Below are 56849 nucleotides of genomic sequence, written 5' to 3'. Positions count from 1 at the left end.
GCGAAGAAGAAGACTCCTGTTCCTGAAATTTGGATTTTGGCTACGATACCCATTAGCAGCATTAGCAGCACCAGCGAGTTTATCATGTGACAGCGAAAACGCGAAAGGCCGAGCAGTATATGCTGTATGTCCCTTACCGGCTAACATATTTCAAGATGGCGCATGAATATTGGGGCGTCTACCCCAGTTCATGCAAACGCAAATTTCAAGCCAAAAGGAATACTTGGAATTGATGGTGGTGGTAAATATTTATGAAAAAGGACAAGTTTGTGAACGGGCAACACAGATTTTGATAATGAACAACTAAACACGTTACACACTGGACGTTTAACATTGCTGCTTCTGCAGTAAGATTTTTTTGGCAACTTAGGAGCAGGAGAAACATTTTCACATAACAATCCATCCCCTTTTAAGTTCATAAGGCAAACTTGTTACTTGTTTACACATCCAACAATTACGGAGCAACATCATCATTTATAGCGAGTTGTGTTTCTGGCTGCCTGTAATTCCAATATTTACTTTAGGTCTGTTTTGATCTCCACCAACTCCTGAGGGAAATAGCCGACTTTAGCTGCTAAATGCTCCACTATGTTCTGCTAACTGTGTCTGTCTGCTGTTTGGTTCTGAGCAGGTAGCGGAGAGTTTTTTTTTAGAGATTTTTGCTGAAAACAGCTGCCTGCTGTGGAAGAAGGCAATGTTATGAGAGCAGTGAGAGTTAATTTACAGACCAGACAGCTACCCATTAAACTGAAACTATTCAGCTGATATTTGTCTGTAGGTTCATCACAACAAATTGTTGTTGCTGTAAAACATCGGTAGCAGCTTTAAACATCTAAAACTGACAACACATTTATGTAATGTAGTGCATGTCTGAAAGAGGCCACAGACTACTGCATGAACACAGTGACCTACCTGGATCGCAAGATACATCATCCCTAAGTAGGCTGCAATGCAGACTGCCAGCAGCAAGTCAAAAATTAGAGGTAGAGAGTGAGTGAGATACAGAGAGATTATTAAAAGAGAAACAGTCAAAAATCATCCGTAACATTATGTGATGGCTGTTTTAATGTTTGGATTTGGTCCATACAGGTAAAAGATGAAAGTCTCAAATACAGTTAACTGAGGACTAACTGAAAGCAGATAATAGCCTCATGACTTTACAGACAGCTGTGAGCTTTTACAAAGCTACAGTAAATCAGCTTGAAGTGCACTAAAGCATCTCAGAAGAGGAGCTCATTACAGCGTACCTGTAAGCATTCATAGTCTGCTTCAGCTGGTCGTAGAATACAAACTCTGGATCCCTGAGGACAAGCAGAGTTCAAAGCTGTCACTTGGACATCATGACAAAACATGAACGTACAATACACATGATATCTGTTGTTTATGGAAACATACAGCAAGTACTTATCGCCGTTGGAAATTTTGAGACAATACATTTTGGGCATTGAAGCATCCACCCTTTTCTTTACCTTTTGTCAGCTTTGACGTAGTGTCTCTTGACATCCTTGAGGTAGTGTCCGAGGTGATACTCCAGAGTGGACACCACGCTGCTGTCTTTGTCCACCAGCTGAGCGGCTCTGGGCTGCGCTGTGAGCCAGTCCACCACTGCTGATAGCTGCTCGTCCTGCACCTGCTGACGCGACAAGACAAAAACTGCATTACACAGGTGTACAGTTTAAGCTACACACAAAATAACCACCAGAGTCTGTGATGGACAGGACAGGATATAGTTAAAAATAAGTATTACATAAAGCAATACCAGTTTTTTGGAGTAATATAAATGTTTTGCTTTCAGATTTAAAAAAAAAAAAAAAAGGTACTAATAGCAATTTCACAAAATACAATTCTAAATAGTGTCAACACAAATTCTGCCCTGATAAAAACACTACACAATAAGGGACAATTGTTGCTACTGCCGTTTCTTTTAGAGATCTGTTCCCTCAGTTTAGTGACTTACCATCTGTTCAGTGAAGATCTGCAGATCTCCAGGAGCCCCCTGTGCAGCACAGTACACAAACAACAAACATGTCACATCACAGGCAGAAAGCAGACACAGTATAAAACATTTTCTCCATCTGTCCGTTTACCTTTTCAGTGAGGTTGTAAATGACCCTTGCCAGTGCCTCTGCTACCAGCTTGGTGTTCCTGCTGAGTTTCTTCACATCGACATGAGGCCTGTAAACAGGAACACAAGTGTACAGACAGTTAGAAATGGTAAAAAACGCCAAAACGTAAGGAGAGAAACCAGAAACCCTCTGCAGCAAGGGAGAGAGGAGAAACCAATTACAGAGCATCCATTTTCACACAGGTGGGCTGGAATGCAGAACGTTTGAGAAATATCAAATCAACTGTGAGGTCAAGTGGGAAATTGTAACACAGAACCGATAAATGGTTTACTAACAGAGAGAGACGGGGACGTGGATGGTTACAGAGGCAGTATGAGATAAAGGAGGAGTGAAGAGTGGAAATGAGAGGACAAAAGGTGTTTCTGCCACACTCAGACAGCATCAAATCTAAGACCTCACACGCTCATTCCACATGTGGCGGGAGTGCATAAATACAGTCGTGAATGATGTAGAATATGCAGTGGTCGTGCCCTCACGACACTCTTTTCATGGAAGGTGTATAAAGGGACTTGATAGCAGAGGTGCAAAGGAATGGGTCTATAACAACACCTGTGACATGAATAAAAACGACTGGCAGCTAGAATGGAATCTCTTTGCTCTCTGTGATTCAGAGACTTGCAGTAATGAACCCACCCAGCAGGGGGCTCTCCCGCTCCATGGCGAGAGGAGGGGGACACTGACCGCACGTCCATGATGCTGGAGCGCTGAGCCAGGCGGTGGGAGGGCAGATGGGACAACGTGAAGGCCGGCAGTCGGCGGATCCCGAAGCGCTCGTGCTCCCAGGCCAGCATGTCGTCGGCCAGGTTGATTTTCTTGTGGACCATAGAGAACTTGACTTCTGGGAACTGACTCGCAGCCACCTGAGGGGAAATGAGAAATATAATCCTAAATCATAGCCTATAATCTATGTGCTGTGGGTTTAACAAGAAAAGTAGAGCAAAACTGATTAAAACTGCTTGTATCAGGAAAAACTAGGTGTAGGCTCCAGGGCATCGGTAAAAGCAGATTTTTGTTTTTTACTTTTTATCAACTAACAATTACAACTCTGTACACATCAGTTGGTATTGATTAAGAAAACACTTTAAGTTAGAGCACACAAGTTCATTTAGGGTGAAGCAGCTCATGTGCTCTGGTTTAGGCCTGCACGATTTGGGGAAAAATATGAATCACGATTTTTTATCTTATAACTGATATCATGATTCTCTGCCATGATTTTTTTCTCACGAAGTGTAATGTTTATTGCAATCATGAACCATGACAAAACAAAACAAATTGGCAGTACCAAACATAGATTTTTGTTTGCACGTTGCGCATGTAAACATAGAGGCTTCAATGAATAAAGAAAATAAAGTACATACTGGCCATTTAAGTACAGTAGGCTACCAAAAATAGTGACATAACGCATTGAACTAAATATGGCCCTGATACAGGCTCTATCTGAACTCCTTGAACATGTCTTTACGTAATTAAAACATGTCAATTTCAATGTCAAATGCTTTCAATAAATTAATTGAAGGAGAAAAAAATTTGAAAAAAAAGAAGAAAGAAATCTAAGTCATTTAAAAATTAAATGGTGAACAGGGGTGAATCAAGATTGCGATTTTATAACAATTTATCATGCAGGCCTACTCTAGTTCACCACCTAAAAATGATGTGACTCAAGAAAGAAGTAAAACTGCTGTTGTGTTACAGAAATATCTACAGTGTTAAAGGGGGATAGTGCTGAGTTTGCATGGCCATTTACATTTCTATATAGGTTAAGAGATTATTTATACAGACCTATATATCTGCTACTAAATAAGAGCACGTTTTAACATGTTTTTGTCCAATGTTGTAGTGAGAGTCATTTAAGTGACTCAATGATCAGACTGAGGTGTATCGAGCCTTGAGGTTCTTACCATCTCTAGTTCTTTAAGTAAAGAATACTGAGGAGTTCCTCCAGCCAACGTTTGGTGCCCTGGTAGTTGAACTTCCCCCCACCAGACACAAAGAACAGCAGGTTGTACCTGAACACATTTCACAAAATCACAAATTAGTCAAATCTACAACGACAATCCCCTGACGGGAACCTAATAGAGGAGGATGTGTGATGATACGATGTATAGACAGAGAGAGACTAGAGATAACATTAGGGAATATCTGTTGTAAATAAATCACAAGGCATACCTTAAAATGACAGACACATCAAGGGAGTGGTGCTGACTTTGAACCTACACAGACGACTTTGTCTTCTACAGAGCATTTTACAGTAAAGTCCATTAATCCTTTACTAACCACTCTCTGGAAGAAGTGGATCCTTCCTCTCAGCTATTGTTAAGTACATTTAGACACAAGAATGAGCCTGTACCATATTATTGACCGCTTTAAGTGTAACACAGTCCGATGTGATTCTTACTGCCAGCAGAGTGTACCACCCAACACCTTGTGAGAATGCTGTTCATTGACTTTAGTTCAGCATTCAACACCATCATCCCCTCCAAACTGATCACCAAACTCAGTAAACTGGGCATCAATACCTCCCTCTGTAACTGGATTCTGGACTTCCTAACCAACATACGTATGTTGTGGAGACCACAACCCACATCAAGGTGCAGACCGCAAGGGGTACCTTTGAGGTTGAGGCTGGCGTGGTAGAAAAGTTCCAGTGCCACTGTTGATAGGGTGGGACTGCCCTATATTTTGGCATTTGTGGGACCACAGGACCGGGGGCCCCAGAAGAAGTAGTACGAGGAAGAAACCTCTGAGAAATCGAAAAGCAAAGTTGGTACATGCCTGTGCAGCACCCTTGGGGCCCTCCTTTTCATCTGAAGAGGAAACCGCTGAAGAAGCTCGGGTCCCTGCAGAGGCCCTGGGGAAGGAGGACCCGGGGCTGGACGAGACCTCATCAGATTAAGTTTTTTCTGAGTTTCCCCTTGCTGAAGGTTTAAAAGGGGCTGGAAAAGTGCAGTTTGGGACCGCCCAGTTGGAGGACGCCAACTTGGAACATGCCAGACAAAACCTAGTGGACGTTGAGGGGAAACGTGGTTATAGGGTGGTTAAGCGGGATGAACTCGTTGTTGATCAGCTGCTAGTCCCAAAATGCTATGTTCCCAAAGTTTTGTACCTTGCCCACTCACATCTTTTGGGAGCTCATTAGGGGCTTTCAGACCGGAAGGGTTTTTGCAGTTCTTAGAACTAAACGTTCCTAGAACACTTTTTTCGTCGTGTTCCGAAATTTGGGGATTTTTAAGTTCCTCTGGCCTCAGTAGCATACTTTTTTAGCAACTACTTCAGAGCAGGGTCTTTTCCCTTTTCTCTTTTCCTAGGTGTACTTGATTGGTCGAACTTATAAGTCACGCCCACTGCCAACTCGGAACTTGCAGACAGAGCAACAACCAACAACGGGACATTTTTAACAATTTTCACCATCTTATTCATCATTAAATTCACTTCTGACAACGTTTTAGGTGAAAAGAAGAAGAGAAATTAACTATTTAGATTTTGAATATAGGCAGTCGTGGACGCTCTCAGCCCCTGCCTTGAGCTGGAGGAGGGCGTGTGTAGCAAACCAGGGGAAACAGGCCAGCCAATCCGGCACAGGGGGTGGGTCCATATGCTCAGATTGGGGGAGGTGATAGAGGGAGTCTATCTGCCTGTGCAAGTGCTGCAGCCACTTGGCACATGGCACTGGTCACACCTGCAGCCCATCAGGTAATCAGGGGAAGACATTAAGAGAGCCAGTCCAAGGCCACATGGGGGAGAGTGAGGAACACAGGACCAGAGAAGCAATAGTGCAGGAGTTTGTTGTTCAGTAAGGAGATTGCCTGGAAGAAGGACTGATCTCTTGCCCTACTTTAAACCTCCACAGGACAACACTGCCTGAAGACTGACAGACCCTGGATGGGAAGAATCCTGAGTTAAAGTTTGTCCCGCTACCCTTTTCCTGACTAAGTTATTAAAGAACACTTTATGTTAAAGCTAACTGTCTCTGAGACTCCTATTTTCATTGTGAATCTGGCTCTCAAGTCCCCTGTGTTGCTACATACTGTCTACACTGCACTATAGTTCTTGTCCTGTCTATACTTGAATATCGCATTGCACTTTTCTGCTCTTTTTGCACTTCTGGTCAGACGCAAACTGCATTTCATTGTCTTTGTACTTGTACTCTGCACAATGACAATGAAGTTGAATCTAATAAATAAAAATGAAAAGAAACTGACTATAGTGTTTCACACAGACGGGTATGTAAATATGAACATTTGGAGCATAATTGAATTCTGCGCCACCTTGTCTGCTGTACTTGTGATAAAGGAAATTAGTCATTTCAGTAAGTGACATAAAACTTGCACATGAAACAGAAGGTACTATATTTTCTTTCACTGTATTGACTCCATGTTTTTGTGTTTTGAGTCTCTCTCTCTCTCTCTCTTCCCCCCCTCTTTAGGACAGCAGTCCCCCTGAGACGTTGATCAACCTCATAGTGCTAACTCAGCACATGGGCAAAGCTCCCAAGGTGAGACTTTGGACCCAATGCCAACCCAACTCTTCAACAGCCTTCACTTTAGCAGTTTCCTTTAGACAAACTTCCTCTTCAGTCAAAGAGGACTTGAAATCTCTTTGTCCAATAACACTCTATGCTAAAAGTGAACAATGCTCTTCTCAGCAAATTTGTGTTTGCTTTGATTCAAGCCGGCAAAAGAATTCAACCAAGCAATCTTTTGATTGCGTTTGTCCTCTATCATGAAAAGTGTTATCTAAGAATTTCCATTGGTTTAGTGCTGTATGAGTAGTACACCCTGGAACTCAACATCAAGTTAATAAGATACTCTATCTATCTCAAGAATGCTGTGCATTGACGTTAAGCCATCATTAAAAGGTGTCCAACTGTGATAACCACTAATTAGCACATCTCATTCAAGGTTAACCGGAATCATGTAGACGACACATCTAATCCTCAAGTGTGGTAGTAGAGAGTAACTTTTGAATTGACTTTTTTTAGGCTATATGGCTTCCTGACTAATGATAAATGTTCACATATTGTTGTCTTGATCAATCTCTTGAGTTTTAATGTCTTTTTTTTTTTTTGGCTTTAACTTTCCAACTTTTGCGACATCTGTTTACGTCTGCCCTCAGGTAACCAATCGGTACCTCTCTCAGCTGAAAGATGCGCACAGAGCCCACCCATTTCTCAGAGACTACTTAGCCAAGGTAACTTGATTGTGTCTATATTTGTTATTCAATGCATTTTATTCTGAGGGAGGCCTCTGACCTTTGGCCAGGGCTATTTAGGTTCACAAGTTCCACTCAGTTGTTGACAAGCCTTCATAACCTTTACTCTGTTCTTATTGAATTACCTGGTTCAGTTGTTTTAAATGTTGGGCAGCAGGTGTCCTTGGAGCAAAGTCAATGCGTGCATTAAATTCTGAATCTTTAGCTTTGTCACACAGTGTATTTTTAATTACACAGGAGTGCAGATGTACATAAACATACTAAAACTGGATTCCATTACCAAAACAAACCATGTGATGCACAGCTGGTCAGATGTTTTCTTGGTGTTTAACTGGTTTCTCTGTTCTTTGTTTCCCTGCAGGAGAATGAGTTTGACAGACTAGTGATGCAGTATGCATAGCTACTGTTTCTGGTCAGACCAGGTAGGCCCTGCTATCATTTAAAAATGCGAAGAATGGGCCCATGTCTTAAATTGGAAAACAAAGAATTAAGCTACTGAAGAGGGTAAGCTGGTTAGATAAGCTTGTTTTAGCGTTTTTAGGTGAGCTAGCAAGCTGATTCACGGATTAGAAACACAGTCTGGACAGTATTGCTCCCTGCACCCCCTCTGCCCTTCAATTGGAGTATTTTTTATTTTATTTTTCTCCAGTTTCCACGTTTTTGTTCTTGCGCCACACCACAATGAGCGGTCATACTGGTGACGCCGGACCCGTGGAAGTGGAGCCCATGCCGGGATACTTGGACCTCATCACCAGAGCCTCCACCGTAATGCTGGGCGCATGGAGAGACTGTAGTCATTGCGGTTTGGAGCTCTCGAAACGGACTCTCCTGGATAATGCAAACATTACCTTGACCGAGATCACCCTGTTCTTCTTTTGTGCATTTTTGTGGACGCAGGTCAGGCGGGGACTGACAGAATGTCTGTTTCAGGTGGGTGACACACTATCACAACACATACTGATCCGATCCTCCCATCTCCCCAAGGTTAATTTACTGACACCCTTAATTAAAGGGTTTAGTAGCTTATATTCCTCTAATTAGAGCCACAGCACTGCAGAAGTGTGTCTTCCATCTCTCAGGCGTTGTGACTGAAGGCACGTGCTCTGGGCAGACTGAATGTGAGGCAGCAGTTGAGAGTGAGTAGGCTATAACACATGTTAACAAATTAGATCCAGTTGTAGGCATAAGATAAAGAAGCAAGTCAGGAGGAACAGAATGTGTGCATGTTAGACAGTTATCACCCTTATCTATACTTTTGAGCTGAACAGCTGTAACAAATACGACGTTTTAGAAAATATTGGCACATATTATATTTTATTCCTTCTGGTAATCTATAATAAACAATACAGTACTTTTCCATTTTATACATTTGTAACAGTCAGTATAATCCTCAAGCTTTTAGATTTCTTAATAGTGTTTTTATGTACTTTTTGGAACATGGCAGCAAGGTCATTAATTGCAATTATGTCACATTCCAAGTGATATAGACTTCTTACTATATCTTTCCCTTCCCCTCTGTCTTATTCTCTCTCTATTTCACACACAAACTATGCTGAAATTAGGGGTGGGGAATGTGGATAAAATGAAGTTTTTGTAATTAATAATACATTTTCTAGAAAATGTATTAAACGGTTAAGAATATAATAACCTAAAAGCAAGATGTGTATTTTGGCTAAACCAGTACCTAACTGTTCAAAGTGTTTCTTCACATTGATACAAAAATCACATACAAATTAAACTGCCATCACTCATCGTCGTGCTCATTGATTGTCAACATTGCCCACAATGGCCAAATACACCAAGAGATGTTCCATAAAGAAATGGCTAATCTCGGTTTAAATAGATGACAAGATAACATCTACATTATATTAATATGCCACTCAGAAGCCAGATGCTTAAGCTGTGCTCTGACAGACTGGCCCTATGCCTGGGTCTTCTATATTCCCTCCCCCAGTCCCGAGTACCTCCACCCTGTTGGTGCTGCCAGGGAGGGGCCCTTCTTGACAGATAGCCAGGATGTGGCTTATTATGCTATGATTGTGGGTGGGGGTGGAGAGTCTACACGTAGATGGGGTGTGTGTGTGTATACCTGTACCTTGGTTATTTAGTGCATGTGTAACACCACCTTTGCAGAGCTTACATTAGGAATGAAGAGGATGGGTTCAGTGTAAGGTCAGTCGTGCTGAGCTAATGCAATATGAATATTGCTGTTATACATCACAAAAGCTGGGGTGGGTTGTCAGAAGCATACAACTACATTATTTGAGGTTGTATGTGAGCTCAGCTAATTGCACTGATTTGAACTATACAGGATGTTTTCTCACTTATTTAGTTGGATGTTAAGTAAACACATTTATTACCATGTCAGTAATGCCAAAGAATTTCTAATATGGGAAGAGGTTCCACTCCCTCGTTACTTCCGGCTTCTGAACTGGTTGCAGTTCCACCAGAGTTCCATATAGGGGGCGCTCACAGGCCAGTGCAGAATGAATGGGACTCTATGCAGCTATACCCCTCAAAATCCAGGATTTCTCAGGATATAATTTTTTGTCTAGTAATTTGAATGTTGCATTCGAAAGGGGAGGCTATGAAAATACACACTGCTGGGTGTTAGATTTTTTTTAAAGTCGCTTTTTTGTTCTAAAAAGCCTTTTAAAATGTAAAATGTAAATGTCATACACATACGGCCAGAGATACTGCTTTATGGCAAGCTCTTTTTTCTCTCGAGGCATCGACAACACAGCTGACAAGTTAGCCTCTCTCTGTTAATACACGTGCTAGAAAGAGGTTTGCTAATGTTTTAAAGACCACGCCAAAATATTCACTCTGACATTCTGGCTCTGCTTCGGATGCCGTCAAGCAGGATCTCCTCGTAATCAGTCCTTCACTGACCAATCAGCATTCATTAGCAGAATGCTAGCATGTTATGGGCAACAATGACTCAACCTGTAACAAATCGAAAGGGCATAAGTACTCGTTCATTCAACTTTTGACCTATAATCCATGTTGAACTTGCAAAAACTACAATCAAATCTGAGATTTCTCAATGACAATCAGGCGAAAAGAGACAAATTTAGCTGTCTAGCTCCATAGAGTCCCATTCATTTAGCACTGGACCGCGATCACCCCCAGTGGAACTCTGGTGGAACTGCAACTAAAGTAGGTACAATGGGGCTGAATAGGGAGTAGAACGGCTTTCCATAGACGGGCTTTGGTAATTCTTAAATGGTGGTTTTTAAAGTGAAGTACACAATAGCAGCTATGGGCTCTAATGCGTGCACAATAAGCAGAATAGATGACAGCACAGACAATCCTGAGCACACATACTTAATTAGGTTCAGAGCTCATGAAACCTTATGGACATTTCCACATCAGTGGACAAAGCACTGTGTAATCTAATGTGAGGTCGAGGTCAGATGGATCAACTTCTGTACTACTGTGTGTACACACACACACACACACACACACTTGTGATAACCAACAGGGATCTCTCAATACAATACTATTTGATTTGTAATTCAGTATCATAATTTGTGATTTCTGATTACTTTTTACTTTCTTGTGGAATTGTTGATTGATATTGTCAGTTGTACATTTATTTTCTTTCTAATTACTTTTTTTTGTGTATTGTTTTTTTAATGAATAGGATGGACCTCACAGGCAGGTTTTCAGATTCTAATAGCTAGTTTCGTATTTATTTAGCTCCATATGGTGTCAAGCAATATGTGTCTTTTGTGTTGGTTAAATCACAAAAATGTGACTTTGTCATGACAAGGTTAAAAAAACAACTCTTGAAACTCTGAATTGAGTGAAATCATAATGCACAAAACCCCCCCCAAACAAGATAAGTCATTAAATTGATTTTCCGATCTCTAACCGTTAACATTGCTGTCTGTCTATGAATGTGTGTGTATGTTTTAAGATGGCGTCTGTGGGTGGATGATTATGATGAGCTCATGAACCATCGGCCTGTTGATGCATACAGATAAACCACTAAACTAGAGGATGTTGACTTGAGTTAATCTTTCCTGCAAAAAACTTTGAACTTTGTGCACCATAGCACGGTATTTCACGTGATGCATGTGTAGTAGTTCAACTGTTTACACTACCCTCTTAATGTCTTCATTCTAGCTTCCTTTTAGACCCATTTGTTTTCTGCAGCCAGTTTATTTGTTCAGAAAAATGAGCCTAAGGTTGTTGCAATCCCTCTAAAAACATCTGTGTGCCAACCGGTCAAAATATTTAATTTATCAGCCTTTACATCATGGAACAACAAACGGTTCTTTGCAATAAAACAAACGAAGACAAATGATTTCAGCTCAGAAGACACTCGTGCATTAAAAGACTTTAAAGCACTCATGTGGTGAATTATTTGCTTCACCACACATTGAATTAAGAGCCATTGTATTGAATTTTACAATTCTGTAAAAGAACACCATCTAAATTAATCAGTTGTGTCTAAAGGACCTCCCAGCAGCTCACCCAGCTGCATGCTTAAAGAAGCAGCTAAATTAATTCTGAGTGTGACTTCCTCACACCACCTCTCCTCTGTCTGACTGTAGTTCTTCTTTCTGCTCTGTCCCTGCAGCCGCTAGCACAGTGGTGCAGGCTGTTGCCCAAAGATGCTGCCAAGATGCCAGAGAGCGCGTGGAAGCTGGTCTTCTACACCATGTCCTGGTCATACAGCACCTACCTGCTCTTCTTCACCTCCTACTCCTTTTTCCATGACCCGCCCTCTGTCTTCTACAGTAAGATGCACAACAGTGTGAACACGTAACGTCATGTACAGGTCATTTATTTAGCAGTTTTTGCACTAGTCCTCTTAGTGATCTGTTAATTGAATGACTCTACTCCTGATCACATTAAAAGAAAAGAGTCTTTAATGGTTTAAATAATGTGTCAGTATTCAATATGTTGAATTGAAATTAGATTACTGAATTTACTGCTTTTAACTCCTTTTCAGGTTTTTAAGCCAGTACATACTAGATCAAAATTGACCTCAGAAAAACCATGTTTAATAGTACTGTAGCTGAGCCATTATCTCATTGGAAGTTGCTTTGGGTAAAAGTGTCAGCTAAATGACATGTAATGTCATTTAGACTCTGTGGGGGTTAAATGTCACTTTGAGTATTCAAATAGAGGTATTTTAGCAGTGCATAGTGGATATTCATGCATATTCTGAGCCTTGAATTGAATCACTTATTATCCAATCATCAGTGATTTGGTGTTATTCATTAAAACAAATCCAAACTTCTTTTTATAGTAACCAAAAGGACAGAAATGATATACCAACAATCCTAAATAGAGCAACGTTTTATGATAGAATACATTTCTATCAAGTTTTGCTGCAACACTTATCTCCATAATAGCACCTAATGGATGACTATCACTGCTAATGTAGGATAGATTTGTAAAGTGGATTCCACTTAAAATCCAGCAATGTCTTTTATAGTCTCTCTGCCTCCTCCATCAGACACGGAAGTGTCAGGGCTTCATCTTCAATAGCTGTATCACCTCTAATTCAATCAGGAGATACTTCGTTGCATATATGCAAATTATTTGTAAGCTACATATGCAAAATATGAAATGTACAAAATCTTTGGAGATTAGACTCCATCGTATCAAATCTATTTTAAAGGGGTATAGAAACCCAGACATATACCCTGATGGAGTCTAGACACTGGTGGTGGTGGTGAAGGAGCACGAAGACCGATTCGAAGGCGTCGATGGGAGGGGTTAGCTGGACGAAGACCCAGGGTACCGTGGGTGAAGATGACTGGAGGTGAGGGGAGGAGGAGGGTTGCACTGTTTGCCTTAAATGACAACACACAACCGTAGAGGAGAGAACAGATTTAAAGCAGGGATGTCATGCTGTGATTGGCTTGTGAAATACATGGCCGATTCTGATTTGGTTTAACTGAAAAGTGAATGCTTAGAATCAGTTTAGGAGATTTGTGATAACGTTATTGAAGTCTCCCTGAAATAATTTACGCTGAGATTCATTAGCTGCCAGCCGGAGATGTAATGACGGAAGATCCAATCAAACATTACACACGGCCCGAACATAACCCCATCCCACCAGAGACATACCTTACTCAAACATAGGAGGAGAAAGTTTCCGTTACTTTAGAAACCCTCTTTAATTCCCCCAAGGTTAAACCTGATCCCTCCAGCCTCCTCCACATCTGGTATCCTTCCCGGAAGTCACTGCATATACAGTGGGGCAAAAAAGTATTTAGTCAGCCACTAATTGTGCAAGTTCTCCCACTTAAAAAGATGAGAGGCCTGTAATTTTCATCATAGGTACACTTCAACTATGTGAGACAAAATGAGAAAAAATCCAGAAAATCACATTGTAGGATTTTTTATGAATTTATTTGCAAATTCCTTGGGAAAATAAGTATTTGGTCACCTACAAACAAGCAAGATTTCTGGCTCTCACAGACCTGTAACTTCTTTAAGAGGCTCCTCTGTCCTCCACTCGTTACCTGTATTAATGGCACCTGTTTGAACTTGTTATCAGTATAAAAGACACCTGTCCACAACCTCAAACAGTCACACTCCAAACTCCACTATGGCCAAGACCAAAGAGCTGTCTACAAAATTGTAGACCTGCACCAGGCTGGGAAGACTGAATCTGCAATAGGTAAGCAGCTTGGTGTGAAGAAATCAACTGTGGGGGAAATTATAAGAAAATGGAAGACATACAAGACCACTAATAATCTCCCTCGATCCGGGGCTCCACGCAAGATCTCACCCCGTGGGGTCAAAATGATCACAAGAACAGTGAGCAAAAATCCCAGAAGCACACAGGGGGACCTAGTGAATGACCTGCAGAGAGCTGGGACCAAAGTAACAAAGGCTACCATCAGTAACACAAATCCTGCAGTGCCAGATGTGTCCCCCTGCTTAAGCTAGTACATGTCCAGGCCCGTCTGGAGTTTGCTAGAGAGCATTTGGATGATCCAGAAGAGGATAGGAAGACTGTCAGATGAAACCAAAATAGAACTTTTTTGGTAAAAACTCAACTCGTCGTGTTTGGAGGGGAAAGAATGCCGAGTTGCATCCAAAGAACACCATACCTGCTGTGAAGCATGGGGGTGGAAACATCATGCTTTAGGGCTGTTTTTCTGCAAAGGGACCAGGACGACTGATCCGTATAAAGGAAAGAATGAATGGGGCCATGTATTGTGAGATTTTGAGTGAAAACCTTCCATCAGCAAGGGCATTGAAGATGAAATGTGGATGGGTCTTTCAGCATGATGATGATCCCAAACACACCGCCCGGGCAACGAAGGAGTGGCTTCGTAAGAAGCATTTCAAGGTCCTGGAGTAGCCTAGCCAGTCTCCAGATCTCAACCCCATAGAAAATCTTTGGAGGGAGATGAAAGTCCGTGTTGCCCAGCGACAGCCCCAAAACATCACTGCTCTAGAGGAGATCTGCATGGAGGAATGGGCCAAAATACCAGCAACAGTGTGTGAAAACCTTGTGAAGACTTACAGAAAACGTTTGACCTCTGTCATTGCCAACAAAGGGTATATAACAAAGTATTGAGATGAACTTTTGTTATTGACCAAATACTTATTTTCCACCATAATTTGCAAATAAATTCATTAAAAATCCTACAATGTGATTTTCTGGATTTTTTTTTTTCTCCTCATTTTGTCACTCATAGTTGAAGTGTACCTATGATGAAAATTACAGGCCTCTCTCCTTTTTAAGTGGGAGAACTTGCACAATTGGTGGCTGACTAAATACTTTTTGCCCCACTATAGCTCAGTATCTGGACATATTGGGAATACAAATGGGTGTACAGTGTATGTGTGTATAAAACAATGATCCTGCTGTATCTACATTTATCATCTACACAAGATTAATTTTCTTTTACTTTTCTGTGGGTTAACTCATCATTAAAACACAGAATACTGAAATAGAATAATTAGCACATTTAACATTTAATGATTTTGTTTATTGGATCAGTGTAATGCAAATTAATTCACATTAATGATTATATGATTAACCATTTAAATATTTACATTTCTTCAGCCTCCACAGTCATCTGTAATCTAAAATGTGTTAGAAATTAATTTAATCCACAATGTTTGAGTTTTGTGAGACAGTCTTGTTGTCTACACACTTGCTAAAAGACAAGTGCCTCCTCCACATTTGCTTGCAGTAGTGACTCTGCAGTAAATACTTCTGTTGGCATCAACTGTTTTCAACTGTGATAGATGTGATACAATCACTACCTTCCGTTTTACTGTGTGCCAAAAATCACTCGACTAGGAACAACAAGAAAACGGATAAAAAGGATGCAATCACAATACATACGAGAAAGCTCACAGAGTGCACACCTCTCTGCCAAAGGCTGCATAACGCGCTACATGAATTTTAATACAAAATGTTTAATTTCAAATCTGCATCTGAATTAGGTTGGTTTTAAAGTAAAAGCTGACATCCTTAATGTGCTCTGTGTGTCTCAGCCTGTGATCTTTTCCTCCAGACTGGAAGAGTGGTATGTCGGTGCCTACAGACATCGCCATAGCCTACCTGATCCAGGGTAGCTTCTACGGCCACTCCATCTATGCTACGGTCTACATGGACGCGTGGAGGAAGGACTCGGCTGTCATGGTGGTGCACCACATCCTCGCGCTGGCACTCATTAGTTTTTCCTACGCCTTTAGGTACCTTTGTTAAGTCTTAAAAGATCTATTGTTGACCCTTTTAGTTTTTCTATGAGCATAAAGTGTCCTACAGTACCATTCAGTTTGTTATATTATCACATCATCAGCATAGATTCATGTCATATGTGTGAATTAAACTTTGGTCATTGTAGTCCATTAATACGCTTTCAGCTCCCAAATGGCAGGAAAAATAGATCAAATATAGATTAAAAAAAAAAATTGACTTGGTTGGTTTATTGTAAATGTTTCTGGTTGGACCATCCAAACATTTGCATTGGCAGATGCCTGCTTGTAATGGACTTGTATTAGAAATAAGCTGAAATATATACACATACTGTACCGTGTGTTCCCTGGCCCTCAGATTCCACAACGGTGGGATTCTGGTGGTGTTCCTCCACGACATCAATGACATCCAGCTGGAGTTCACCAAGCTCAACATCTACCTGAAGTCTAGAGGAGAAGGCTATCACCTGCTCAACGATGTGCTGTCCAACATGGGCGCCGTCAGCTTTAGCATCACCTGGTGAGGTTCAACACACACACACACACACACACTCGATCTGCAGATGAATAGACATTCATTTCTATTGTTCTCTCAGGTTCTGGTTCCGTCTCTACTGGTTCCCTCTCAAAGTGCTGTACGCCACATGTGTGTCCAGCCTCCAGTCTGTCCCCAACATCCCCTTCTACTTCTTCTTCAGCACTCTTCTCCTGGCACTGCTGCTCATGAACATCTACTGGTTCTTGGTGAGGAGGACACACAGGTGTCTTAATTCAAACCCAAAAAGCATTTATGGTCAATGTTTGTTTTTGTCTTAAACTGCCACGATGACACAATCTGACCTCTGTTGTGTATCCTGTTTCTCCCCTGTTCTGGGTGTAGTTCATTGTTGTTTTCGTAGTGAAGGTGCTAAAAGTGAAGGAGGTGAATGATGTCAGGGAGTACAAGGAAGGCAACAACGCGGAAGCTGGCCAGCTCGGGGAACCTCAGGCAGAAAACCACGATGATGATGCTGGACATCACAACTTTGCCCAGGGGTGAGCTAACACCAACAGACTGCGTGTCGTTTGAGACCTCAGTGCAGGGTGGAATAATACCACCAGCCAACTGCTGGCAGGTTTTCACTGTAAATGTTGAGTTTGAAACCAAACCAGCAGTAGCTACGTGCTATTTGAAGAATGTCCACATCAATAAGTCATTAGTTGTAAGACCGGTCATTATGGAGATATGAACTACAGAAAACAGTAGGATGGTTGCAGTGTAGTTTTACACCAGTGTAGGTGGTTCTAATTAGGGTTTCCGTGGGGTAAAATTTTAGGCCTTTTAAAAAGTCCTAAATTCTATTATTCTAGTATTGTCTAGGTCTTAAATAATTCTAAACAGGGCTTCATTTCCCTACGTCCATTTCCATTGAAATGTTTTTTTTTTTATTCCATGGTGTAGTAGTTTTCTTTTGATAGTCCACATATAATTCGCTGTATATGTACAGATTATTGTTACTCTGTAACTTGTATTCAATTTGAATGATTTTGTTTACTTTGCAAGTACTTTTGTGACTCTGCATTTCGTTGTACTTTAATGTTGTGATATAGGTCTTAAATTTCATTCATAAAGGTCATAAAAAGTCTTAAATTTGACTTGTTGAAAACTGCAGAAACCCTGTCTAATGCCAATGGCTGACCTAATGCCACAAGACAGAACTTTACCGAAATAAATATTTCATGAATACATTTCAAATTTTATTTTATATGCACACATAGCCAGGTGTATTGTAATATTCTTAATAAACAAGAGACTACAGCCATGCCAGCAGCTCTGTGAGACTATACACTGGCACAATGGTGCTTTGAGCTAAATGCTAATGCCAGGTTGCAAACATGCTCACAATGACAATGCTAACATGCTGATGTTTAGCAGGAATAATATTTACCTTGTTCACCATCTTAGTTTAGTGTGTTAACATGCTAACATTTGCTTATTAGCACTGACTGAACAAAACACAGCTGATAACGGAAATAAATATTAGCTGTTATTGTGGCTGGTATAAATGTGGTCTAACAAGATAATTCAACATGCCAGCGTAGGCTCTAAAAAATAATAAACACAGGCCTTACACCAATTTACTTACGAAGAGAGATGGTTTCTACCAAAGCCCGTCTACGGAAAGCCGTTCCACTCCCTATTCTGCCCCATTGTACCGAATTTGGTTGCAGTTCCACCAGAGTTCCACTGGGGGTGATCGCGGTCCAGTGCTAAATGAATGGGACTCTATGGAGCTAGACAGCTAAATTTGTCTCTTTTCGCCTGATTGTCGTTGAGAAATCTCAGATTTGATTGTAGTTTCTGCAAGTTCAACATGGATTATAGGTCAAAAGTTGAATGAACGAGTACTTATGCCCTTTCGATTTGTTACAGGTTGAGTCGTTGTTGCCCATAACACGCTAGCATTCTGCTAATGAATTGAAACTGATTGGTCAGTGAAGGACTGATTACGAGGAGATCCCGCTTGACGGCATCCGAAGCAGAGCCAGAATGTCAGAGTGAATATTTCGGCGTGGTCTTTAAAACATTAGCAAACCTCTTTCTAGCACGTGTATTAACAGAGAGAGGCTAACTTGTCAGCTGTGTTGTCGATGCTTCGAGAGAACAAAGGAAGCGACTCAGAGCTTGCTGTAAAGCAGAATCTCTGGCCGTATATGTGTATGAGGTCATTGACATTTTAAAAGGCTTTTTAGAACAAAAACGACTTTAAAAAAAATCTAACACCCAGCAGTGTGTATTTTCTTAGCCTCCCCTTTCGAATGCAACATTCAAATTACTAGACAAAAAATTATATCCTGAGAAATCCTGGATTTTGAGGGGTATAGCTGCATAGAGTCCCATTCATTTTGCACTGGCCTGTGAGCGCCCCCTATATGGAACTCTGGTGGAACTGCAACCAGTTCAGAAGCCGGAAGTAACGAGGGAGTGGAACCTCTTCCCTTATTCTTTGTTTCTACATAATATGACAACATGACAGTTTTGTTTCTGTTGTCAACCAAATTCTGTTATATAAAAACCATGATTCCACATAAAAAGCAGCTTTTATTGGGAATTATGGCATTCATTTAAGAATTGGCTGTCAATGTCACTGCCATGAGTTTGATACCCCTTAATCATTCCATCTGTATTACCACTGCTTACAGACTATACATTTATGTTGTAAAATGGTACACACAGCACTTTTCAAAGTCAGTTTTGTAGCCAAACAAGTGTCCTTTCTATACCCATCTTAGCAGTTATTGTAATAATTACTATGCCTCTATAAAATGTTTAAGTAGATTGTCTAGAATGATATAGGGATTTTTATGAGATTTACATAGTTTAATGTATGTGTTATGTAATGGGGTTCTATTGTGGAAACAAAAGTACTCAGCACTTTGCAAAATTGAGCTTAAAACAAGAAAATGCTAACTTGACTAAAATAAAGTTTGCCTTTTTTATCTGAACTTATAGATTCATCTCTTATCTAAGGAGTTGCCTTAGTGTTGTCATGTGCACCTCTATCATCTACTGCTGATTATCATGGTAGCCTTTGACCACTGAAACTCTGAAAACTGTGAAACTGGCGACTTCGCTATCACTTTTCTATTAGTTTGGAATACTGAGAGAAAAAAAACTGACACTGTCTCTAAACTGTTGTGTTGTGGTACAATCCAAAGATTTGATAACTCAAACAGACACTTGCTCCTGAAGTTCAGGTGTAGATGCAGAGAGAGGTCTCCCACTGAGCTTGTTTAACTAGCGGCCCTCACAGGTAGATGGGATCAAAGAGCCTGAGACCGTATGGAGATGTGATTATGTGGCACTCATCTGCCTGGCCTTGACCACTGCTGATATCCTCTCTGCCTGCTAATGCCTCACATCTGCTGATCGCCTCTTCTGACAAGCTTATTCTCTCCTTCCCTGGCCTGTCCTTTGCTCTCATTACACTGACTCTCTCTGTTGTAGAAAGCACCTGCAGAATGGGATCAACAAAAAGAAGCATCTATAACAGGCTCTCCGTCGCCACCACCTGGCACTAGGCTACAACTACAAGCAAGACAAGATGCCCTCCTTGGACGGCTCACGCTCAAAAAGCATGGCTGAAGAGGGTCACAAAAGGAAAAAGAAGGAAAATAGCAAGTTTTTTACTTTTAAATTTTTTTTTTTTTAATTTGTTTTACATTTCATCGCTGTCGTTTTGTTTTTATTAGAGCACTTATTGTTATTTCAGGTGACTTATTGTCTTATTGTTGCTAACTTCACATTTGATAGATTCAGTAAAAAGAAAAAAAACAATTTGAATAAGAGTTGGGCTGTGATTGTTAGGTACAGTCGGACAGGGTGTCAAAATTATCACTGTCACACTGAACAGCGCCACAGCACCCAGACTGCAGTCTGTAGACATTTAGACCGACAGTAACCATTAGCAACCTGGTAAACAAGCAGCTAATTCTAATAGGGGTGAGCTGTGTTTGTCAGTCAGTGAAATAATGAATTAATTTCCTCCTTTAACCTCCGTCCAACTTCTCTGACGTCAGACATGAAGAGAAAAGGCTAAAACAATCATGATTCAAATGGGAAACATTGTGGTGTTCTCAGTATCATTTTTCACGGCTGCAGTGATGCAGGAGAGCCGTTTCACCACATGTATTGATTTTCATATCACTGCACAAGTCAGTGGTGGCGACCGCACAGCTTCTGGCGTCCATTAGTTTGAATTGAAAAGCCGTGTGTGTGTGCGCAGTTGTGTTCAAAATAATAGCAGTCCAACATCACTAACCTCATAAATCAAATTTTTTTTTTTGGTAGAAGTGATATTTCTACATGGCAAATAATTTACTAGTAAGTGTTGTAGAGTCATAGAAAACCAATAGACCAAACAGTCATGACATGCATGCTACTCATTCTGTGTAATTGAAAGGGGCATGTTCAAAATAATAGCAGTGTTGTGTTCAATTAGTGAGGTGATTGATTCAGTGAAGAAACAGGTGTCAGTTATGGCCCATATCATATCTGGTTATAGTGCATTTCACACTGGAATACTCAGCAAAATGGGTCGTTCCAGACATTGCTCTGAGGAACAGCGGACTTTGATTAAAAAGTTGATTGGAGAGGGGAAATCATATAAAGAAGTGCAGAAAAGTATAGGCTGCTCAGCCAAAATGATTTCAAATGTCTTGAAATGGCATCCAAAGCCTGAACGACGTGGGAAAAACCGGTCAACTACCATTCGAATGGATCGAAGAATAGCCAAAATGGCAAAGGCTCAACCAATGATCAGCAGTTACCTGTGAGTACTGTTACGATCAGAAGAAGGCTATGTGAAGCAGAGCTATCAGCGAGAAGCCCCCGCAAAGTCCCATTGCTGAAAAAAAGACATGTACTGAATAGATTAAAATTTGCCAAAGGAGAAATGGGGCAACATTCTGTGGACTGATGAGAGCAAAATTGTTCTTTTTGGGTCTAGGGGCTGCAGACGGTTTGTCCGACGACTCCCATGCACTGAAGTAAAGCATGGTGGTGCAAAAATCATGTTATGGGGATGTTTCTCATACTGTGGTGTTGGGCCTATTTATTGGGCATACCAGGGATCATGGATCAGTTTCAATACATCAAAATACTTGAAGAGGTCATGTTGCCTTATGCTGAAGAGGAAATTCCTTTGAAATGGGTCTTTCAACAAGACCCAAAACACACCAGTAAGCGAGCAAAGTCTTGGTTCCAGATGAACAAGATTGATGTTATGGAGCAGCCAGCCCAATCTCCAGACCTCAGTCCCATAGAAAACAGCCTAATATTCCTTTTTCTTCACTTTCTGTAAAGGTATAACACAAACTTGATCAATTTTGGTCATGTTTTGGAATTGAATGTGCAGTGTTCCAAATGCATTGATATTCTGGAATTAAAAGCTATTCTAAGGATTGAGCATTACTCACTTTATTTTAAACACTTATTCTGAACACAACTGTAAGTGCGTGTGTTAGACATTCCAGGATGGATGTAGCCAAATCTTTTTTTAATCTGTTTATTAGTAGATCAAAATTAGAAAAGGGAAAGGAGAATTTGGGAATTTTTACTTTACTTTCTTGGAAGAATCCATAACTAAAACTTTTAAAATTGATTTTATTTATTTTCTGGACCATTGATGCACTGTAATCGATACAAATTGACCCTTTTTTCTTTCAAACTCAACTTGATCACTTTTTAAATCTGACCACTTGAGACACATACTTGATATTTTGTAATACTCTTAATACCATTCAGCCAATGTTTTTGTTTCATTTTTTTCCCATAAAATAAAACGTCAGTAAATAAGAGACTTGCTCCTTGTGATTTCTTTTTTATTTATTTTAATCACACCTGATATCATTTTCATTGCAAAGATCAAGTGTTGTGGATGAGGTTCAGACCAGAGAAGAGTTCAGTTCAGTGCACAAATGAAAACCAACTGCTTCAATAAATTAAAAATTCATATGTACCACACAGTATTTCCCTCAGTGGTTAAAAAAAAAAATCCTGTCATTGTTACCATAGGGGTCACATGGTCATGCAGAAAAACACAAAATGGTAAAACACCGTTCACCCACAAGGCAAGACCAGGGCAGAGAGAGGGTCAAGGAAACACTGCAGTAATAGTTTTTCACACACACACACACACACCAATATTTTATGAAATGAATCTAGGTGTATTTAAGGTATTTGTCCCCATTTAATCCAACACCCTGTGTTTTATTGCCCATTGTAAGAATCCAGCGTACAAAAACTGCAGTGCTGGCTTGACCAAAATCTTAACAGCTTTAAAAATGTCTGATTAAGTCAAATCACATTGCTGCAGTCAGCCCATTTTCTGATAAAAGCAGTAAAGGGTGAGTTTTAGCTTGTCACGATGTGTTAGCATTGTACTCATACGCTTAACACACACGTGCTCCGATTAGAATTTTTGTTGTTGTTGCACGTGACCTTTTTTTTATCATGAGCCTTAAGATAAGTCAACATCACCAGCATGACTTTTTTATTCTAGATTAAAAAAAGACCTGAGCAGTAAAAATAAGACCAAGTCACACAGCAACAGGAAACAAACCTCTACTACAGGAAAAAAGTTACACAAAAAGTAAGAAGGAAAATTTCAAGGTGGAATCTGCTTTAAATTTCCGTATTGTTGTATATTCAACAGGGAGAAAGGGGGAGATTAAACCATACAATAATTATTTGGCAACGTTTGTTTTTTTTTTTCTTTCATTCAATCAAATGTTTAATAAATTCCCTACCGAGGCAATGGAATCACGATAATCTAAACACTACTTCACATTTCATTTAGGCAACTCGTCTTATCCGTAAACGATATTCGTGGAGTCATTTTCACTGACCATATAAAAGGATAAGTTCAGGTCTAGCTCAACAAAATACTCATGTACCCATATATGACATAAGTCGATAGAAAAAAGAAAATCTATAACCAAATATGTTGATAATCGCTTCATCCTTTAAGCCATCAAACACAAATAACCAAACATTTTTACTGTGATTTGTTGCATTGTTTTATATTATTGTAAATTTTATGGAAATGCAATTTGATGTCATCTTGATGTCATCTAGGACTCGGACAACCTGCAATGGGCATTTCGCATTATTTTTTGACATTTCATAATCTAAGCGATCGATCAATTTATAAAAATGGATCAGTTGACTATAAAATTATTATTGTTAGTTGCAGCCCTGAAGAGATGGAAGACAAAATCCACAGTCCTTTCTGTGCAAAAGTGCAGTTCATCTGAAGCTGAAATGGGTTTGGCCTGATGCTACAGTCTTTTAGAATGACACAAGAGGGAATGTCGTACCAAAAAGACTTTAATCAGCTGAAATTAGGTTTTTGCGCAGAACCAGGACTGTGGATTTAGGAGGGGGTCTTTAAACATTCAGTCAGTATGTAGAGAAAGAACCATTTAAGTGACTGTAAACGTCTTTATGGGAATGTGAGTATTGTATTTAAGCAGATTGGAAAATGTGAACCTGTCCTTTAACAATCAGGTTGGGTGAACACATCGACAAAAGAAATTCTGGACTAAGTTCTGTGTGGTCAGTTTCTCCCTGTAGCTGCCTGAGACAACACATGGCGTCGGTTTGGCACAACGATCACTCGTACGGTGTACCGAGAGGAGGAATGAGGAGTGGTCGCTGGAACAGCAACATCAGAAACTCACTTAATTTCATCTAGATCTCAGCGGTGTGGACAGATGCTTTGCATCCCTCACGACAGTCAAACAACGAAATATGTCCGACGCGAGGGATTCTTTTTTTAATGAATGACAAGACATCTGTGTTCATGAAGACAGGGAGATTGAAAAATTATTCCTGAATATTCTGGTCTGTGGGACCAAATGGATTAAGTTGGCAGCAGGACAGGATCTGACATCATAGTTTGTGTTATCAGGATGAAGGAAATGAAAGGAAGAGATGAGAGAGGACAGAAGCTCGGCCCAGCTTCTATGTTCTTACTGGTTAAGGTTTCTTGATTTGAGGAAAAGGGTGGGATTGGAAAAAGAAATACAGCGTTGTGCACCTTAATGGATCTTCGCCTTGGGTTGGGTGATTCTACGGACAACACTGTACAGGACTCCGAAGTTCTGTAAGGAACAAAAGAAAAAAAAGAGACCATTTCATGTATCCAGACAAGACCCACAAAACATCTGCACACTCAAGCCTTTTTCAGACATCAGCCTTTCTCACTGCATCAGTGATGGATTTTCAAACTCGTCGCTGAGGCCTTAATTAATGACCATCGTGAGCACAAAGGATGCTTGCCCTCCTTTTCTATCTACCGAAAACCCTTATAAACGTCCCTTACAATAATAATGCCTGAAAGTGCCTCAGCACACAAGAATGCCACTTAATTTAATTCCTACTTGTCCACACGCTGTATGTTTTGCAGGACCTTTATTTTATCCAAGCACACTGTATGATAAAAAGCTAATAACCTAGGAAGGCATACTAATGGTGAGATGATGTTTTTTAATCCCTTATCCACACTAAAAGACTGATCCGATATCAGAGGAATCTCCTCAACAGCTTAAAATTGGCTCCTTCACTGCATTTAATCTTTTTTTTTAAGATAATTTTTTGGGCTTTTCAGCCTTTAATTTAACACGACAGCTAGGTGAGAAATGGGAGAGAGAGGGGGGAAGACATGCAAGAAATCATCTCAGGTCGGATTCGAACCCTGGACCTCTGTGTCGAGGCATAAACCTCTCAGTATATGTGCGCCTGCTCTACCACTGCCCCAACCCGGCCACTCCTTCACTGCATTTTGTGGTTTATTTAATACATTTTCTTTTGGCATTCAAGATCAATAGTGATAAATGTATTACTCCGTTTATTTAACATAGCGCTTCTGAAGCCTTTCACATGTTGAGTGAGTTACAGAAATGTTACTAGAACTAGTAGGACTACCGTCGTGCCTTTTCTGTAAAAGAATTAAAGTGCAATAACTGATTTTTTTTGGCAACTTAGGAGAAGGAGAAACATTTTCACATAAACCATCCCCTTTTAAGTTGATATGGCAAACTTGTTGCTTGTTTACACATCCAACAATTACGGAGCAACATCATCATTTATAGCGAGTTGTGTTTCTGGCTGCCTGTAATTCCAATATTTACTTTAGGTCTGTTTTGATCTCCACCAACTCCTGAGGGAAATAGCCGACTCTTTAGCTGCTAAATGCTCCACTATGTTCTGCTAACTGTGTCTGTCTGCTGTTTGGTTCTGAGCAGGTAGCGGAGAGTTTTTTCCTTTTTTTTCCTTTTAGAGATTTTTGCTGAAAACAGCTGCCTGCTGTGGAAGAAGGCAATGTTATGAGAGCAGTGAGAGTTAATTTACAGACCAGACAGCTACCCATTAAACTGAAACTATTCAGCTGATATTTGTCTGTAGGTTCATCACAACAAATTGTTGTTGCTGTAAAACATCGGTAGCAGCTTTAAACATCTAAAACTGACAACACATTTATGTAATGTAGTGCATGTCTGAAAGAGGCCACAGACTACTGCATGAACACAGTGACCTACCTGGATCGCAAGATACATCATCCCTAAGTAGGCTGCAATGCAGACTGCCAGCAGCAAGTCAAAAATAGCAGGCTTCACTCTGAGAGGTAGAGAGTGAGTGAGATACAGAGAGATTATTAAAAGAGAAACAGTCAAAAATCATCCGTAACATTATGTGATGGCTGTTTTAATGTTTGGATTTGGTCCATACAGGTAAAAGATGAAAGTCTCAAATACAGTTAACTGAGGACTAACTGAAAGCAGATAATAGCCTCATGACTTTACAGACAGCTGTGAGCTTTTACAAAGCTACAGTAAATCAGCTTGAAGTGCACTAAAGCATCTCAGAAGAGGAGCTCATTACAGCGTACCTGTAAGCATTCATAGTCTGCTTCAGCTGGTCGTAGAATACAAACTCTGGATCCCTGAGGACAAGCAGAGTTCAAAGCTGTCACTTGGACATCATGACAAAACATGAACGTACAATACACATGATATCTGTTGTTTATGGAAACATACAGCAAGTACTTATCGCCGTTGGAAATTTTGAGACAATACATTTTGGGCATTGAAGCATCCACCCTTTTCTTTACCTTTTGTCAGCTTTGACGTAGTGTCTCTTGACATCCTTGAGGTAGTGTCCGAGGTGATACTCCAGAGTGGACACCACGCTGCTGTCTTTGTCCACAAGCTGAGCGGCTCTGGGCTGCGCTGTGAGCCAGTCCACCACTGCTGATAGCTGCTCATCCTGCACCTGCTGACGCGACAAGACAAAAACTGCATTACACAGGTGTACAGTTTAAGCTACACACAAAATAACCACCAGAGTCTGTGATGGACAGGACAGGATATAGTTAAAAAATAAGTATTACATAAAGCAATACCAGTTTTTTGGAGTAATATAAATGTTTTGCTTTCCGATTTAACAAAAGGTACTAATAGCAATTTCACAAAATACAATTCTAAATAGTGTCAACACAAATTCTGCCCTGATAAAAACACTACACAATAAGGGACAATTGTTGCTACTGCCGTTTCTTTTAGAGATCTGTTCCCTCAGTTTAGTGACTTACCATCTGTTCAGTGAAGATCTGCAGATCTCCAGGAGCCCCCTGTGCAGCACAGTACACAAACAACAAACATGTCACATCACAGGCAGAAAGCAGACACAGTATAAAACATTTTCTCCATCTGTCCGTTTACCTTTTCAGTGAGGTTGTAAATGACCCTTGCCAGTGCCTCTGCTACCAGCTTGGTGTTCCTGCTGAGTTTCTTCACATCGACATGAGGCCTGTAAAACAGGAACACAAGTGTGCAGACAGTTAGAAATGGTAAAAAAACGCCAAAACGTGAGGAGAGAAACCAGAAACCCTCTGCAGCAAGGGAGAGAGGAGAAACCAATTACAGAGCATCCATTTTCACACAGGTGGGCTGGAATGCAGAACGTTTGAGAAATATCAAATCAACTGTGAGGTCAAGTGGGAAATTGTAACACAGAACCGATAAATGGTTTACTAACAGAGAGAGACGGGGACGTGGATGGTTACAGGAGCAGTATGAGATAAAGGAGGAGTGAAGAGTGGAAATGAGAGGACAAAAGGTGTTTCTGCCACACTCAGACAGCATCAAATCTAAGACCTCACACGCTCATTCCACATGTGGCGGGAGTGCATAAATACAGTCGTGAATGATGTAGAATATGCAGTGGTCGTGCCCTCACGACACTCTTTTCATGGAAGGTGTATAAAGGGACTTGATAGCAGAGGTGCAAAGGAATGGGTCTATAACAACACCTGTGACATGAATAAAAACGACTGGCAGCTAGAATGGAATCTCTTTGCTCTCTGTGATTCAGAGACTTGCAGTAATGAACCCACCCAGCAGGGGGCTCTCCCGCTCCATGGCGAGAGGAGGGGGACACTGACCGCACGTCCATGATGCTGGAGCGCTGAGCCAGGCGGTGGGAGGGCAGATGGGACAACGTGAAGGCCGGCAGTCGGCGGATCCCGAAGCGCTCGTGCTCCCAGGCCAGCATGTCGTCGGCCAGGTTGATTTTCTTGTGGACCATAGAGAACTTGACTTCTGGGAACTGACTCGCAGCCACCTGAGGGGAAATGAGAAATATAATCCTAAATCATAGCCTATAATCTATGTGCTGTGGGTTTAACAAGAAAAGTAGAGCAAAACTGATTAAAACTGCTTGTATCAGGAAAAACTAGGTGTAGGCTCCAGGGCATCGGTAAAAGCAGATTTTTGTTTTTTACTTTTAATCAACTAACAATTACAACTCTGTACACATCAGTTGGTATTCATTAAGAAAACACTTTAAGTTAGAGCACACAAGTTCATTTAGGGCGAAGCAGCTCATGTACACCTAAAAATGATGTGACTCAAGAAAGAAGTAAAACTGCTGTTTAGAAATAGAACTACTGTAGAAATATCTACAGTGTTAAAGGGGGATAGTGCTGAGTTTGCATGGCCATTTACATTTCTATATAGGTTGAGATTATTTATACAGACCTATATATCTGCTACTAAATAAGAGCACGTTTTAACATTTTTGTCCAAGGTTGTAGTGAGAGTCAATCATTTAAAGGAACACGGCGACTTATTGGGACTTTAGCTTATTCACCGTATCCCCCAGAGTTAGTTATGTCCATACATACCCTTTTCATCTCCGTGCGTGTCGTAACTCTGTATGACGCACCCACCGCTAGCCTAGCCCAGCCCAGATCCTGGAGGTAACCGGCTCCATCTAGTCTACTGCTCCCAATAAGTGACAAAATAACACCAACATTTTCCTATTTACATGTTGTGATTTGTATTGTTAACGTGTGTACAAATAACGTCACATGAGACACAGCCATCTTCTAACCGTATACATACTGGTAACTATATTCTCAGAAAGGCGAAGCACTGCAACTTCTGCTACTTGGGCGGAGTGATTTGCTCGCAGCACCTGAGAAGCCCCGTGGTGAGGAGCAGAGAGTAACAACGGTGCTTTTCAGGTGTTGCGCTAATCACTCCGCCCAAGTAGCAGAAGTAGCAGTGCCTCGCCTTCTGAGAATATAGTTCCCAGTAGGTATACGGTTAGAAGATGGCTGCGTCTCATGTGACCTTGTTATTTGTACACGCTGTGACTATACAAATCACAACATGTAAATAGGGAAATGTTGGCGTTATTTTGTCACTTATTTGGAGCAGTAGGCTAGATGGAGCTGGTTACCTCCAGGATCTGTGCTAAGCTAGGCTAGCGGTGGGTGCCTCTGACAGAGTTACGACACGCACGGAGATGAGAAGGGTATGTATGGACTTATCCAACTCTGGGGGATACGGTGAATAAGCTAAAGTCCCAATAAGTCGGCATGTTCCTTTAAGCGACTCAATGATCAGACTGAGGTGTATCGAGCCTTGAGGTTCTTACCATCTCCAGTTCTTTAAGTAGAGAATACTGAGGAGTTCCCTCTTTAGGAGGTTTGGACACATGAAGGTGCAAAGAGTCTCCGTTCCCCAGAGTGTCTAGACACAACACAAAGGCTACGTTGTCCTGCAGCAAACTGGAGTCTATGGAGAAAGGGAGGGAAAGGTATGGACGACAAGGAGAAGTTAATAATTACGTTTAAAAATATTGAAAGACAGAGGGACTAAAAATAAATAAAAAGGGAACCTGCCAGTTTAAACACAGCGATGTAACCAAATATTGTATGTAGAGAAAAAACAAGGACTGGTTCTAACTATAATAGTGTTGTTATTTTGTTCTGATCTGCTTCAACAAGAAGCATTAAAATGTAACTGTTTGGTTACTTTATAGTGGTGAATTTTCTCAACCATAGAAAATTCCTCAATATAAAAGTAAACAATCGGTTACAGATGTAGTGTATCTTAATGTTTCTATTTGTCTTTTCAGACTGGTTTGGGAATAAATTGGTCTTGAATTGTACTTCATTTTGCATTTAAAAGTAATCAAATTCAAATAATTGAGTATTGTTTTAAAATTGAATCACAGCCCCAGAATTGTATATCTAACCAAATCCAGCTGCATGAATACTTATACTCCTTTCTGTGGGCAGAAATGTATGAACTGAACAAAAATACCTGTATGGTCCAGATTGTCCTCCAGCCAACGTTTGGTGCCCTGGTAGTTGAACTTCCCCCCACCAGACACAAAGAACAGCAGGTTGTACCTGAACACATTTCACAAAATCACAAATTAGTCAAATCTACAATGACAATCCCCTGACGGGAACCTAATAGAGGAGGATGTGTGATGATACGATGTATAGACAGAGAGAGACTAGAGATAACATTAGGGAATATCTGTTGTAAATAAATCACAAGGCATACCTTAAAATGACAGACACATCAAGGGAGTGGTGCTGACTTTGAACCTACACAGACGACTTTGTCTTCTACAGAGCATTTTACAGTAAAGTCCATTAATCCTTTACTAACCACTCTCTGGAAGAAGTGGATCCTTCCTCTCAGCTATTGTTAAGTACATTTAGACACAAGAATGAGCCTGTACCATATTATTGACCGCTTTAAGTGATTAACACAGTCCAATGTGATTCTTACTGCCAGCAGAGTGCACAGATAATGTTCAATATAGTTCTCAAAAAGCACTTGGAGCGGGACACTAAACATAACAAATGTGATAGACATAACAAAGACTTAATCGTATGTTCAGATGAACCACTGAGGTCAGCCATCAATACTACTTTTTCATTCTACTATTTCATCATATATACAATGCATAAACTGAGTGTGCAGCATAGAGCATCACTGTTTTGACATGAATGTGTAAAATAATCATAATTTGTGCTTTTTATGCAGCTAAAAAAAAAAAAATATATATATATATATACTGCTATTTGAAACTCATGAGATACAAAATGATCCATCAACAATGTAAGTGTGAGTGCTGTCATCATTACTCACCCAGCGTGTGTCCTCTTATAGGTGTAAAGTTTCGAGAAGAGACGAGCCAGCTCCAGTAACATGGACACCCCACTGCCGTTTGAGTCTGCTCCGTACGAAAGCCACTGACCCCACACACACACACACACACACACACAGTCAGATTACTTTCCTGGTATGCTCTCTTTTTACTGACAGTTATGGTGCATCACTGTGTTATTTCCTGAACTACTACTGTATCCAATTATAAAAAAAAGACATTGTGTCTGACTAATGAACTTGGAGACTAAATTTAACCAAATCCTACAGATTTCTTCAGCTGCTAAATTCCATGTATGTTTTTGAAAAAGTCAGGGCTTATATGTAAGAGAAAAGAAGCCGTGAACATACTGGAGCAACACCAAAGGAGTCATAGTGAGCAACCATGACAATAGTGGGCAAGTCCTCTCCTCCAACTCCAGCCAGACGACCCTGGGAAATAAAAACATTAGATGAGTGATATAAAACAGAAGCAGAAACAGATTATCTAAAGCGCAGCAAGTCGAAATAGCTAACGTTTAAAGTTTATGGACCAGAGATCCACAGAGATAAGCTTGTTTGTGAGCCCAATGTGTACAACTGTATATCACTGACAAGGACACAGAGAAACTTTTTAAATAAGTATTGTAATGCAATCATTTTCAAACAACAAATACAAAAATACAAAATGAGGCCCTTAAAAGTACTTCTTTTGATCGCCAGAGTTAAGACCAAGTAGGAAGAAAGAAACAGAGAAGTTCATTCCAAGATTCAGTTCAAGTCAATCCTACCACACGCTGTGGAAGGGAGGTGCTGGTTCAACTATAATCCACGATTCATGGGTCAAAGAGTGAGATTTCCAGGTGGTTCAGCAACACCTAACAGGGTAACACAAAACCTGACCGCTGACTGCAGAAGAGTTCAAACAAAAGAATATGTTGCTGCTCTGTTCAACGCCGGTTCAACACAGTGACCAGCTAGAGCGGAGTGAGAGGAAAGAGGAAGTTACCTCACCTTGCCTGTATATTTTTATTGTGGGAGTAAACTGGGATTGACTAAATTATTTTTATGTTTTTTTTAACCTGGGTTGCAAAAGCATGAGATTCAGCTGAACTAATAACACCGTGCATATTAAACTGTCAGGCTGGTAGTGTGCCAGTGCAGAGTTGCAGTGGGTTACAGTCACAGATAACCTCGTGTCCACAGACCTCAGTCTCCGAATCCCCCGCAGTTGGACTAAAACACCTTTTTCTTCTGGTTTTAAAAAGGGGCGCTATGCAGTTTTGGCAATTTCTTTCCTGTTTTCTTGCTTTTTGCTCGCAGGTTTCTCTATAGAGCTCCCCCTACAGCTTCGGAATAGATATTTGGCAACACTGTGTAAAAACTTGCTCAGTCAGTCTGCCGTTTCCTCTTTCTCTGTTCCTCCGACAATGCTTTCTGCTTCTTTTTTCCCGGCTCAGCCATGACGATAGTGTGAAAAACTCCATTGCTACCTTCTTCTTATAGCTAGCCAGTTCCTGTACGTGTGCAGTGCCGTGAAGCAATTAGTTACATCGCGAGACCTGATATCACGCGATTCTTCCTGACGCTGAGGCCGCTGGCTCGCTGGCCAAAAGTTGCAAGGGTGGTTTTCCGCTCACAGGCGCTAGGGGGGAGCAAGACGACCACTATTCAACCTGAAACAAGTCATATAACCATTCCAGTGACTCCGAAGCTGTTCAGTTAAATTAAGCTAAAAAAAACTGCATAGTTCCCCTTTAACACTAAGCTCAACCGTTTGATTAAAAACTATCTTCAAACTATTATCAAAGCCATCCAAATCCCTTCATAAAAAGAGGACAGAAATACTGTAGCAATCGATTTTTGTAAAGAGAAGAATGCCATTCACATGCTCTCACATTGACCATGAATAATCTTCTCCTTGTTAAGGGTGGAAGACTCTTTTGACCTTAAGAGAAATATAGAGAAAAAACTTCAGGCGATCAGCCTAGATAGTGTGTGTAAATACAAATAAGCGCAACAAAATAATAGTCTCAATTTAAACTGCATTTCAAATCCATCTTGATTTCAAAATTCCAGGCTTTCAGTCCACACAGTTGTCTTTTAGGATTTATGGCCACCCACATGTGCAGAAAACCCTCACTGGGCACTAGGATAGCAGGCAGAACACACAATACTACCCTGGCCTAATAACACAAGATTGACTGTCACAGCTTAGGTACCAGAAGACTCTCTTCTTCCACCTCACATGTTGGTCGTCCATAATGTATCACTTCATAAAAGATGTGTGTTTCAATCAGCTGATTCAGGTACAGTTGTCTTCAGATTAAGTCTCTCACCTCTAGACTGGTGATGGCCCAGTCACTGATAGCTTTACTCTGAGCTCCACTGGTGACCATCTGGAAGCCGTTGGCTGTGGCCGTATGCAGCAGCACTACAGAATTCAACAGAAAGCATAAAATTAGAATTGATCGACTTGCACAGTGCCCATCCTACATTACCATTTTCCCTATCTGTATAATTTTTCATAAATGTACATAAAATGCTGTGTATAATGCAGACAGGTAGATAATTTGAGTCCAGCAGCAGGTCCAGTCTAAACGTCTACCTTCGGCTGCTGATAAGGAGCCCTGTGAGGAGGAGGAGGTCAGGGTTTGGGTGTAGATGGACAGCAGCTCATCGTCCTCCATGGCAAAGTAGACGGGGACGACGGTCTCAGTGGCCAACATCTCTGGCTCCAGCTCCATGAACTGCTACATAGGATAAACAGCATGTTTAACAAGCAAAGACACACACCTCTGTTTGTTAGCATGACATGCTGATGGATTAAAACTAAAAGAGGAAATCTGATTAATTCCTTAAACCCTGCAAGTTCAGTATTGCTAACATTTTGAAAGGAATGTAAGTGATGGGGGAAAGCTACAGCGGAAAACAGGAAAGAAACTGCATTAAAGTGAACTTTTAGTTTCTACAATAATTCACCAAAAATTACATTTTTAAGTTATGTAACCAAATAAGTAACTCATCTACTACTACTGTTTTTCAGAAAGACTAATCTGATGATCCCACCACTACAATTAGTCACAGTGTGCTTTAGTCAAATCCAATCACTTGGATGTGGATCGCTCAAAATCATCCAATCTCTGTAAAGGAGCACTGCAAATCCAGGGTTTTGTCACAGTCCTTCATCCAAACCATTTTCTTTATTTTTGAGTCACACTTAGCTTTGAAAGGTTGAAGGGAAAAGCTTCAAAAATAGTAATCATTAGACAGTAAATCAATTACGCATTTGGACACTGCTTGCCTATCCATTCTTTCCACTGAAAGATACTTGAGCAAGGCACGAACCCCAATAAATACAACCCAAAACAGATAAGCTTACAGTTGACTGTGTGAATAGGGAGCAGGGCACTGCTCGGTTATCTTAAATAAAGTTTAGCATAAATAAAGGATGCTACTCGTGACTTGTTACTATAAATAAAGACTGAACAAAAATGTGTATAGCTTTAATTTTTCTTCTCCTTGTGCTGTATATCTGTAGATCACATTTACTTAAATGTTGCATCACCACCCTCCTTTGTACATTTTGTTTTTTTTTAGCTACTCACATGGGTCACTGATGCGATATTATGGATCCCACGTAACTTTGAGGAAAGTCCCGCCCTACGAAGCAGGCCGATTGGTTGGTGTTAGGCATTGACCTCGAGTGGTTAAGGTTAGGATAGCCGATTGGTCAGGGGATAGGACCTGAACAAATCGGGTTACGTTACCTAGTGTAAGCATGGACGCCTGGCCAATAGTAGCGTTTGAATGCTATTGAAGGGCTTGTCTTGCCTAGAAGTTGCGTGGGTTCCATAATAACGCGTCACTGATAGCCCTCAGTACCAATGCCATCACTTTATCTTATTCAGAGGTTTCTTTCAGATTTACTTGACACACTCAAAGTGGAAACCGTTGAGGATGAAGAGGGAGAAACAGGATACAGCACAAGACTTTGATTTGTGGCATTAAAGTGTTTTTACCTGTACTATGTCCTGGGGCATAGCAGACATGTTCTTGGGCAGGATGATGACCACAGCTCCTGCTGACTGGCGTAGGGCTTTCTGGTACTCTTCATAGGAGAAGTCTGCCAGCCGCATGATAACACAGCGACGACTTAGTACCTCTGCTTCCACAGTACGAGCCTCCGTATTCAGGATGGCATTCCTGGTACCTGAGGGCAGAGACACACTGATCATAAATTATGATACAATAACTCCTGTTTATATGTCAACAGGAAAGGTCAAGAATGACTTGTCCTGCTATTATAGCACAAGAGCTGTTAAATAGAGACTAGGTTGAATCAAATGTCACTGTATCGACAAACTGATGCTGAGGCTAATTAATCTAGTTAGGCTAGTTAATCTAATGAGGCTAGTTAATCACACTGTACTTGACACAGACATAACAAAAGGGCTGAGTTTGGTTGATCTCTTTGTCAAGTCTGGTAGCTTTCGTTAATCTTCATCTAAGACTTAACACAGAAATACTAGCCATTACGTCTTATCATACTTTTAAAAATGCAAGCTGTTGTAACGTTATCCCTATTGGAATTTCTTCCCCTTGTTTCACTTTGTGGATTATTATTATTTTGAGATACCAAGTCATTATTTTGAGAAACTAAGTCATTATTTTGAGATACTAAGTCAATATTTTGAGGAAGTTTCACATTATAATGACTTACAGGATATGTTTTCCCCATCACATTGTCGGAAATGGGCTTTCATAAAATATGATTCTGATTTGCTTCTAGGAAAATAGCTATCGTTAGCTTGGTATTTACGTTACCTATTGGCAAAGCTAAGCTACATTAGCAGCTAGCTATCCTGTATTGAATGTCATGGATGTAACGTTAACGTATAGCACTTCAGGTCACTTAACGTTAGCTGGAGGCGTCAACGAGGCTACCTTGAGTTAGCTAGCTGTTGGAGACCGATCTAGTTGCTGGTCAAGATAGTAGTAGTAATGCTTACATGTATTACACTGACAGACAGCTGACTTACCGTAAGGCTGTCCCTGCAGGTCGTACTGCTGCATGCGGTACACCGTGAACTCATGTGCCGCCTCGGCCGGGAGCGGTGACACCAGGATCAACACCGCGGGGATAAACACAATAAAGGTAAGGGGAAACGAAGATTTAAACATGTTGTCGAACACTTCACTAGCCTCCTCAAACATTGTGGCGATTGTATTGAGCGCACAGCTAGATATAAAATAATATGTTCAGCTGTCACCGCTCTCAGCAACTGACAATCGGGGACCCAGTTTAGCTAGCTAGCTCGTCAGCTAACCGCAACCGGAGCATAGACAGAAAAGAATCGGAGCAACTGACAGATAATTCTCATCAGGCAAATAGCTGCACGATCAGCTACTCTACACTGGGACCAGAACAAATGCAACATTAGTGCCAGTACCAGAAAATAGAGCGATACAGTGTTATGTATGTTGAAAAGTACATGTTTGTGTCGAATATTCATCTGATAATTAAATATTTCAAACTAAGTTGAATCAACGGGCCTTCAGGGATCTTCTAGGGCAGCTATAATAAAACGGTCGTGTATGGTTAATGACACTAGATCCACTAGATGGCAATGTACACCCATATATATGTCAATGTGTACACCACATGCTGTACACCATATAAACTAACCATGGTACAGGCCCTGTAATCATATATGCTGGATTATGATATTGCTAGGCTATATATACAGTATATAGTATATACTGATATTTACTATTTACTATAGGACTTTAGTTAAATGTTTTAGCTTTAATTCTGATCATGTAAACCTAATTTAATCAGAGGTGCATCCATCAAATAAGTCCAGTATTGTTTTCACACAACAATAAAGCACTTCTTTAAGCACAGACATGTCCGTAACCAGGATTTTAGAAGTCTATTATTCAATGTTATTTTATTAACCATATATGGCATTTTTAACCAATGTATTTCAACTGCACCAAAGAAAAGGGTTCTGCTGTCCAGTTCTCTGTCCTGCTGTTATCCACCACAGTACTTGACATTGAACCCCCCAGGCCTACACTTTTAAATATAAATTGATCATTACACCCGATTTCCATCAAATTTCAAGTCCCCCCAGATGACAAGGACATGATCCCACTGCTCCCAATGGTAGTCACAGCCATGAACACAGGTATAGTAGGTAAGATCAATAAGTCCAAGACATTCGCCTGTCTGTTGTTTTTTTTAACTGGATTTGACATTATAATTTGTTGACCAGAGTTTTGACTTTGTGATGGTGTGAAAGACACAAATTATTTTCTTTTTAAATTATTTTTTTGTCACTTTTTTATTGCCACTGTACAAAAAACACTTATTTCAAACAAGAGAAAAGATGCTTTGTACCAGATTGTACTTTAGACTCTTTTCTATCTCTGTGTCTGCATTAATTTTTCTGCTACATGTCTAGGCACGCATCAAGGATGTGTTAAAAAGAAAAACATATTTGAGTATTTATATAGGGTATACAAATCCCTTTCTTTCCCCTCTGTAATAGTGGAATATTTTTGATGACTCATCTTGCACTTGGCATATAGATAAACGCATCCATTCAAATTAAATAATTTCACTGTGACTTTAAGGGAAACGTAACAGGGTTATAAAAATAAACTGAAAATTTGGCCTGGTCATGGGACCCACGTTTTTTATTATATAAAAAAACAGTAATAAAACTTAAAGTCCAGTTAGGAGGAGCTGAAAATCATTTTCTCTTTTCTCCCTGTCTCTCCCTCCTGAGGCTGCTCTGCTAAGTGGCAGATTAATGCTGATATGATGTCCTGCCATCCCACTTAATGGACCTTGGCGTCATTATTTCCTCTTGTATGAGTAATCCATGCCCAAGCTAGTGAGAGAGGGTGAGCAGCAAACAAAGCACAAAACCAATTTGGCGTGGATGTTGAAAGTCATTGCAATGATTTCACATTATTGAGAAATTATCATTTGGAGATCCGCTCACATGACCCACCATCTGGCCGAAGACAACAGTAAGAACAATTGTTTCAAGAAGAAAATAACGTTCTTGTGTGGATGGTGGTCACATCCTCAAAAGTCATAACATCAGGATCATCCAACACAGCGGCTCAGCAAAAATGCATGAGGTCACATATTTCACATGATGTTGCATCGTCCAAAAACTATTTTTTTTTTCCCAAACATGACTGTGTGCACACTACAGTGAAGACTCAAGGACACACACACACACACACACACACACACACACACACACACACACACACACACACACACACACACACACACACACACACACAATGCATGAGCTGTTCAGTGTCCTCATTTCTTTCCAGTGCTCCTGGGAATGTCCTGAATCAGACCAGCCTTTGCTCCCAACCCCCGGCCACAGAAAAACACTTTCTCTGTGCGACCACACAAAAGGTGCAGTCAGTGTGTGTGTGTGTGGGTAAGTACCGTGGATTAACGAGAGATTAGCTACCTAGCAGTAAGTAAGAAATTTCTGTGTAGCATGCCTATGCAAGTAGCCCCCCCCCCCCCCAGTTTATTGCCCCTTCCCATTCTCAGAGGATACTGTCATTCTCTAACCACGCTGGAAGGTTGCAGACAGTGGCCACACTGAAGTGTTCAAACCGCTCAACGACGAAGTCAGAATCACAGAATACCAAAGATATACTGTAAGAGGGAGTGATTTCTGGCATGAAGTTTCCTCACAGACACCACTATTAACACAGTGTTGGTCTTTCTAAAACCAAGACCTATGAAGCCGGTCTTCTGAGTCAGTCACTCCCTAAAACACGACACGCTGTAATCCCCTTGTTAATGAGCAGAAGTTTAAAAAAACAACAAGGTCCTGCTTGATGGAAAGATCTGTGAATGAGGGAGGCATCCATGATATGAAGAGTGGTCAGAGGACACACTATCTGAATGTTCCTAAAGAGTAACTTCACACTACTTCAACCTTTTTTGAGTAAGTTAGTTATATGTACACTATCATTGGATCCTGGCCCCATTATATAGAGTGCATTGCTATTTTAAAAGAAAATCCAGTAATGCTGTTCTCCTGACACCACCAGTGTGAGAAATCTGTATGACATTGGGCCTGGTACACCATGCCCCTGAATGACAAGGTTATGTTACGTTCACCCCCAGTAAATACTACCCAATAAAAAAACAATAAAACCAGAAAGGGTGTATACTCATTGCCTTTATAATAAATCTCTTCAGTTCTTTTAGGGTGTTAACAACTTTGAGAAAAAGATCTTGATTGATTGATTGAAACAAAGGCCCTGATCGATTATTGATGAGCAGAATCGGAGTCAGTGGTGAGAAAAGTAATTAGATCCTTTATATATATATAAAGTCTTAATCTGTAAAGTAACTAGTAACTGCAGCTGCCAAATACAACAAAGTGTATAAAACAATATGTCCTTTTTAAAATAAAAAGTAACATAAAATAGAAACGCTCAAGTAAAGTACAAATACATGAAAATTGAACTTGAGTACAGTGCTTGAGTAAATGTACTCAAAAAAATCATATTAACCGCTTGGGTGGATATGATCATTAATATTGGACACCTGGTCAATACACTGGGGAAAGCCAAACATGAAACGCACAGTTGCTATTAATTTAACAAAAGCAAAATGCAAGATACAAAAATGTGAATTTGTGAGTTCTTAAATCACACTGAAACTGTAATATTCAGTATGTGGGTTTGAGCTGTGGTTGTTCTCTCAACATGACCTGGTAATAATGGATCTGAGTTGATGGCTGCCTCTCAACACAATATATGACCACCCTTTTCTTTTCCTCTCCTGCTGATTTACAGTTGATTTGTGACCACAGGCCTGGTGGAGGCAATATTGCCCTGGCTTCTTTACGTACCAGGGAATTGATTTACCAATCATTTTCATTAAGGCCAGTGGACATAAAACAAAGAAAAAGGGAGATCATAGTGTATGACAGCTGAGTTGCAGCCACTGAGACCATGAGCCTATTTGGTTGCACAGGGCAACAGTAAGATAATGGATGACGAGGCCTCTTGGAGCCAGCCGTTCCATTAGGTTTTGTTAATGCGGTCAGAGGAGGTTGGCATGGCTCATCCGCCTTCGTATCCACTTTCAGAGATGCTCACTCATGCTGGCCAGTGGATTCAACCCATCTCTCTCTGTTTTGCTCTTTCCATTGTCTTACTGTTGACTTCCTTTTGTGTCTTCCAGTATATCCTTGTGTTTGGTACTTTCTTTCTTTCTTTCTCTCTCTCTCTCTCTCGCTCCCACTCATTCTGTCTTTACTCCTCTTCTCCATGACTCTTGGGAGGGTTTGAGTGGATCCATTCTGTGTTGCTGCTTTAGATTAGCTGGTGGTTTTCTGACAGTATCATCACAGTCCTTGCACAAGAGTAAAAGGGTACATATTGTCTCTGAATTACTGCACCTTGGGATTGCGGTGAATGCACACTTTTGCAATACAAAATTCTTGGAAGATTATTTTTGAATCTGTGTGCTTCTCTAATGCTGTAAAAGCATTCACTGCAGCATGTGTGGCAAATTGGGAACTCTAGGCTTGTGAAACAGGAACATGTGTGACCCCACAGTCTGTACAGTGTGAACTGTACATTTCGTGATTTTTAGTGGGCAAATTCATGAATGGAGTGTGCGTGTGTGTGTGTGCGCGTGCGTGTGTGTGTGTGTGTGTGTGTGTGTGTGTGTGTGTGTGTGTGTGTGTGTGTGAATAACTTCCTACATAATGCTGGGAAGGTAAGCAGTATGATGGTAGAGGATCTTGTCCAATGCATTGTGTCTCTTCCTGTCTTCCCGTACAGCTGAATTGCCAACCTTGCAAAGTGGTTGCACCCATACTACTAGAGACCCAGTACCAGATTCACTGCATGTCAATTGGTCTTTGGTAGTTTGATTAAATGGCATTTTATTTGCACCACCAGTGCAATATGTATTGAAGAAGGTCCTGCAATATTAGCTGAATTACCTGTTTTGTAGTGGGGACCTGGGTCAAAATGTAGTTTTTGGAGCTTTATTATTTCAGTTTATATTGTCTTCATATTGTGCATCTATCTATCTATCTATCTATCTATCTATCTATCTATCTATCTATCTATCTATCTATCTATCTATCTATCTATCTATCTATCTATCTATCATGTTTAGTTAGCATGTATTTGTAATTTGTGTCTTTCGGATACAAGGATAGTGTGCTGTCTTTTGTTGTTGGTTATATAGCAGGTAGACAAAACACATTTTTACCTTTTATATCCAGTAAATTAAGTAGCAGTGTTTTTTTTTTATTGGCCATTTGGGGGCAGCAGCACAAGTTGTAAACACAACACTGACATTATCACCTTCTAAAGTTGTAAAGTAGCAAACCAATGCATTCTTATGAACAGGTTCGTATGATATCGTATGAAAACTTATGCACAACAATTCGGGTGATATCCTACGAAATTACAACTGCCGGCTGGTCACATGACGACTGCTCACATGACAGTCAAGTTTAGCGGTCTTTACAGTGAAATTTAACGAGATGCTGGTGGTTTCAGAGGCCGTTTCAGTTGAGTTTAACCAACTAAACATGACTGTGAACCTCGTACAGGTCAGTGGCTGTTGAGTTTAGCCGACAAAAGGTGACCGTCATGCGGCAACCACAGTTAAGTTTAGGCCCCACAACGATTAAGATTAGAAAAAAGACCATGGTTGGGATTAAAACACCGGTCCCCTAAACTAGTACTCATGCAACGTTTTCTGGTTGAACGAATTAAGGCGTCCGATGAATGTTTATGATAAAAGTTTTCTCCACGTGTTTACCTCTTTACATTGGTCACAATTTATTCAAACAGTGATGTGCACTTTGAGTCAACACTGCCTCTGACCTGCCCCTTATTGTTCCTTCACTGCCTCACGTCTTTGCATCCCCACCAGAGCGACCCTGATTTCTCCTAGACCGAGTAGGCCTTGCGTTCCTCGCCTGTACCTCCCTGTCATGTTTTCATCCGCCCGGCTGGTGCATCACAATGGATGCCTGTGCCTGCCGAGCTCCTTCTGACCTTCTCCCTCACCCAGCCGCTCCCCCACCCACACACACACACACACACACACACACACACACACACACACACACACACACACACACACACCCCAGCTGAGCGGGAAGCTGTCTCTTTGCCAGCCTAATAAATACAAAAACAAATTGCAGCAGGTTAGAAGTATGCAGCGTGGGCCAGAGCTGTTAATGTAATGAACTTGGCTTCATGGAAATACGAGGCAATTAAACTCCCACGGTGCCTCCCTCCGGCCCAGACAGACAGACTGAAGGGGAGGTGTTAGAGACCCTGGAGTGGGAGAGTGAAACAGAGAGAGAGCAGGGAGCTAAAAGAGAGAGAGGGAGAGAGAAATGGGGGGTTGACAGAGAGAATAGAGCCATTTAGCTGGACCACAGGAGTAGGAAGTGTGCTGACTGTGATTGAGCTTAAACACCAATCAGTCATGAGGCCGCCTCGTTCCGGAGGTCACGTCGAGCCTACGGGAGCATTGTCCGACCATCGCTCACCCTCCTGCTGTTTGTTTAAGTTGTTTTGATTGGCCTGATTGCTGACTGATTGCCAGCCAGGTTTAAGTTGTTCAGGTGGCGAGAGAGAAACAGGAATCAAGGCGAGGATCAGCATTGCGTGTGTTCACGTATTTAGAGCTTAATGACAATTGTCCGATGACACATTAGTATTACAGTAGGTTGTTGCTAATTGTCACGTCTTCTTTCTTCTGTTGAAAGAAGCCGGTTTATAGAAATGTACAAAAAAGTAAATAACACTTATCTATCATTAACTTCTGCAGTCACAGTTTGAAAATATAAAAAGGTTAAAATGAGATGGGGACAAAAAAAACTTTTAGCATTTTACAGTTTAAAAACTATTAAAAATTGGCCAGTTCTTTTCATATTGTTACCACTTGAAGGATTAGTTTGACGTTTTGGAAAAGACACTCATTTGCTTTCTAGCATCTTATTGATCAATGCTGGAGCCAGCAGTTGGTTATCTTAGCTTAGCATAAAGACTGGAAACAGGGGGAAACAGCTAGCCTGGTTCTGTCCAAAGGCAACAAAATCTGCTCACCAGCACCTCTAAAGCTCCCTAAAAACATGTTATCATGTTTTTTTAATCCAAACAAAAACCCAAGTGTAGAAACGGTAATTTGTGATTTCACGGGGGGTGATGTGGACTATCCCAGGAAGTCTCTGTGCAAGACCAAGAAATAGTCTGGCACACAAAAACCACACGTTTATCCCATTTAACCTTCTATATACAGACTAATGATTGTAACCTTACTTTCACCTTTCTACAAAAATGAATATTGACTTGACTAAGTTACTGTCTGTACAATAATCTTGGCTCAATAAAAAACATTCTGAAACTTAGAAATAGTCTAGCACATAATTCCCAATAGCTAAAGCCACAAATTGTCATTTTCACGCTTACATTTTTGTACATTTTTTTTTCTTCATTATTATCGGAAAGAGCCAGGTCAGCTGTTTCACCTGTTTCCAGGCTTTGTGTTAAGCTAAGCTAACCATTTGCTAGCTCCAGCTTTATATTAATCAATACCATCGATATGAAGCAAGAAAGCAAATGTCAAACTATTATAGCATGTTTTTGACTAACATGGAGCACAACCTGAGGACAGGATGACTCTTCACTTCCACGGCCTCAGATCTACTCAGCAGAACTCAAATTGAGAGCCAGAATCAAATGTGAGTTGTTGATCTGCTTCAATCAGAGAGGCCTGATCCCCAGGCTTTTGCCACATCTGGTTTGTAATTGGCCGTGCTGCTGTAAGGATAATGCAGAGGGTTAAACAGACTGTGGAGGCTTTCTTCCATCCAGCCTGCTGGTGGAGGTTTACGAGGGAAGTCCAATATTTGCCAGCAACCCGTCACAGCATGGTTGTTACAGCATGGTAGCTGCCTCCTGTGCCACACTGCCTGAGTTATTCTATATCATTCTCTCTTTTCCTTGTAGCTTCATTGTTTGTTATGAATATAAATATCGACTGGCGTTTGCCAGATGCACAAGAGTGAAGGAGGAGGAGGAGGGGGCATAATTTAAATTCTAGCAAACCTTCAGGAAGTAATCTGGACAGGGGCATGCAGGGGAGAGGGAATGGTTTCCGTCTGCTTCTATTTTGGCTTGCACTGAGATTTGTGTGAAATGAGACTTTCTCGCCACATGGCTGACTCTGTTTCTCTCTCTCTCTCTGGATATCTTAGTACTGACCCACAGCTTATTGATCTTGCTGCTCACACAATATCAGCGTGGGGCGTTAACCTGATCTCTCCGCACAAACACAAAACATCTGTGCTGCTGACTCTCATAAAGCCAACTGACCACCTCAGTGAGAAACTGTATTCACGATAGCAGAGAGGCTCTTTTGGTTTGAATGAGCTCAAAATCTGCTGGCTTTGAAGCTACCAGGAAGTCCCTCTCTCACTCAGCACAGATAACACTCAGGCCTTAGCCCAAACTCAGAGAACTCTGCTCGCTGCACACAGGAAATGAAGAAAACATGATGAAATGAGTGAGGAAAGCAAAGAGTGTGAAGTTCAAACGGTGAAACTAGAGCTGATCTGGTGTGTGGAGGAAGTTATTGACAGTTCTGTGATTACCTATTTTATATATGACAATTTATGAAAGTCTTAACGCTACCTTGACATAACAAAAAATGTTTTTATTCAGGAACACTGTAACATTAACTGATGAGTTTTGTTGAAGTCAAATCAAAACCCCTCTGTCTTTGAAGGCAAGTTTCTTATAATTTTGAAAACATCACCACAATCACAACACAATGATAAGAAGAATAAGAAGGCCAAAAACATCCAACATGAAGAAGAGAACGCTCTGTACACAGGTTCAATGATAATGACAAAGCTGGCGGTCACTAGACATTCATCGCGCAAATGTTTCTCAATATTTCTATCTTAAAATTTAATGACATCAAAAAGAGCATACATAATGGAAATGCCATACACAGTTGTAATTTCCAGGGTCCATATACATAGGAAATTCCACAAATACAAAAACAAAAGAAATATGTCATAAGAGAGTGACTAGGCAAGGTGTAACTTGTTTGTTTGTTTGTTTGTTTTGTTTTCCTCGAGACCGCAAAGGGTGGTCTTTGGTGTTTTTTGCCCCCAACGTCTCCTCCCAGGCGGCAATGGTTATGTTTAGGGTTAAGGTTAGGGTTAGCTGCCTGGATGGCGCCGTTGAAGGCAAAAAACACCATCGAGCGCAGAGGGTGGGGGGTGGTAGACGGTTTTTGTTCTTGTTCAATTGTATTTGTCTGTTTGTCTGTAAAAAGTTGATCTAAAAAAAAAAAAAAAGAAATATGTCATAAGAAAAACTAAGGATGAATCATTACAGAAAGCAGTCAGAAAATCAAAATATAATACTTATACTTAGTATCGGAAGTATTAAAAAGGGCAGGAAATGATGCACAAACTAAAAGCTGTAACCCTCCAACACATCAGTAAACTCCATCTAGTGTGAAGCTCATATTAAAATCCACATTTAAACCCATGTAATCTCACAATAACATTCTTATTCTATCATTACTAATATTACTACACAATGTGATAGAAGCTACTGTGTAATCTCGTACAAATCACACATGTTAATAATCATCTTGCCTCAGGGAATAAGAGCTATGTATTTTAAAGTACAATGCAGGGCGATGGTGATGCTTCTTTCTCCTTATGGCTGAATCCCAGATGAGGAAGTTTTGAGGACCTGACAGGAGCCGATTCATCATCCCTCACAGGTCATCCATCACCAACGGCAGGCAGAGGAGCAGCGCTGAGCGGGGTGACAGCGTTTGGGGAGCACTCTGCTCTAAGCGCCCAACTGGGTGCTCAGTCCAGCATGTGCTTCAGAGAACTTCCTGTATAAGTGCAGTAATTAGTTCAGCCTGTGCAATGTCCACGTGTTGAGGTGATAGATTGGTATTACAGGATATCTATTAATGCCATCACACCTGCAGAAAGACTCACTGCAGTATGAACTCAGGGTGTAAGAAATGAATCATACGGTTATAGGACTGAGATTAATGGAATAATATTCAGTTTCACTATGTGTTTTTTAATATCTAACTTTTGATCTAACAAGATGAAAAGAGAAAGATGTTGGAGGTGTTGGAGGAGGACTCTGGTGAGAAGCAAGAGGCCAGCAATGGAATTTTATTTAGTATTGCTTTGTCATATTATTTGTACTTTGTAACTACTTCTTAAATTCAATAATTTTAAATAAACCAAAGTATTGAACAAATTGACATTTTGACCTAATGATGACGCTGGTAGAAACATTAAGGGATCACAAAAGTTATTACAATTCATCCTCAGGGAGACTTTGAATCTTTACCAAATTTCATTTCAAGACAAACCGTCCAACAGCTGTTTCACTCAAATATACAAACATCAACCTCTTTGGTAGCTCTTTTGGTACTTTTAGGACAGTTGTTGAGGTCAGTGGACTTAATCCTCTAGAAAACATAAATGGCAATCCATCAAATAGTTGTTATGTTGTTATTTCAGTTTGGACCAAAGTGACTGACAGACCATCATTGCCATCCCTAGAGCCTTGTCACTAACAAGACTAAACATCAGGTAATTGTGTGTAAATATATGTATGTGTATACATATGTGCATGTGTTTTACATCTTTGTTGTGTAGGTATATGTATGTGTGTGTCCCAGTTGTACTGCCCTGCCACCTGTCTGGCCGTCCGCCGCGTCCCTTCTTTTGATTCAGGGCGGTGGTGTGTCATCCAGATGTGGCGGCAGAGGTTTGAAGAGTTCAGTTAGTCCCTGGGGATTTTCCCCCTGAGCCCGTCGCACAGGCAGGGCCGCAGGAAAGAGCCATTACAGCTGACACGTGTGTGTCTTTTCTTGCCTTCCTCTACCTATCCTTCCCTCCATTGTCGTACGACTCTCTCTTCTGAGACTCTACTTCCAATTTCTGCTACTTGCTCACCTTACCTGCTGCTGCCTTCCTCCTTCTTCGTCTCCCTTTTGTCCTCTTGTATTCCCAACTGCAGCTGATTTTTAACATCCTCAGTTGGTGGATATAGTTACACCTGTGCCTCTCCTGCTACGACAAATAAAAGGAAAAAGCTGATTAAATGAATCAGAAAATAAGTCTCATAAAATATAAATAAGGTGTGGTATCCGTTATCGCATTAGACAGAGTGCAAAAATGAACGTATTCAAAATAAACACACATGTAGCTGTACAGTCAAGCCAAGCTACAGATGGCCTTGATGCTTAAGAAGTATGGGAAAGAATTGAGTGAGAACTCTAACAGAGAGAGCCCTCCAGGCGGAATGCATCACACACAATCCCTCTCTTTAACAGCTTAGGGAACATATGTGTCTATTTTCACTCAAAAGAGTCATCTAGCATGCCTGTGTGTGTGTGTGTGTGTGTGTGTGTGTGTGTGCATGTGCATGCATGTGTGTGTGTGTGTGTGTGTGTGTGTGTGTGTGTGTGTGTGTGTGTGCTTGCTTGCTTTAAGTTACTTTCTCTCTCTGTGTCTGGCAATGTAGCGAGAGAGGTTGTTTGATTGGTCACTGAAGTTACTGATGCTACAAAAAGGTGCAATACTGTAAAAACCTACTGTATAATACAGCAGGAGAGACTGCCTTCAGCTATATGATCTGAGTTTAAGTTCCATCTCATCAAGCTAATGCTGTGCTTTAAGTGCCCTTGAGTAACAAACTGAAACAAGTACTCTAGCCTCTGCTGGATAGTGAAAGAAAGAAAATCTGGAAAGTATCTTTAAGCCTGTACAACTACATTCACAAGGAGGCTGACACGCACATGCAGAGACCCATGAATTACAAGTAATTGGGAGTGATCAACATCTTGTAATGAGAAAGAAAGAAAACATTCAAAAAACTCTCCTTCAACAATGTCATTTTTCATCTGCGGCCATGTTGCTGCCCTGAGTGAAAAGGCGAGCTCTGGTTTGGTCTGGAAACAGGATGTGGGCAGAAGAACTGGGCATCTGCCACATGCCATGGAGCCTCTGGAGCTCATTTGCATAGGTTGTGTGCGTGTGTGCGTGCGTGTGTGCGTGCGTGCGTGCGTGTTCCCTCCCCCATGTCTTGCGTAGGCTTCTTTTCCCGGCACAGCACCATGCATGGCATCCCCGCTGGCACTGTCTTCAGCCCACCCTGGAAAAGTCAAAGACAGGCAGCCAGGCTGTCTGTTTCCCTCAGTTTGTCATCAGCCTCACCTCCCGATCTTTCCGCTCTGACTGTGTGCGGCTAAATATCAAAACACGAAGACGATCAGGACAGGAGCAACACGCTCCAAAAATATTTACCCCTAACAAGTAAATAAAACTTGTATTGACTCTCACAAGCCTCATATTGTACAAAACAAAACACCCGTTTAGCAACGACTGGTAGAACAAAATTACTTGACTACAGAACTGCAGACTGGGACTTGACTCAGCCTTAAAGGGACAGTTCACCCCAAAATCAAAAATACATATTTTTCCTCTTACCTGTAGTGCTATTTATCAATCTAGATTGTTTAGGTGTGAGTTGCCCAGTGTTCGAGATATCGGCCGTAGAGATGTCTGCCTTCTCTCCAATATAATGGAACCAGATGGCATTCGGCTTGTGGTGCTTAAAGTGCAAAAACAATGAACATTTGAAAAACTAAACAGCAATGTCTCTTTCCAGAAATCATGACCCAGTTACTAAAGATAATCCACATGTTTAATGTAGGAACTATTTTCTTTCTACTGAACTACACTCACCAACCATATCACTGCGCAGAAAGAAGCGCACTCATGGAAGAGAGGCTCGTCCTTCTCGGCTGTATCGGTTAGCTACAGTTACAGCTCAGCCGAAGAGGACACCATTAATATTTACATCTCTCTTAACATCCCTTCATTTCCTGTCATATCTCTTTACTGTCAAAACTCTCTAACAAATGCATAAAATGCCTCCCAAAAATTGAAAACTTTCCAATGTCTCTACAAACAAGCGCCCATCATACAAACAATGTGTGACACTGTTTATGTACTGTAACATAGTAATGTCTAACAAAATAGAATTCCTTGCATGCAGTGAAACCACTCTGCCCGGTGTTTCTGTAAGTGTTTGGTTTCAGTCACTGAAAATGAGGGAATGATCCCAGTCGATCAGCCTGCCTCTCTGCTTCATCCTGGCTCTGTCTGCTGAAAAGTCTGAATGCTTTAGACTAGTTTACACAAACAAATAAGCCCAGAGGGAAAATATGAGGAACACTGGCAAACATCAGCACCTTGGCTCAGCTATGAGCACCCATCGCTGCCTTGAAAGATGACTTGTTTTGTGCTGAGACGGCATCAGCTACATGAACTATGATTAATGTTGCCGTGCCACGTCTGTTTTCATCCTGTGAAGCTTTTCTCTCCTAAGTGCTGATTAATTTTCTGTAGTTTCCAAGGTGGGCAGTAATTTCTTTGAAGTTTCTGCGTTGACACTAAAGCAATGAAGGTGAATTGGATTTAATACGTGGTGCTCAAAGCATTGAAAATTACGTTTACAGTACATCTCTTTTGAGAAATAGTGTTGCTTTTACTCTGGATGTCAACAGTTTCATAGTAAACATTTCGTTTAGTATTCCTCCAGATCTCTGAATCTCTGTTGAGCACATGGAAGGCTGTTGCTGTGGTTGGAAAAACCACTGAGTCAATAAGAGATATGTAGGTGGGATGAAACGTGTGGACGTCATCTTCTGTCCCAATGGCGACAGAAAAATTGCCACAAGAACAGCACATTGTTGTATGTCCACTTACATTAAAATGTTTAGCTAGCTGCTATTAGCAACCACCACTGAAGCTTCCATGTCTACTGAACAATGACATCAGTGGGATGATTAAGTCATTTAATTGGTAAGGGTTAAATAACAACCCTCACCAAAATGAAAATGGCTAAAATGAACATCTTGTCAGACAGACTAGTGAAGTCAGTCTGATAGTTGATCATTCTCTGTGAGTCATTTCATCTATTGCTACTTTATAATATAACAATGTTAACTAATTCAGCTTTAAGCACCACAAACCTAATTCAATTCACCTCCATTGCATTGAAACCTGTGCAAATTAAACCTACACTATCCACATGGCTAGTTACCATTAGAGGTAAGTGAGTTGGTATGCCTTCTTGTTTGGGCTATCTGTTCAGGAGAGACTCAATACATTGGTAGCTTCCTTTGCTGTTAGCTCAGAAACTTAGAAAAGCCAGCCTGGAAAAAGACACTAAAGCCTCTTTTGTGCAGTGGAAATGATAGATCACACTGATAAAGTAACTGTGAGTTATGAGACGGACAGACGGCTCCAAGAACATTGCAGGGGCTGCAGTTCTTGTCCCCAAAACTGCTTTTGTAAGATATTATCTAACTTCAAAGAGAACACAAGATTTTTATTAATGAATGTTATGTCTGGACATGTAATACTCTTTGAAATACAGTCTAATCTTAGCTGCTGCCCTCTAATCATTTCGGATTTACAGCAGGGAGTCGTTGGAGCCACCGACGGCCATGCCTCTACCTCGGAGGGACAGTATTAGGATGTCCCTGCTGAGTGTTTTTTTTAAACTTTTTTTTTAACTTTCACATATTCTGCATATTCTGCATGTTTTAATGACATTAAATTAAACTTTTTCTGACTTTTTGTACAGCATGTTTAAGGATTTTTAGCATAGTTTTTAAAGACACCTCAGCAGGACAGCTGTGGGGATAAAATGCGTGACTTACTTACAAGGCTCTCTCCGCTGGGCCTCCTGTCACTCTCCAGTGTCAGATTTTAGGGCCAAGTCCAAAACTGCTGCATCACGCCTGCTGATGAAACACTGTCATCCCTCTACTGGCTTTGTTGATAGAGTTATTTTAGGGTTGAACATATTGATGCCCGGGCTTCAGAGACTCAAGTGGATGTGACTTTGTCACCTTATTTACTTTTTCATACATGCTTTTACTGTAATCTTGTTGTAAGCTAAATTATGTGAATAATTACTTTTTGGTTTCATAAAATGGATTTTGGATTACAATTGACCGTTTGCTAAACACCCAAACACAGATTGTCCAATCTTAAACTTAGCAATAACTAGTCATGGCTTGGATTTCTCCACACATTAAAGCATTGTGCATGGGGCTGTAGGAAGAGCAATACTCTGCATTTAAAAGATTTGGAGGATGGACTGGTTTTAGGCTTTCTAAAACTAAGAACATGAGCAAAAGTGTAAAGAATGTATCTTCTATAACATAAGCTGCAAATCGTTAGCATGTCCTGCTAACTACAGAAGTAATCGAGTGCCATGGTCAGGGGCGTCGGACTGGGGGGAAAAGGGGACTGAGTACCCAGGGCCCTCATGTGAGGAGGGCCCAAAAAGATGCTATAATGAATAGCTGTGGATGCGGGGAGGGGCCCATAGAAAATGCCTTTCTACAGGGCCCAGAATTTTGTGCTACGCCCCTGGCCATGGCCAAGGAAGGAGCATATCATTGACTAACATCATAAATGTGTGGGGCTGCAGGTTACGTTTAAAAAGCCCTGTTCACGACAAACTGTGTAGTACTTACCCACTGTGTGGAAGCTAATCCTGGATGCTACTGTATCAGAGTGTGGCTAACGTTAGCAGCTCTTCATTTGATTTAAGAAAGTTTACACTTCAGCAACCCCAGTCAACGTTTTGTTTGCTAAACACATAAGTCCTCACTCAATAAGCCTTTTCTCTTGTTTCTTTCTTAATGTTAAGAAATTAAATTTCCGTCATGATAATGTCCTTCTTACAATATTATGTTATTATGGTCATAAACCAAGTGGTTAAATGTGTTTTCTGCCCATTGTTGTCTTATTGATTCTACATAGGCTACACATCTCCTGCAGTGGCACAGTAGACCATTAGTACTTTAATAGCGGGTAAACATTGGAGACAATCACAAGGCAAACAGAAAAACACAATCGATGCCTCTCAGCCTCCAGAAATATGATCCTGCACCTTGACTCCTTCAAAGTACCTCCATGAAAGAGCAAAAAGAGAGACAGTGTCTCTTTAAGGAATAACTCACAGAGGAAGAAGAAAAGCTGCAAAGAAGGAAGGAGAGGAGGTGTGTATGTGTACGTGTACATGTCCAACTGATAGACACTTGGGAGAGAGAAAGAGAGAAAGAGAGAGGAAAGAGAGATAAGGAGAAAGAGAGACAAAGACAGAGAGACACAACATTGCATTAGGCACTTAGAGCCATTCCTTGCTCGCTAAAGGCTAATGCAATTGCCACAATAAGAATGTCTCAGCGGAGGCTGTAAAAAAAAAAAACTAGAGAGGGGAATGAAAGAGGAGAGGCAGGGAGGGAGGGAATAATGGAGGGAGGGATAGAGAGGAGGAGGGAGGGAAGAAGGAGAACTGGCAGCTCTGCCTCCAGACTCTCATATGGACAGTGGATCTCTTGGGACAACTGGTTGAAAGTCTCTCTCTGTCTCTACTGTTACTCCTGGCTGAGTGGGTTGGTGCTCTGCTGTGTCTCCAGAGTGATTTGTCAGGTTTGCATCGAGGAAAGACAGTGGGAGAGAAGGAGAGAGGGGGGGGACAACTCCGGTAGCAGGCAGGCAGTAGTTACCAGCCTGCTGCCGGCTGGGTGTGTTAACTCTACATCTGACCTCTATGGGAACAGAGCAGCCTCCACTCCTCCCCTCTCCTTCTGGCAGGCTGTGGGAACAAGGGGGACAGATCTTCATTTTAACCTCTCTCTCTCTCTCTCTCTCTCTGCTTCTCGCCGGGCTGTCGAGCTCTGGGAAGCGGCCCTGGACAGAGCAGGTCACGACATGGACAGACTCTGAGGATTGCACCGCCGACTGATTCTTGGATCTGAAATGGTACAGTTGGCAGTCAGGCAATCATGCAGTTGACTCGTCAGTCATTAGCCAGTCAGATGGTTAGTTAGTCAGCCAGTAAATCGGTCAGTGGGGTCCTCCCTATTGGGTCAGCTCTTCCACTTTGTGCATATCCTCATCTGAACTCTTGAGGTGACTCATACTTACCGAATAACAAAAACCGACCTGTGGGCATGGTGAGTGGCAAACATCCTTCTCTGTCTCTCACATCTTTTCACACACAATTTTTCCTTTGAGTTTTTTTCCTTATATGGGTGTCATGTTTCATTTCCAAATTGTAATAGTTTAGCTCTGTTATGTGCCTCTCTGTATTTTTTTTTCATGCTTTGGCAGCCGACACAACACAAGACAAGAGATATGATCAAAGCTAGGTCTGATGTTATGGAGTTTATGCAGTTGTCAGAGTTTGGCTTTGATGGTGACCTTTGGTACTTGGGAAGACAGTCAATCTGTTTGTATGACAAACAAGTAGTTGGTTTTACAGCAATCATTGGCTTACCAAAGATATTTCACACATTGGTTTAATCTTGTTGTTTATGAGGGTCGAACGAAAAATAAAATCTTTATTTACTCAAGGCTAATTTAGTGGGTTTTGTAATGCCAAATCAATTAAAACCTTATAAAAGTTGAATAAACCTGTATTTGATTTAGGAAAACAGATTCAGTAGTGTACATACACACACACACACACACACACACACACACACACACACACACACACACACACACACACACACACACACACACACACACACACACACAAAAACGCACACCTGCATGACTTCTGGCTGCTGTACCAGCACTTTTTCTCAGCAAACTCATGACCGTGGGGTTTTTTGTAGAATGACATAATATCACCACTGTTTGAAAAAGGAGTTTGATTTGATAAACTCACCCTAAAGTCAAGTGCACAGAACATTTTTTAACAAATACTTCAAATATTTGAGCATGCTCCAAGGCTTTATCAGGGTCTGCTGAATCAGTGAGCTGTTCCCACGTGTAAGAGACATGTTACACAAGGGCAAGGCCAATGCTTTTAGAGAAGCTTTAGACTTCTGGATATAAAATGTTTATATCAAATGCAGCTGTATAAATAAGACAATTTGACTGTAGTATTGGAACATGAAGGATTCTTTATGCCTATTTCGTGTAACACAAATAGTGATAAATAATTGTTTAATGCACTCATAGTGCTACAATTAAAACACCCAAATCTGCAGCTGTAAGCATCTTTTAACTTTTTTTGTTGTTGCCTTTTTGCAATTTGTTTTGGTTTTCGTGCTCGCACATAATGGTTCTCTATGGTTGAGTCTCACAGTCCACAGCTGGATTCTTGCGATATCACAAGATCATGTGAGAATCGTGGGATCACATATCACATGAAAATCCATCTTGTCAGGCTTCAAGTAATGCGTTTGTTGTCCGAACTACCAGCTACCAATCAGCGCCCGGTGAGGATTTACTTGCAGCTACAGGCGTGGTTTAGGTGTGTGTTCCAATGTCGGCTTCTCAGATGGTTCTGTGTTATCAAACCATCTGGCGCGTCAGGTTACTCCTGCACCCCGATTAAAAAAACGTAAGCAGCCATTTACAGCAAGCAAGCTTAGACATGCGGCTACCACGCACCAAACAAAATAGCAAAGAGCTAAAGTAACTGGCTGTTGAAGAAACGTGAACATTTATCAACTTAACACATATAATTCTTCCTCTTCCAAACCAAAGCTAACATGCACACAATGAATATTGCGAATGAATAATGCACTTACATTTATCAGGTGCCCAAATACAACAATGGGATGCCCATGTTGCTGCTGTGGCTGCTATAAGTTAAAAAAAAAAAAGTTAATTAATGCAAACAAGTTACAGTAACAACTTCATAAACTGACGATTTGTTTCTGTTTTGGCGAGTCTTTCCGCCCCCTTGTGGTCTAATATCAGTTAATTCAGCTTCAAATCTAAACTATTTCAGAATATGCCTTACATTGCTTTCCCACTATCTGTGGCTGGTGTTGACATGGGCGTGGTCTCTGGGACAATGAACAAATGTTTGTCATTTGGGTTTGGCTTTTAATTTAATCAATCAAGTTAATACTAGTGTGAGCACATCACTGTGTGGTGTGTGTTCTCCTGCAAGAGGTGCACCTGTGTGACTCTACAGTAGTTTTGTGTCTGTGTGTCTGTGTGTCTGTGTGTTTGTGTCAGTGTCCTGTCTGCAGCTACTCTGCCTTCTCCTCTCTGTCATGGTTTCCCTGCACTTTGTGTGTTTGCTGGTTCCCCTCAGATCAACTGCAAAGTGTTTAAGTGTACAGGACAGCATGGTTTCCCTCTGTTCTTTTAGCCCGGTCATGCGTCTACCACAGAGAATTTCCGTCTGAGCCGAGGCAATTACAGCACATATCCAAAGCCATCTTAGCCAGGAACTAAATGAAGGAGCCTTTGATAGGCCTCTACTGATGCATATTTACTTTTTACGACCAACCAAGTTGTAAACAGCTTTGACTTGTTGGTGCTAGAGCGAGACTTTAAATCCAGGCCTGTTCACGCAGAAACAAACACACACATCATGCCTGCATACAAATAGAAAAAGATTTTTCAAGAAATCAAGAGAAAACTATACAGCAATCTCACCACAGAACACCACAGAAATATGCAACACTAAGTGACACTGCCAGTTCGATCTGTTTGCCAGTCACTGATTTCATAATCAGGTTTGTAGAGCTATGCCTGGCTGTTATATTTTTGTTTTTTGGAGCTGCAGACACAGCAGCAGCAGCAGTAGCCTCCAATTGAAGCCATGTGTGGTGGAAAAACAGGCCTCAGTTTGTGGAGAGATTGCATGCTTGGAGTGGGAGGGAGCCTGCCGGTCATGGAGGTCACGATCCTAACACACCAACTCCTCTTGGCCTTCTCACACTCCATGCTGACAAATGCGTCTCAATAGTCAGTCAGGAATCCTTCCCAAACGTCCTTCACTCCGTCCTTACCTAAAAATGTATTACTAGATTCTGCTGCTTTTATTTTACAACATTTATGGCACAACTTTTGGAATAATGCCGATCAAATAGAGGCAAGAAGGAAAGAACTCCTCGTGAGCTTTTGTTCTTATACTGTCGGTGCAAGAACACTGCGTTCAGAGTGTGCTACAAATAAAAAAAGGGGTTGGTTTAGTTGAGTCTGGTATGAAACTTTATCAGAGTTAGCTCTACTAATAGCACTGAAACACATCCCAGTGTCCTCACATGAACCCTACAGTCCAATGTTGTGTCTGAGTTTATTTCCTCCACCGCTACGTCATCACACACACTCTCACACACAAATACTGTATGCATCTCTTTTATCTTTCTTAATTTTACCATCTTTTGTATGTTACTTCTACACCACCTCCCTGTATTCTCAGGTTCTTTCTGAGAGTCTTTCCCTTCTAGTCATAATGTTATCAGCGTAGCCACGGCTATTAGCTAATAGCTGAGATAGCTACTAATATCAGATTGAGAGATAGCCTATGCCAGACTTTAATGCAGCTGTGCCATTTCCTCTCATGCCTTTATAATGGATCATGTTCCTGTCAGCGCAGAGGCCCAGATCATTTTTTTTCATTTCTCCATTGTTCCTATAAGAGGTGAGTCATTGAGACATTTATTTATTATTTGATCAAGTACTTTTTTACATTAAATTCCTAAATCTGTTTAGTCTCATATTTCTGATTCTGTTTCAGTTCTAAAAAAAGGTTGGAAATGATTGATTTTGCATGAAATTACATCCCCGCCAAAATTACATTAACGCTATGCAAAGTGGATTATTGTTAATGGGACATGAGAAAAAAGCTCCTGCTCGATGCCTGCTCTCTTCATCAGTC

The 56849-nt window shown here is 40.9% G+C and overlaps 3 protein-coding genes across 11 annotated transcripts; 1 reads left to right on the top strand and 2 right to left on the bottom strand.

Moving 5' to 3' along the window:
* Nucleotides 1-1064: 1064 nt before the first annotated feature.
* Nucleotides 1065-2981, bottom strand: LOC144522902 (BOS complex subunit ncln-like). Of its 3 annotated transcripts, none has more exons than XM_078258149.1 (5): nucleotides 2808-2981; nucleotides 2088-2175; nucleotides 1958-1996; nucleotides 1470-1633; nucleotides 1065-1301 (listed from the first exon to the last, which is right to left on the bottom strand). In XM_078258149.1, exons 1-5 carry the CDS (start codon nucleotides 2948-2950, stop codon nucleotides 1211-1213), a joined length of 525 nt encoding a protein of 174 aa, XP_078114275.1. In that variant the 5' UTR covers nucleotides 2951-2981; the 3' UTR covers nucleotides 1065-1210. The 3 variants fall into 3 exon arrangements, with proteins under 3 accessions (XP_078114275.1, XP_078114273.1, XP_078114274.1); XM_078258147.1 differs by having other exon boundaries at nucleotides 1085-1301; nucleotides 2760-2981; XM_078258148.1 differs by having other exon boundaries at nucleotides 1097-1301; nucleotides 1470-1630; nucleotides 2760-2981.
* Nucleotides 2982-7964: 4983 nt separating this feature from the next.
* LOC144522900 (ceramide synthase 1-like) lies at nucleotides 7965-20126 on the top strand. Of its 2 annotated transcripts, none has more exons than XM_078258145.1 (7): nucleotides 7965-8264; nucleotides 11923-12082; nucleotides 15839-16019; nucleotides 16381-16542; nucleotides 16619-16766; nucleotides 16903-17057; nucleotides 20011-20113. In XM_078258145.1, the coding sequence occupies exons 1-7, from the start codon at nucleotides 8016-8018 to the stop codon at nucleotides 20051-20053; spliced, it is 1098 nt and encodes a 365-aa protein (XP_078114271.1). In that variant the 5' UTR covers nucleotides 7965-8015; the 3' UTR covers nucleotides 20054-20113. The 2 variants fall into 2 exon arrangements, with proteins under 2 accessions (XP_078114271.1, XP_078114272.1); XM_078258146.1 differs by lacking the exon at nucleotides 7965-8264 and adding an exon at nucleotides 9416-9506 and having other exon boundaries at nucleotides 20011-20126.
* Nucleotides 20127-22689: 2563 nt separating this feature from the next.
* On the bottom strand, nucleotides 22690-36373 carry LOC144523414 (BOS complex subunit ncln-like). Of its 6 annotated transcripts, XM_078258950.1 has the most exons (16): nucleotides 36062-36373; nucleotides 35042-35232; nucleotides 33628-33772; nucleotides 33359-33453; nucleotides 31392-31472; nucleotides 31023-31126; nucleotides 30180-30268; nucleotides 29509-29648; nucleotides 27962-28188; nucleotides 27288-27375; nucleotides 27158-27196; nucleotides 26678-26841; nucleotides 26456-26509; nucleotides 26106-26184; nucleotides 24605-24668; nucleotides 22690-23652 (listed from the first exon to the last, which is right to left on the bottom strand). In XM_078258950.1, exons 1-15 carry the CDS (start codon nucleotides 36234-36236, stop codon nucleotides 24606-24608), a joined length of 1734 nt encoding a protein of 577 aa, XP_078115076.1. In that variant the 5' UTR covers nucleotides 36237-36373; the 3' UTR covers nucleotides 22690-23652; nucleotide 24605. The 6 variants fall into 6 exon arrangements, with proteins under 6 accessions (XP_078115076.1, XP_078115075.1, XP_078115077.1 ...); XM_078258949.1 differs by having other exon boundaries at nucleotides 22690-24668; XM_078258951.1 differs by having other exon boundaries at nucleotides 22690-24668; nucleotides 26678-26838.
* Between the last annotated feature and the right edge of the window lie 20476 nt (nucleotides 36374-56849).

This window comes from Sander vitreus, chromosome 9 (genome assembly GCF_031162955.1).
Source record: "Sander vitreus isolate 19-12246 chromosome 9, sanVit1, whole genome shotgun sequence".
Taxonomy (NCBI): Eukaryota; Metazoa; Chordata; class Actinopteri; order Perciformes; family Percidae; genus Sander; species Sander vitreus.
The sequence above is the reverse complement of the archived record's forward strand: the minus strand, read 5'-3'. Positions and strand labels throughout refer to the sequence as shown.

What these genes read in the sequence shown, in the direction of transcription:
- LOC144523414 (XM_078258949.1), bottom strand. Translation starts at nt 36,236, where the DNA reads ATGTTTGAGGAGGCTAGTGAAGTGTTCGACAACATGTTTAAATCTTCG. An exon ending in GGGCCATCACCAGTCTAGAG is followed by an intron (nt 31,473 to 33,358) that starts GTGAGAGACTTA and finishes TTTATTTCCCAG; the next exon opens with GGTCGTCTGGCTGGAGTTGG. An exon ending in GCGGGAGAGCCCCCTGCTGG is followed by an intron (nt 27,376 to 27,961) that starts GTGGGTTCATTA and finishes CCTGTTTTACAG; the next exon opens with GCCTCATGTCGATGTGAAGA.
- LOC144522900 (XM_078258145.1), top strand. Translation starts at nt 8,016, where the DNA reads ATGAGCGGTCATACTGGTGACGCCGGACCCGTGGAAGTGGAGCCCATG. An exon ending in AGTTTTTCCTACGCCTTTAG is followed by an intron (nt 16,020 to 16,380) that starts GTACCTTTGTTA and finishes CCTGGCCCTCAG; the next exon opens with ATTCCACAACGGTGGGATTC. An exon ending in GTCAGCTTTAGCATCACCTG is followed by an intron (nt 16,543 to 16,618) that starts GTGAGGTTCAAC and finishes TTGTTCTCTCAG; the next exon opens with GTTCTGGTTCCGTCTCTACT.
- LOC144522902 (XM_078258147.1), bottom strand. Translation starts at nt 2,950, where the DNA reads ATGGTCCACAAGAAAATCAACCTGGCCGACGACATGCTGGCCTGGGAG. An exon ending in GCGGGAGAGCCCCCTGCTGG is followed by an intron (nt 2,176 to 2,759) that starts GTGGGTTCATTA and finishes TCCTGTTTACAG; the next exon opens with GCCTCATGTCGATGTGAAGA. An exon ending in AGATCTTCACTGAACAGATG is followed by an intron (nt 1,634 to 1,957) that starts GTAAGTCACTAA and finishes TTGTCGCGTCAG; the next exon opens with CAGGTGCAGGACGAGCAGCT.